This window comes from Sciurus vulgaris, assembly GCF_902686455.1.
Source record: "Sciurus vulgaris genome assembly, chromosome: 13".
In the NCBI taxonomy this organism is placed as follows: domain Eukaryota; kingdom Metazoa; phylum Chordata; class Mammalia; order Rodentia; family Sciuridae; genus Sciurus; species Sciurus vulgaris.
In genome coordinates, this window is record NC_136474.1 from 94,542,072 (window position 1) to 94,614,160 (window position 72,089).

The 72,089-nt window shown below is 41.9% G+C and overlaps 1 protein-coding gene and 1 long non-coding RNA gene across 6 annotated transcripts in view; both read right to left on the bottom strand.

Moving 5' to 3' along the window:
• Positions 1–6,741: 6,741 nt before the first annotated feature.
• Positions 6,742–16,501, bottom strand: CBLN2 (cerebellin 2 precursor). Of its 5 annotated transcripts, none has more exons than XM_079108692.1 (5): positions 16,390–16,501; positions 15,857–15,901; positions 14,200–14,709; positions 11,270–11,389; positions 6,742–11,018 (listed from the first exon to the last, which is right to left on the bottom strand). In XM_079108692.1, the coding sequence occupies exons 3-5, from the start codon at positions 14,554–14,556 to the stop codon at positions 10,821–10,823; spliced, it is 675 nt and encodes a 224-aa protein (XP_078964818.1). In that variant the 5' UTR covers positions 14,557–14,709; positions 15,857–15,901; positions 16,390–16,501; the 3' UTR covers positions 6,742–10,820. The 5 variants fall into 5 exon arrangements, with proteins under 5 accessions (XP_078964818.1, XP_078964820.1, XP_078964821.1 ...); XM_079108694.1 differs by having other exon boundaries at positions 14,200–14,733; positions 15,857–15,904; positions 16,390–16,472; XM_079108695.1 differs by lacking the exon at positions 15,857–15,901 and having other exon boundaries at positions 16,390–16,493.
• Positions 16,502–71,152: 54,651 nt separating this feature from the next.
• The window catches only part of LOC306642569, a 1,045-nt gene continuing 108 nt past the window's right edge, over positions 71,153–72,089 (bottom strand). Inside the window, exon 2 of the long non-coding RNA XR_013758596.1 lies at positions 71,153–71,599. This is a non-coding gene — a long non-coding RNA (uncharacterized lncRNA). The remainder of the gene's footprint in view (positions 71,600–72,089) is intronic.

Below are 72,089 nucleotides of genomic sequence, written 5' to 3' on the forward strand. Positions count from 1 at the left end.
ACTCCTGGTCTGTGAAATCCTGGCTCTCTCGACTCTAGTTTGTGTTTCTATCTGGATCCTGTTTCTGTCGCGTGGAGAGCATTAAGCCTACCTGCTCAGCAGCAGAGCTAGTGATTTCTATGCCTACTTGTGGAGAATGCTTTAAGATCTTCTCTTCCCCTGGTATTTAGTAGCCTGAGTCCCTTGAAAGTCCCTGAAGAGAGGCAGGGATCTCAAGTTCAAGGGATGAGAAGGAGGTGGGGGCTAGAAGACAATAGAAAAGTGTGGTGTTTCGAGGGAAAGAGGAGTTCGGGTTTGAATGCGTCCAGTCAGAAGACTCAGGGGTCCGGGGAGAAGAAGGAAGGTGGACCAGGAGGATTGTGACTGGAAGGGGGAGGTCTAGAAGAGGTATCAGAAATTTGCCAAAGAAGCCAAAGAAGTTTCAAATTACCCTCAGTAAAATCCTGCCAGTAAGAAAGGAAGGGGCCAGAACTGGCATGGGTGCAGTGGCAGAGTATGCAGTCAGGGGTTTGAGAAGGGTGTGGGTTCAGATGAGAGGAGGAAGAGGTCAGTCCACCGAGAAGCTTCCATGTTCTTAGGGAGCTGCACCTTGAGGGAAGCAGCCCAGGCCTCTGTCCAGCCTCCTGTCTATGAACAGATACCCAGGGTACCAAGGGCCCTAACCCTCTGCTGAAGCACAGTCCTCACAAAAGAGCATGGAATTTCATCCTCCATGGCTAGGGAGTAAATCCCCTCTCCAAAAGGGCCTCGAAGACAAAGTCCAGGAAGATCCTTTTCTCAGCAGGGGATGGAGACCCTGACCCACCCTAGAGAGTATACTCAGAAGCTTATTAGGAGTCAGAGAATCCTCCTCTGGAGCACTGGGTTGGATTGGGAATCTGACTCACCTGTCCTAAAATGTTAAATGTCACACTTTAGTAGGATTCTTCCTGTTAAACAACTGGGATGGGCAGAAATTAAAGACAAGGTCCAGAGTGTGGTTTAGTACAAAGAGGGCTGAAAGGCCTGTTTAGATTAGGCCAGGGAGAGAAACTTTGTCACCCCCAAATGACCAAGCTCTTCAAGTATCCACCTATCTGTGCACACACCTCTGTGGGCATCCATCTACCTACCTACCTGGACTATTTGTGCATATATTGAAATATTACTATCGTCATCTTTATCTCAAAATATTCTGGCATGTTTTTCCCTAGATTTATTTCTAATTACAAAGTATTATTTTAATTCCTAAGTGTGTGTTCTTGGAGTTAAAGCCAGTGTGACAGGGATATGATGCACTTTCTGGAAATACTCCTAAGGAAAACGCCACAGCCTTCAGAGGGCTGGCTGCAACCCCTGGCCCACCCCTTCCTGGCTGCAGCCTGAGAAGATGTGGTGGCCGCCGCTGTGTTACGGGAACTCTCAGATGTTTTCTGCCAGAGGGGGAAGCCACCAGAGCTGTCATGAACATAAACTTCCAGGATTCCAGAATACAGTCAACAGACTGCAGCCCCCTGTTCAAGTAACATGTGAAGCGACATTGATTATCTTGCAGGCTAGTGAGCTCAACTGGATAATTTAGATTTGAACCAATCTGTCCCAAGTCTTCTACAGAAAATATCACTATTTGTATGAAAAGAAATTAACCAGATCTAAATCTAAATTTTCATTCATTTTGGATTTTACTTAAATCTTAACCTCACTGAAAAATTAAACCATCCCTGTATATAGTTGCTACACATTGAGCTGATCTCCCTGTCAGCTGTTCTAAGGGAGGGGACATTTTTAGGCTTCTCACCTGGTAGTGGAGTGAAGAACCCAAACAAATGACATAACACAAATAGAAGCCCGTTTGTGGTATTGACCCTCCAAGATCAAAACTCCTATTATAGTTAAATTAAAATATGAATGGCAATTGTTTGCCTTACCTTTTTGAATAGAAATGTGATGCCATATTTTTTACATAAAGTACATTTAACAAGTTTATAAAAGAGGACTGTTTTTTTTTTTTTTTTTAAAGAATGATGAACCCGTATATTATATAAAAAGGCTTGGTCGAGGGTTTAGATATAACCATTTCTATTGTAAGCCCTTTTCTATGTCCACAATCCTTAGGATAGTGAGTGGGCTACAAAAAGAGTCATGGGAGGTAACAAAAAAGAGAAATTATATTAAAAAAAAATGTTTGGAGATGTCTTTTACACAGCCTTTATAACTCCTAACTTTGAAACTTCGTTTTCCTCCTGTGTACAAATACACTACATGGATACAACTACATGCCAGTTGCCCTCTCTAGAATCTCCCTTTGGTTTAATTTAGTTAGTTTTAATTTTGCTGGTATGCTTTCAGGGCACGGCATGCAATCTTTTCAGGAACTTCCTGATTCCTGGTTCTGAGCGAGACTTCTCCAGCCAGATGTGAACCTTCCAGCTCCTTGAATAGCTTTGAACAGGCAAGTTGCTTACCCCAAGAATACATCATTTGCTTCTTGCACTTGATTTCTTAGCCTTTACTCTAGAATCCTAAACAGGGAGTGATATGTGGATTTATAAAACATACAATATTGTTGGGAAAATAAACTTTGTATTTCTATGATTGAGTATTTTTAGTTTGTCTCTGCAAAGAATTCTGACAGAAGAAATAAAGGAAAAAAAATTTCCATTTTCTTTTTGTGCATGGGGATGATGATAATTAGTGAGAGCCTAGACTTCAGTGTTTCTGATATGAGAAGTTTAGTATATTATATTACAGCTATTGGAATTTTTTATTACAGTTATAAAAAACAATTATTATGTTTGCAGGCTGTAAAATTAAGTTGTGCTTTAAAAAAATAAACAATGTGCTTTATTGAGATAAATGTGATGCACACATAGGATTAGTGATAGAAAATAAATTTCTTATTTGACAAAATACCTTTTTAACACTGAACTGTTCATATGAAGATGTCATAGGAACAATAGTTTAAAAATGGGTTCTGAAGTGGGAGAGTTCATGATTCACATTGCATCTTGCAGTGTTTTGCTAAGACCTTGACCATAGCACCTTAAGTATCTGCTGGTAGTAATCTCCTAGTGGTTGTAGGGTCAGATCATGACACGGCACTCAGTACCTTGTCTGGCCATAGTAAGTACATCATCAGCATTAGAAGCAACATCATTCTGCCATCATGCTTCTCACATCTGGACATTTTCTCCTCAATATGAGTGAAGGAACCCATATAATTTATACTCTCACCTTATCTTTTAACATTAACTAAGAGAGGCCTGAGAATCATGCGAGAAAAATTGGAAGGCCAATCATCTCATCCTTTTGTAACAGTTAATTTTGTTTGCATGTGTGTTTCAAAGATATTTGAGACATGAACAATGGAGAGAAGTAAATTCTTGAGCTCAAAACATCACAAAATCTTTCTGAAGTTTTCAAATTATACAATTATGTCAATTTGCATTTAGCAAAAATAAAGCCACATTTTTGTCTTTCTATAACTTGATGTAAGGGAATTCCCAGAGGCCTCTCTCTGGAACTTTTTTACATACTAATTATGCAATGGTTTAAATCACAGCAGCAGCACCATCTATTGGGGATATTTTTTTCCCCTGAAACAAATGTTTCTGTAATTCTGGAAGAAAATATAACAAAATAAATTTAGGATCACTTTGATTCTCCATCAAGAAAAAGAGACAAAATTTATTTTAACAAATAACTTTTTTCTAACAAACATACTTGGGAATTTATTAAGAACCATAAGTAAAAATTGTAAGACATCCACTGTTTGGTGCAGTATATTTTGAGAGATTTAAAAAAAAAAAAAGTATGAAAAAGTAATAGGTCTTTGGGGAGAATAAGTCTTCCCTAATTAACACAGTCTGATGCACGCATGCCTTTTGCCTGCTAATGACTGGGGAGATGTGGCAATTTCCTTTAAAACTCCAACCCCTTGTCATGCTTTTGTGCCAAGGTAATTCAGATGCAGTGGGTGAAGAAAAGATTAGGCCATGATCCACTGATCATAACTTTCTCCTGGATTTATGGCTCCAGATGGTCTAATTACTCTCAACAGTTCTCAATCTCTGTCTTTCTGGGAGACCAGATGTAATTTCTACCTTCTGGTGAAATAAATTCTAAAGATTGAATACAAGAAATAATTGCAAAACACAGACAAAATAATTGAGAGGAAAGTTTAAGTGAAACTCTATACTCAAGCAAAGACACTGGGTCCATCATCTCTTCTATTGAGAATAAGTTTTCAGAATGGCTTGAAATACATAGAAAGCTCTGATAGTGGGTAAATTTTGATCATAAATACTATTCATATTCACATACTCATACACACAAACATGTGTGTACACAGTTGCAGAAATACAATACATACAGAAGTCATGTTTCTACTGGTGCTTTCTGGGTTCAGAGTTCTTTGTTCCCCCATAAGTTGGATCTTCATTCAGTTAATATCATTTAGAAAACACCAAAGTACTGGGCTGGTTCCCTGATGTGTCTGTCGAAGACAGACGTCAGCTGCTTGCTGCCTCATGTGTCCCTTTCTACATGTCTCTTTCTAAGGATTTGACTGTTTCTCACGTGTCTCTATCATCCTGAGTAACTCACCACCTGAAGAAAAGAAGACATTGTGAGGCACAAAATGGGCGATCCAAGGCTACTCTGTGTTAAGCAGTGGGAATTCCCTGCAGTTGCCCCATGCACTTTAATACTCCCAAGGCTGGCCCAGGAGCCAGAGTCTGCCATTAGTTGGCTAAATATCCCTCCATGTTCAGCAAGGGAGGGGAGGTAACACAGGAGGTCAATTAATGTTCAGTTTTCCCCGTCAGTGCCAGAATAACAGCCTCCTCTTCATGAATGCAAAATGTAAATCATGATACTCACCTCAGCACACGTGAAGTCAAATTGCTAAGATTCCTCCCACACCCACTCAGCCCACCCCTCACCATCAGTTTAACTGAATACCCTCCAGGCTGATTTTAACCAGGACAGAGTTCTTGGTTCACACTGAGTGTGTCTTCAGTTTCCTATCATCATCTGTAAGCACACTATCTGGCCCCTAGGCAACAGTAGGTATTTTGTGGAATGAAAAAGGAAATATCTACACCTGGTTCCCAAAAGAACAGATCATTTTTATAAGTAATATCATTGCTCTTTCCATTGATAGTTTACAGTTCCAAAATAAAACTATACTATGACATCCTAACATGGTGCTGGAAATATGAAAAAAGGACAGTATCACATTTTCATATCCTAAATTTGTTTTTTAGTGATAGACTACTTTCTGGGAGTATACTGTTTATGATCTAAAGTTACATGGTTATTAAAAAAAAATAGAAATTCCAAAGACAAACATTTCATAGAATACTAAATTCTTAAAACTAGCTGAAATCTTTAAAGAGACACATGTAAAAATATTGCAAGTGAGGTATTTTAATAAGGAGAATTTGCCACGCTAATCAACTTAACTATATTTTAGATAGTCTTTTTACTATAATATGCTTACATCAGGTGTATAATAATGATATTCCCAGATTCACAGTAAATGCTCATTTTTTACTATAAAATCAAGGAAGTAATTGTATGCCCTTATGTGCTAAGGTGCTGGGAAGCATAAGAGATGGGCATATGCATTTTTAAATTAATGAAGTAATATTCAATAGATGTAAAATAGCTAGGACATGCATATTTTAAAGCATTGCCAACTTTCTACAACTTAGTGTCCTTTGTAACCCCAGATGGACTCCAAGGTGAAATAAGTATTCCTGAAGAATGTGGGGGACAATCTTAGGCACTGCTAGTCAGACTGCAGGACTGGCTGTGGTTCATGAATAAGCAGCTTCCCCTGCAAGGCCAGCTCCCCTGCAAGGCAGCTTCCTCACCCTGGGGAGTCCTGCTGTAGGCATTAAGAAGAGGGAATGAAGATGCCTTCTCCAAATTAAGTTGTCAAGCAGCTCATTTACAAGACACAGCAAACGCATGTGGGCAAGCTGATGAAGATGGTGATTTATGACGCTGTAGCCTCTTAAGTGATTCCAGTGATGGAAATCCACAGCAAAACCCACTTAGGAAGATGGAACAGAACTCCTATTATCTGTAGGAGGTAAAATTATGTGGCTTTTGCCCTTGCAAATTTCAAGTTACCCTACTGGGTTTGAGGATGTAAGGAAAGCTCATTTGCTTAAGATTCATATTTCTGTTACTGTTATTATACAAACTCACATACATGACATTTTTTAAAGTTCATATTCATCAGATCTTTTTTAAAAGACTTTCAGCATAGCTTTTTGCAATTTTGGGGAGGGAGAGGGGCTGTGAGGAACTGAATTTGTCCAATCATATTACTCTATGTAACATAACAACACTTGAAATATCTAAAAAAATGAATTGTAGCCTGACTGCAAAAGCAGTCAATATGCTTTTTGGAGATTTCATATGGTTTGAAATGCTTGGCAAATTCACAAACAGACTTGACTAATGACTGGACATCATCAGCTAACCTCTTCCCAATGTCTCAGAGAAAAAAGTTTCAATGCACAAGAAGAGGAAAACAATGAAACCAATGTGGAAAGAATATGTTGATTAGCTTCATTATGTTTGGTGTGCTTGATCTTTAAATACTAACAAAAATAATTTTAAGACACGAGAATTTATAGGATTGGCTTAAATTATAAAATGTTTGTAATTTCTCATTTTAGTAACAAAGTGTCCATTTGGGAAATGTAATTTCAATAAGTAAATTGTCACATAAGCAAGGCAAAAGGGCAAATCTCATTGTAGTTTTACAAGTGACTTTACAGAGTGAACCACTGACCCTTTAGAATGATTCAATGCAACCTGCTTCTATAAGTTTCCCATTTATTTACACCATCATAAAAATAATGTAAAAGAATTCCTTCGACCATGTGCATTTATGCATTCGATTATTATACACTTCTTATACCATAGAAATATAAACAAACATTGACTATTTTATTCACAGCAATGTTATCTTCTTACAACATTTGTTCCTTTATAAAAGATGCAAGCTGTGGGCACAGAGATTGATAGAACAGTCTTTGCTCCTTTCGGTACAACTGAAGCCCACGAAGGAGCAGACTCTGCCTTTGCTTTGCTTGCAGAAAGTGATTCATCAAATTTTCCTCTTACATCTTCCCAGATTCCAGGAGAATGTAGCCGGTCCATGTAATTTTTATTATATTACCATGTTAAAAGATCAGGTATATATGTTACTGTATTCACAGGTCAGCAATATGAATATAATAGTTGCTATGGATATGCCCACTGTAATTTCCTTGATAACAAGAAAATACCACAAGTAAAATAAAATATTCAGCAAAGGTTTTGTTTTGCTTTATATGTATGTTCTATTTTTTTCTGAGTCTCAATATAACTAGATTTAGCTAATTTTTTAAACAAGTAAATCTATGTCATCTCTACAGGGTTCCATGAATTTTCATGCTAATGTTCAGCAGGTTTTTATCACCTTTATTCTGAGCAGCCCTAGAAAGCACACATTGTGGAAATGTAGATAATTTCACTTGCACATAAACACATATATCAAAAATATTAGGGTGCAAAAATAGTTCAGGAATTACAGATGGCAAAAATAGTTTCTCAGGACCTGGTGTTGAATCACTGGGGCTGTGTTTCAAATTGGAATATAAGTTAAGTGAAGAAAAAGGTATTTCACTAAGGGCATGGACAATTTAGTACAACTAACATTTGTCAACTAAAGCAATTTAATATTAAAATGCCATAATATTAACTATATTAATCAAATTACATTTTTTAATTCGTACCATAAATGTTACATTTGTGTATTTTTCTGAAATATGGGCAGAATATACTGGAACATAAAGATTAACAGGAACCTCACAGGATAGCTAAAGAACACAACTGAGAGTGAAATTAAATTAAAATGTATGCATTGTGATGTTATCATCATCCCTAAAAATCGAACTAATGGAATCCTCAATATAGCACTACAGTTTTAATAGTCTATTGAGAAACATGGAAATTTGCCTTCGTGTACAATTGCCCTCCTGTCAGATATTCATTTTAAATGATTTTCACAAATTGTATGTTGAAAAATCTGTCTTTCCAGTAATGCTCCTGCCACAATAGCACCCACGTTACCCACTTCTCAGGGACCCTCACAACAGCCCGATGGGGTGACCGACCATGCAGGGTCACGACCTCACTCTGCAGACAAGAAAACCCAGGCTTCATGCGAGGGCTGCCAAGACCCGCCTCGGCATGCTACACATCTCTTTTTTCCAATAAAAGGAAAATGCACGTTGGTTTTTGATCCGACCTACACGTGTGTGGCCCGTAACAGGGAGCTCCGTGTCTCTCAGGATCCTCAGTCAAATCCAGCCTTGGCAGATACCTGGGTTGATGGTGGACAACTTCAGAGAAGCTCTCTCTCAGCAGGGCCTCTTCTCAGGTCCCTGCCAGCATCCCAATCAAGAAAGCAAAAGAAAGAGGTGGAAAGAGGCGGGACTGCAAGAAGTTGCTTTCCTCACCTGAAATAAGCTCCTGAAATAGGCTTAGTTTTAGATTGGTCAATTAATAACTTATTTATTAGACAGTATAACCCAATAACAACCGGTATGTAATAAAGGTATAAATACAAATACATGTATTATATATTAAGGGATAAAAGCAACAAGTACTCATATTGTCCTCTAGTGAGGTTTCCTGTTTTAGACTGAACACAAAGTTAAGGAAATGAGTGAAACAGGATTCAAACAACAAGACACAGAGGGCACACACTCCAGCTGCCTTCTATTTCTGTCACCAGCATTAATAAACAATGTCCACTCTGAGAAGTATGTCTCCTACTCCCAGAAACAAAGCACTCAACAGGACTTCTGGTTTATTCATTTCCTCACAGACTTTTAACTCAAATCAAATTCTGCATTTTTCTGTGTTCTTCAATTAAGGGCAGTGAAACAGACCCTCGGTCAAACCTCTTTGCATAAGCCCCCCTGCATGTACTGGAAACCCGAGGTCTACCACCCTCACACAGTCTGGAAAGGACTCCTGTGACTTCCAAAGTTGCTGTCTTTTATTAAATAAGCTGTCACTGATTGCAATGTTGGATTGGTTCTTGGACAACTTCCGAGATTGTGATGGAAGCAGAGGATCTACCATAAAACCTTCTTAATGCTATCTTTTCTATGTTTCTCCCCAAACTCTTCCCGTTTGAAACAAAATAAGTAAAAACAATGTACTTAAGTATGCAATATCATCCAGACCCACAGCTGTGTCTGCAGACACGGGTGCGTGTTTGTGTGCGTACTTTTCAAAGAGGCACCGTATGGATTTAAAGTCCCCAAGTTCTTGACACCTGGCCTTTACTTCCCCAATTATTTTTGACAGTAGGAATACGATGTGGAGGGATTAGAGCAAGCCAGACATCAAACCCATTTATTCTGAATCTTAAAATGTGAGCTTTATCAATATTTTGGTTACACTGTTACACAAAGAACAAATTAACATCCTGTTTGAGGTCTCATATTTGATTGCTTTGGGATCAGTGACACTTCCTTGGCATAGGAGCCCTGCGCCCATCATCTCTCAGCTGTGTCTTAATAACAGCCTTGCACATGAAGCATGTGTGAAACCGCTCCCACCCCGAGGTGCTTTGGCCAATACCTTTAGTTGCTGTGGCTTCCCAGTGGCTTCCTGCCAGGTGCCTGCCCCAGTGTCAACAAGACCTGTCCTTGGCGGATTAAAGGAAGATCCCGAGGAAGAGGGGCTGGTCCTGTTTTCTTTGCCGCACCTGATCACTGAGCACTTATTCCCAGGTGGATCCAAACAAGGTAAAACACTCCATGAAAACGGTGCTCAGGGGACCTGGTCATCTCAGCGCCACACGTAGCACAGTTCCGGCCCACCCAGGAAGGCCAGGTTCTTAAAGGATTCCGAGTGTAAATTAAAAAATAAAACAAAATCCAGGTTGCAAGTGCTAAAGGTGTATCTGAGAGAATCTCTTGGAAGAATAAGCGGAATTGTCCGTTTGCTCATTACTTTGATAGATAGATACTTTTGGTTTGGTGTGGTCTCATTCAAAACAAAATAGACAGGTTTTGTTTTGTTTTGTTTTGTTTGATCCCATCCATAAACTCAGCATACATTTTCTCCCTCCTCCCCAACCCCAGCACAAAAGCTTAAAGTGGGGTAGGGACGGAGAGCCCAGTGCACAAGAAAAGTAAAGCTTCTCAGGAAAATACAAACAATACAAAACAAAAGTGGCAGTCCAGTCGTGCACACTTGGCTCCTCTGGATAAAGCACTTCCTGACAGGTTCGCAGTGCCCCGCCCCCTCCCAGCCGCCCAGGGAAAGGTACAGAACCAGGGCGAAGCCATTCCTTCTCTTAAGGCTCTACAGACACACAGGGAACACAGGTCAAGGACTGTCCCGTGGGTGGTTCTTGCCAGGCTCTTGGTCTGAGCCCTGACTGCAACCTGCAGTCGTTCCTGGTCCTCAGCAGGGCTCCTGCCACCCGGACATGGACACAACGTACAAAGAAGGCGAGTCAGTGGTCCCAACAATAAAATCCAATATCGACTTTACAATCACAGGTACAAACTGCTCAGATCGATAATTTCATTTCTCCTTAAGACCTTGTCGTCTAAAACTAATTAGAGGCCAGGTTCCCAAGGAATTGTCAATATTCAAAGAAAATACTGGAGATTTAGAAGGAAATCATTCTTGGACCGCAACAGTCCGACAGAAGCTGGAGATGAGTTGTCCTATTCTGGCAAGAGTAGGGTGTCATGAAGGGTGGATTCCTGCGTCCAGATTGCAACTTCCCAATCGTCCAGGGGCTGAGTCTATAGAGGAAAAACCAAGAAGCCCGAGAACGTGGAGTACTTCCAGCCCCCCATAAGGTTGCCCCTCTCCAGTTTGAGGTGCACTTTGTCCTCCCTTTCCATGAGTAGCAGGACTCCATTGCTGGCCGCTTCTCTGGTAACATCCTGGTCTCCTGCAAACGCTGAGATCACTGGGTAACCATTCTGCATTAAACTGACCTAAAATGCAGAGGGGAAAGCTCAGCAGACAGTTAAGAACCCCACTTACACATGCTCTTTTCTTCCTCACCCCCCATCCTTAGAGCCCACACCAGGGGCCTGAGAGAGAGGATCCCCAGTGATCTCAGGACCAATCTTCTCTGGAAAGCCCAGTTCCCTAGTTCCTCAAGCCTCACAGACCAAAAGAATGGGCCTTCAGCAGCGGGAAACCATTAGCAGACTGCATGCGCCCCCTTCTCACAGCTACCCACCTGGATGGTTTGCCTGTTGTACACTTTGACCACATGGAAGCTGAAGCTATAGATCCCTTTTCGTGGAGCTACGAATATACTGGAGGCAAGATCAAAATGGTTGCCGATATTTACTAAGACCTGAAAAAGAAGAGGGAATACAGTACTGACCGCAAGCTGCTGCTCAGCCTGTTCTAACGATGCTCAGATAACCACTGACACCAGTTCCTGTATTAACACAGAGCGGCCAGGCTTCCCCAGGAAGCAGGCAGACTGAAGTCACACCATCCTGCTGCAGGAACGGGTTCCAAAGGTATTCTCATGTATCATGATTTTGAAAGATTTTTAAACTATGTTTTATTCATGCATTCAGAAAGTGGGTGTGGATTTGATTAGCTGGGAGTCAGGGCAGAGAGAAAGGAACGGGAGATGCTAAGCTCAGTAAACACACAGCAACTCAAGTCTGTTCCTGAGATCTGTGGGTTACCATGCCTTCAACAGGGTGCTCTGTTTAACAAACACAGTTCCATCCTTGATGCCGGGAAAAAGGGCCATAGAGCAAGAGGCAGATTCAATGAGACTGTTGCTATAAATGGAAATCTAACTTCATCTGCCCCCAGGGAAGAAATGGTCTGGGTCCCCCAACCCCCACCATTTCCCAGCCCCTGGCAGCACACAGTAGGTACTCAATAATGCATACTGAGTGAAGGAGCGTGGTCAATAAATGACTGCCTGATTCTCTTCACATTCCTCTGAGCAACACGTTTTACCTGTTAGTTGAGCAATGCAGATAAGTTTCAATAAATAAAAAGAATTGAACTGGTAGTTGGGTACCCTCAGTTCAGACTAAGGAAATTGTACAACATGCAAGAGTAAATGAGAGAATTAGCCACCTGACAGGAGCTCACATGACCCCGTCAATGGTAGTCCTCATATACAAGGGGAACAGAGGTTTAAAGCATTACAGCAGAATTTGTAGAGTGGCAAGTTCCCAGTTATGGCCCAATACCCTTTCAGATGTTACAGAGAGAATTGGGTCAATTTGTCCAGATTTTGTCCCTATCCCTCCTCATATACAAATTAAAATTCAGTTAAAATAATAAAATGGCCCACTGGTGTTTTGGTTTCTAAAACAAAAAGCCAGCAGCAACATTAACACTCTAGATTCAAGATTATGTCATCTGGTCAAAAAATAAACTTCAACCTGAATAACTTTACTTGTTACTTCTTACACGCTCATTATAAATGACTTGCTTGCAACTCAGAAAGCAGTGTGCAAAGCTGATGTAGCTTGGGGAATGCAGCCAGGTCCCAGGCCACTCCACTCAGTCCACAGGGGCCCTACTGTTAGGACAAAGCACTTCAGGACGTCTGTTCCCAGTCCTGCCCCCAGTCTTCCTCACAATGCTTTACAGAATGAAGTCTTGTCCACTTAAGCCCTTAGAATTGCCTCTTCCCTTCACATTGACCCTTTGCCTCGGTTTTGAATTTGGAAAACTGGCAAATTCACAGCCATGGTGTAGATGAAAGGACACCCTTCCTGGCCCTGAAAAATGGACCTCAGTGACCCCCTAAACAGGCCACTCACTTAACCCACCCTGCTCAGGTTCCTTATCTGTAAACTAGAAAACTATCACTATTTATCCTGCCCTTCATCACAATTTTCTCAACACCCAAAATAAATGGTGGATGTGGAAATGCCATGGAAGCTATTTGTAAGGTATTGGGAAATAAAAAATAATCACAAAATTGTTAGCACATTTTTAAAAAGCAACATTAATAGAGTATCCAGTTCCCAAATATACTTGCATTGTTGTCTCCAAGATTTGGAAATGATTAAAATATTTTTATCTTATAAATAAAAACATTTTAAAAACACCCCTCCACACACAACACCCCTCAAACAGATAACCCTTAACAAGGATTTACAAAGTGAATACCTCGGCCTAAAAAGAGGCCAGGCGTGTGTGTGCCTGCCATTGCTCCGATTGCAGAGCTGACTGGTAGAGACAAGGAAAGCCACTGGAATGTGTCCAAGGACCACAGTTATGCTCAGGGATGGGTGCTTCATTTTGTGGGAAGCACTTTGCAAAAGAATTAGCTGATTAGGTAAAGTTTGAAAAGCACTGAAATGCTTTTAATTTGTTTCTGAAAAATAATAGAAATCAACAGGGAAGGACACAAAGGAAAGGTCACAAACTTTAACCCTCAGCACCAACAACCCAGCGAAAGAATCGCAAAGGCTTGACCATGTCTGAGTCTTGATTGCTTTGAACTGAGTGTCAGAAGTGGCTTAAAGCAAAACACTGCTCTTTGTTCTTACGTATGTATTGACATACTGTATTCAGTGCATTTACATATTGTATGTCTCACTTTCTATACCGTGGTTTATATAACCACAGTTTTGTTTTATATTTATATGTGATCCCTGCTCTTTTCCCTACAACTATCCCCACTTATTTTTCTCCCTACTCCATCTCCTGAAATAAACAATCAGTACCTCTCTTCTGTGCTTTGGGTAGGCTCTTTGGAGAACTCCTTTTCTGAGTGGGGGAGTTTTGAATGCATTCAGCCCTTAACTTGACACTCCACTGACTGAAGATCATCAACCACAAAACACTCCATCCCCCCAGCAAAAAGTAAAACGTGCAATGTTTGCTTTTGGGAGATACATTTCAAATCCTAGCTTTACAGGACCCTTAGCTTAGACATCTTTAAGGGATTCTCAGTAATCCAAGTGCCCAGTAAACTGCTAACTTAAGAATATAAAAGCTACAATGTGGAAGGGAAATGAGAGGAGTGAACTGACAGAGTAGCGAACCAAAAGGTAGGGCAGAGCAGAAAGAAGGGAGCTCCCGGGACTCCTGGTCGGAGAAGCAGGGGAACCCCAGCTGTCGCGCCCGACCCGCCCTCTCCTCCTCGGCGGCGGGTGGGCAGGCGGGCGGGCTGACCTGGTCGAAGTAGATGGTCATGGTGCGGTTGCTCATTTCCGACGGCTCGTGGTTGGTGCTCCGAGTGGCGGAGAAGGCCACCTTGGCGCTGCCGGAGCGCACAGAGATGCCCAGGGAGGAGGTGACCGCGCCATCCGCCGACGGGCTGGAGTCGCACACCACCAGGCACTTGCCCTCGAGCACGATCGGCTCGGTGTCGTTCTGCGCCCGCACGGGGCAGCAGGCTGGCAGCAGCAGCAGCAGCAAGGCCAGCGCCGCCCCCAGGCAGGAGCCGCAGTCGGCCGGCTCGCGCAGCGCCCCCCGGCGCCCGGGCATGGTCAGCCGCGGCCCCCGGGGGCCCCGGCCGGGCGCCGGCATCTGGGCTGGGGGGGCGGCGCGCAGGGCGGAGGCAGGCGTGGGCGGGAAGAGCGCCAAGGATCGCGCGGGGGCAGAAGTAGCCTCCTCTGGCCCGGGTCCCCTGCTTTCCTGCTCAAGGCCAAAGGGGTTCTCAGAAGGAAGGCGCCAGCGGACCTGTCAGGGCAGAAAACCCAAACCCTTAGGTCGGGAGGTAAGGCCAGGGGGATGGGCGCCGGGGAGCGGTGGCTGCGGCTCCTAGGCTCCCTTCCAGAAGGCCATCCCCTTGGTCTGGGCACAGCCACCCCATCCCCGACTTGGCACAACAGGTTCGGAGAAAGCCCGAGCGCACAGTGCAGAGCATCCCTGGAGGGTCCTGCGTGGCTCGCGCAGGGGTGCGTGAGGTCAAGGACCCGCGATGCTGCGGAACCTCACTGCCAAGACAGGGTCCCGGACCCTGGAGGGGGCGTCAGCGCCGCCCCCCGCCCACTAAGCTGAAGGAAGATGGGGTGTAAGAAGCGGGTGAAGGAAAAATATATGATTTACCGTCTTCATTTCAGCGACATTTTCTTGAAAGTCAAACCAAAAAAAAAAAAACCCTCCTTTCCCTGCCTTTCCTTTAACCCTCTATTTTTCCATCGTGGACGTGTTTTCTGGCAGTCCGTTTGGGAAACAAATGAACAAAAAAACCCGTTTTCTACCCAAAGAACAAACCCCAGGAAGCCCCTTGGGGTGAAAGAAATTAAGAGGAGCTAAAAGGAAAGGAAGACAGGAGAGTGAAAGAGGGGGTGCGGGTGAGACTAAAGCCAAGGACCCACTCCCGAGGATCCCGCGGCTACGAAGGAGCCCCTGGAATCAACCTCTTGGATTCTTCTCTTGCGCGAGCGACAGAGGATTCCAGCGACAGGAATCCCAGACTTTGCTTATTTCCCAGCTCTCGTTTCTGAACCCCCGTCCGCTCTTCCCTGCAAATTCCTGCTAACTTATGCTCCCTTCGGCACTTCTACCCTGTCCCCCCCTTCACTGAGCCAGACAGGTCATTCCAACGCCCAGCCAAGAGGCAAAACGTAAAGACGCCTGCCTCCTCAAGGCTCACGGCCTCCGAACAACTCTTCCAGGGCTCTTTCTAAGAACAAGATAAGTTGTTGCACGACAAATATCCTCGGTCCTCAGCCCCGGTGCAAGACGATTGCGAGATTCTTCCCTGACCCTCCTCTCGCTCTCTTGGAACCGCAGCAAACAGACTTGCGATGGTCCTCATGAAAATGCATGCAAGAGGGCAGTTAGCACAAGGATCCTGGCGGGGAGGGCCGGGGCGTGTTACCTGGAACGTCCATGATGGGCGAGCACCGCTGTCCGCGAAGTTGTTCTGCTTAGAGAAAATGAGGCGAGCGGTAGCTGGCGGGAGGAGGACTCGGAGCGCGACCCCTTCTCCCAGCGCGTGGCCAATAACCGCGCCGCCCCGCCCTGCCGCTTTCCCGCGCCGGCCCGCGCCGGCTCCGGTACACACCACGCCCCGCGCCCGCGCTCCCCGCGGCCGCTCTGCACCGCGCCCCACTCTGCTCCCGGCGCCGCGTTCGCCGGGCGCCTCCGACCCGATCCTTCGCACCCTGCACCGGGCCGCACCGAGTCCTCAGCCGCACCGCGCGAAGCCGGCTGCCGGGGACCCCTCAGCTCCGGTGCCCAGCGCACCCACAGCGCGCATCGCTGGCGGGACCCCTTGGTCCCGGCCTTTCCTCCAGACTCCGGAGGGCAAAGCACATCGCCGCCAACGCCCTAAGGCCTCTGTGCATCGCCGTTGTCTGGGCCTCCCGCATCCCCAGCCCGCACCCTGCACCGCCTTGGTCCAGCTCTCACCCAAACACCCAGAGCGAAATCCTCCTAGATGCCGTTTTTAAAAATTAGGCACCCTCAAAAGCACCAGTCTCGTCTCTTCTTTTAGATTCTTTCTTTTCTTTTCCAAATTCCCTCCAACTCTTAATCTTGAATAGCGTTATCACTTTCATAATGAAGAGGGGGAAAAAAAAAAAAAAAAAAAAAAAAAAAAAAAAAGTTTAAAAAAAAAAAAAAAAAAAGACTGGGATGGAGCTAGAAAGCTTTGGAATTTAATGGTTTAAGATGCCGTGGTTCCAGAATCTCCAGTTTGGGAAACGTCAGGTTTTGGCAAGAATTGAAGAAGTGCCTCCCGCCTAGGTTTATGAGTCTACTCCTCTGAACCTCGGGGCTCCTGGAGCGCATTGGCACCGCGCTTATTTATTAAAATGCCGGCTCCAAGCACTAACGACCTGGGTAGACGCGCCGGGTTTCCCAGTTGCGCCTGCAGCAAGGGCGAGACGCGCAGGCACGGACGTGGGGCGCCACCTATGGGTGCTGGTGCCTTCCTGTCGCAGGCTTCGGACAAGCGGACTCGGGCAGAACCTTGGGGGAATCCTAGGGATGGGATGGGGTTTGCGGATAGTCTCCATTCACCCCTAAGGCAGTGCTGGTCTCTGCAAAAACACGGGGGAAATAGAACGATATGTATAGTTCTTTCCAGTCTCCTTCAATATCTTTGCCCGAATCCAAAAATGAAAAAAAGAAAGACAAAGGGGGGCAGCATTTTCATTTTTCAGATCTTCACCATTCTGACAAACTGCCAAGGTGATAGTCGCTGCAGTAAGATTATCTTCTGCTACCATTGTGGGTACAACGTTTGCACGGACCGCTGGGCTGATAGCTCATACCGTTCTTAAACAAAGGAGTCCAGTATTTAAACGTGCACTTTATAACCTGATATTTTCAAACGTTATTTAAGAAAATGCTTTGCTCTTGGGCTTGCATAATATGCCTTTTCTGATAGACTGATCAGAGATAAACCCCAAGTCTATACCAATGCATTTCTCATTCCTCCAACTTTTACAGGGACCCCTCCTTCCTTTGAAGATCTAGGCAGTGTTTGGTTCCGCTTTAAGAAATGCATCTCCTCGGGTAAGCATTTGGAAGGCCTCTTTCGTTGGCTGCTCTCCCCCTCAGAATAGAGCTGTAAGGCCTACGCTTTGAAGAGACCCTCCACGTCTAACCTGTCTAGCCGGAATGGAAGGCTGGAGCAGAGCGAACCCACCGGCCCGATCAGGTGTTTCCTAGGCCTAAGAATGTTACAAGAGCCTATGAGTTCAATGCCTTCTACTTGACATAATTTTCAAAACTGTACAGACTACAAAAAAAAAAAAAAAAAGAACCCCATAATCTGTCATGCCCCTAAACTGTATCCTCTAAAATTCAGACTGCACTGAAACATCTTATTAATATATTGGTCATATATACTGGGCTTTGTGGGAAGTTTATCCCTAGGACATCACCGGTTGCTGTTTTACTACTGCTTCTGGGAGTTTAACACAATGGAAGTATCACCTTACTATTCTAAGAGCACATTATTTCAGATATTTTATTTCCACATTTCATCAGTTCATAGTCTCTTATTGTCAAAATAAACACAACACTCTCAGACCATCACCGGGAGTACTGATTGGGTGCAAGCCTAAATAAGGAAAGACACTAGATCTATGAAAGAAATGTGAGGTACAGACTGATTTTTAGAGCACTTGGGGGTGCTAATTAAGTAGAGGTATGACTTTGATACCTCTGAAGAAATCTTTAAGTAACAGCTCTGGCAAGAAACTTCCTTAAACGTTGCACTACTTCTTTACTTTAAACTAATGCCAATGCAAACACACATGAGCCAGGTCATTATCATCATCTTCAGAGTTAAGATCTTTTCTATGTGGCAATGAAAATATTTAATGTGTTATGAAGAGAACTTTAACCTACGTAATGAACTGGGTTATATAATGAAAACAATAAGCATTGTTATATAATGGGAATAAAACAGGTTAAGTTCGAATTTAAGCTTCTGATTACATTTAGAAATGCAGAAGAATGACAGGGAAATGGTTATTATTCACAGATTTATTGGTTATTCTACTTATAATAGTGGGTCAAGTGATAATGTTTTCACTTGTAAACATTTAGAAAAAAAATTTAGAATAAAACTAAGATATAAGTCAAAACTTCCACAGTTTCCTCAAAAACTGATTTTTGTCCCATTTTCCTGTTGCCAGTAATTTTTGCTCTCACAGCTAGAACACTAGTAGTCGACGCCGCTCTCCAAGTTTAGGGACATCCATCCTGCAGACAGTGATAACAATGCCGACCGCGTTGCTGACTGCTGACATGTGTCAGTTCCTTCAGCATGCCCTTTTTATAGGCTAAGAATGCAGCTTCACACCCACCCCGTGGGAGAGACAGATGGTCATACAGAGCTGGAGTGAAAGTGTTCTGATGTTAAAAATAAAGTGTGGGAGAAGAGCCTGGGATAATTCTAGTCCTTTTCCTTTCATTTGTCCAAAATATTTATCTCTCGTAGATTTTAAATTTGTCTTATTTGGAGAGAACCCATTACTGAAATGCATTTAGCATGCCTTATAGTTTTCACTTGAGTCTTTAAACTGCTGCATCATATTTATAATTCTGTTCTAGGTGTGTCTTAAAAATTATCTATCATGGATTTCATACTCTGGGACATTGAAGCCATAAACATAATTTGACAAACATAAGCATTAATAAAATATAATTTTCTAAAATTATGAGTAAATACAGTCTTGAGGGTTACTAAGATATGGAAAATGTATAATAAAATATAGGGCACACTCTGGTTATTCTATGATGAATTGTTTAAATATGCACGTTGATATTTCTCAGTGAAACAAAACCATTACTGAAGTGCACACTGAATTAAAAATGCATAACATCAATGAAAATATAAAAACTCAAGGCTAGTGGGGAATTTTATGTAATGTAATAGGAACGTAAATAAAATTCTTTAAAAATTGCCGTCAGTTCTATATCAGTCACCGTGTAATAGAAAGAGCAAGACAAGTTTGTCTACATGAGCTATTGGTTTGTGTTTATTGACTGAAATTTCTAAGTAATCATAACATCCTGGCCAAATTAGCTGAGCAATTTGCTGCTTCTGTTAAAAATCGAGGTTGGTGGAACTCAGGCCAGTCGTGACAGTCTGCGTTGTCATGGCCACGTCGTCTGAAGGGGTCATCACTGCCATTCCGTAGCATGGTGACCTTTCCCCAGACCTGCTACCAGCTGTTTTATGGCACACATGTCAATGTTCAATGAACATTCTTTAAAAATATGTTTTTAGGGCTGGGGAGATAGCTCAGTTGGTAGAGTGCTTGTCTTGCAAGCACAAGGCCCTGGTTTCGATCCCCAGCACCACAAAAAAGAAAATAAAAAAAAATATGTTTTTAAAATTTGCTTTCGTTAGCCAAGTGACAAAACATAGAGGAAACTCAACCACGATGCAATAATACCTCAATATTATAATATGGACACACTAAGCTATAAAAGGACACTTTTTAAATTTCTCCTTTGGCTTTTGTTAATAGTCAGGTTATCATCTCCCAGGGGATCTGTGTGGCCAGGGAATTGAAAACACACAAGTAACTAATGTGCTTGTTACTCCTGTATCCCATGCTGCCTGGGGGTTACCATGGCACATCCTGAAATTCATGCACAAGGCAAATTAATAGCTTTGCATATTTCTAATATTTGAAATATGGAACACCCACAGACAAGGAACTATTAGTTAGGAAAGAAACAATTCATCTTTATCCTCTGGAGCTATTTCTCAATGTCCTATGTAATCCTAATTCTTAAATTCCTCTATTTCATGATAGCAAGAGTCTCTATTACTTTACCAAATTGGCTCAAATGCCTAATGAATGTCATTTCAATTCTATCAAAATAAAATGATTTACAAACAAGAACACCATCTGGAAACTCTTATTTCTCAATGAGAGAGTTATTTCTGATAAAACTTTCTTCTGCAAATTGTTGTTTAAGAAATATATTCTACTGGTACAGAAAGTAGTAGAAAAATATTAGTATATGCCTGGCCTGGTAGCATGCACTTGTAATCCCAGCAAATAGGGAGAGTGGGGCAAGAGGACTGCAAGTTTAAGGCCAGCCTCAGCAGCTTACTGAGGCCCTAAGCGACTTTGAGACCCTGTCTCAAAATAAAAAATAAAAAGGGTTGGGATGTGGCTCAGTGATTAAGTGACTCTGGGTTCAATCCCCAATACCAAAAAAAAAAGGAAAGAAAAAAATATCACTAGTATGTAGCTAAAGTAGTTCCTAAATTTTTATTTAAATAATTTTTGTAATTTTAATTGTGTGCTCCAAGAAATGTCATATGTGGTGACAAAGTGTGTTTCTGTCTCAAGTATTCTCCATAGGAATAAATGATGAAAGAATTTTGCATTTTTGTTTAATAATGCTTTCAGTACAAACATTTTGAAGCTAACTTTAGTGGCATTTAAGAATAATAGTTTTGTAACCATCTTGGATTCTGTAAATATGTTTTATTTTCAGATGGTCATTTAACACAGAAGCCATTGCTTTGCTTTTTGTCCCTAGCAGAAGATGTCCCTGCACCTGCAAGAAACAAAGGATCATGAAATATGATGGAAATCAAGGAGAAAAAAGTGGAGAGTGTGTGGGAGAACCAGCTGATAAGCTCTGTTCCATTATTTTTAGTTGTTATTTTAATTATAAATGATGTGATAACTTGATACCTATATGCAGCGTGTAATGATCAATCAGGACAGTTAACATCTCCAGTTCTTTAAATAGTTTTTAATGTTTTTGACTTCCATGTAATAATTGCACATATTTATGGGGCAAGTGATATTTCAGTGTATGCAATATGGAGGATCAGTTGCTTCTGAAGGAGGTTTGGGATCTGAATGTGGTGGTGGTGGTCTCTGGTGGTGCTGACCCAGAGGTTCAGAGAGCGCGATAAACTGACTAAGCCACCTCCAGGGCCTTAGTGACTTGCAGGTCAACACACTGGACTGTGGTTGGGAGTCTCTGAATCCAGCATGCAGTTGATGTGGCAGATATATTGCCTAGACCTGCAGGAGGACCTGTGGTGTTGTTTCAGAAGACAGCAAAGAACGCTGACTACTCCAGGATTGGTATTAACTCTGGCTTTGAGCTTATTCTTTGGAAATAGAACATTATAAGGACGAGTTAAATAAGCATTCATATACTTTTTTGTGCTAATACTGAGCAACTTGAAGGACCACGTCAATAGCTGGAAATCCCTTGGGGGCCATCCCACAGATGAAAAGACTGACGCAGCCAGTTCATACTGGTCATGTCTGTAAGAGAAATGTGGTGATCCTCTGCACAGAGATCAGAGTTCAGGAGCAAATCTATCCAAGAAATGATTCTGGATCTGCAAGTCAAAGCCATGCTGCTTGGGCGTTTGCGCAACAGGCAAGATGGCGTGCACTGCACCTGCTTCTGACCGTCAGCTACAGCAGCTCTGTTCCAGGGATCCACTGTCAACTGCATTCACTGGTTTTCTTCACCATAAACTCCTGTGGCCTGGGAGCTGTGTGCTGACACTGGATCCACACAGGAGGGGAGGATGGTAAGATTGAGGATCATACATGCCCATACTTCCCAGGCTGTAGGTCATGAATCTTCTGGCCATCTCGTTTAAATGCTGGGATAGGCCTGGAGCCCTACCTTCCTGGCTAGATTGCTGCTGATCCTGAAGCCTTTGGTCTGCAGACTGCAGATCTCTGAGTAGTAAAGATCTGCTCTGCTGTTCTTGTGGGGACATTAATCAACACCTGAAAATTATTTTGAAGGTTTGATACTAAGACATCTGAGAGGAAAGTACTTAAATAGAATAAGCTCACGTTGGAAAATGCCCTGGTGATCAGCTAGTACACCCAGAAGCCAATGTCCAGTCGTGCGATGGTGATGGTGCACCTCCTGTTTCATCAGCACCTCCCGAAGCTGTTTTCTCCAGTTGGATCTGCTATATTCTGTGTACATTTCTCAAAAAGAAAAAGAAATCAGGTTGTTCTCAAAATCTGTTCATTTGTTTTGTACTAGTCTAAGTATGATTGGGGCAAGGCAAATGAAGGATATCCAAGAATCCAAGAGAAACACTTACTAAAAGTATTTTTAATTGGCATCTGGGGACAATTTATCACCTGAATTAGGGTGTTCTATCGTAAGTCATTCCACCATTGTAATGGAAGGAGTTTCGGTTCAACTGCATATTACTAGGCAAATGCCTACCTAGGGCTTTTCTAGTGTGTGTGTGTGTGTGTGTGTGTGTGTGTGTGTGTGTGTGCCTGAAATCTGTAGTGGCCCTCTGGCTTCTGAGCCAAAAGGATGGTTCCTGAGGACAACAGTGAAGAGGATACTGAGATTAATATTTGGGTCTGCTAAGAAGTGGCAGAAAGAGACAACCTGTATGCAAATACAAAAGCAAATAGTCTCCCGGTTATAATATAAAAATATTATCCTTCATATGAAACTGGGGCTTTGCTTACTCACTGACAGAAAGTGAGGAAGTTAAAATTTTACTTTAAAATAAGTAAAATGTGGGGAATATTCATCCCTTGGCAGGTTGACTGAATTTGTGTTTGATAAATCATTGTACTGATTTCTCATGATGATCTACAAGAAAGCATATTGATTTCCCTTCAGGATTCTCATCACCTCCAATAAACACAAACATTTGTTAAATTTCTAATTTATCTGAGACCTAGCACCATCATTTCTCCTGAGGAAACTTGAACCACACAAAGAGGAAAGGAAGAACTCAATGAGTCAAAATGCAGAAAAGTCTGGAAAGAGCCGGTTGAGAGTGCTGGTCAGCCAGAGACGGAGAAAGTTAGATATGAGATCTGATGCTCTGTCGAGAGGTCTGTGGGGGAGACAGACCTTGGAAAAAGACAGCCAGAACACTTTCATTCAGAAAGTGATACTCAGATTGTTTCCTAGACTCTGAACCCTGCATAACTAGAAAGATATTTATATAGCTTTCGAAAATACAAAAATAAAAACTTCTCATTGTGGGAAGTGCTATCCCATAAATGGCCTTACCTGACAGAGAATATTTTCCAATAATTTTGCAAATACTCTATGTGGCTTTAGGAAACTTATCGTGAATATTAAGGTTTATGTTTTAATTTAATTCATGACATTATTTAATATCTTCTGTGTAGAGCAATTGAAATAATAGACTAATGCTAACATACTCCATTATATTATCTATGCATTAAATAATTCACTACAATAATTATATAGTTGTATCCTTAACATTCATGTTATCACTCTTTCATGGTGTTTATACTCAGTCCTGCATAGGATTGCATGAGTATATGTACTGACACCTGCAAACATAACTTCTTTGCAAATAAGTACAGTGATTTCTTTTGTGGATATTTTTCAACACATCCAGCATTGTGTCTTTGCTGATTGAGATTTCCATATTTGCAAATCCATAAATTGTTTCTGCTGCTCCTCAAAGAGTATTTTCAGGTGACTCTTATCATGTGTCTTCATGTTCATTTTCAGAAATGCCTAATGGCTAAAATGATTTAAATAAGAAAAAAATCAGAAATTAAGAATGAAAGCTCTTACTAATTAAACCACCAAAAAAGTAAGATTAAAGTTATTTTGATTTTGGAAGCGTAATCATTTGGTTTCTAGAGGTCTTCATTTTCTGGAGCCTGGTCCATGAGACTGAGGTGCAACTGTGAAGTTGGAGCACATTTTAATTCTGTGCTTCCATTTGTCAGCTGCTGTATTTCAGAGAGGTCTAAGTTTTGCCTGAAATAGAATCAAATAAAAGATTCAAGAGTTGGATAGACTGAACATTTTACGAAGTCTTCCAGAATGGAAGCTCTGCCTTTACCTGGGGCCTCTAAGTGTGCACCATCCCTGAAGCGGCTCTCCACGTGAACACAGGCCAGGACTGTTCCATAGACACGACACGAGAGTCCTGGCTGTCCACAGGAGACACTACTGAGTTCGCTGAGCTCTGCACATAACATGAATTCATACCAGTGTCACTATATATGTAAAACACGTTCATCATATAGAATATGAATTAGCATGGCTCATTTCATTAAAGAAATAAGTAGTCCAAACTTCTAGACTCACCTTGGGCAATATGAATGCTGAATTGAAGCTCCGTTTGGAAGGGCAGGATTCTTTGCTGTGATTTGATGATTGTACAGCTGTGCTGATCTTTCATCTAAAAAAGACAGCTGTTGCTTTTGAGTTTTTGTTGTGCTCAGTTTGGTTTGGAGAAATTATTATCCTGCTTCTCTATGTTCTTAGCTTTTTCTTTCTCTTTTGTCTAATTTGTTTTATCAGTGTTTTCTGAATTGTAGTGCAGATTAACATTGCATCAGAGAAGTGGACACTTTTATTTGACAATTTAATAGGGGATATTTATATTGGCCTATCATAAAAATACTTAATACTTTATACTATATAATACTTCATAATTCTTTTCAAACTGTATAAACATCAGCACACTTCTTCCTGTGCTGTGTCATTCAAAACAACCATTTTTTGTAATACAGAGGCTAACATTCTTTTTTTTAATTATTTTTTTATTTGTATAGACTGCATTTTGATTCATTGTACACAAATGGGGGTCATCTTTTCGTTTCTCTGGTTGTGCATGATGTAGATTCATACCATTCATGTAATCATAAAAGTACATAGGATGATGATGTCTGTCTCAGTCCACCATTTTTCATACCTCTGCCCTCTCATTTCTTCTATGTAATCTAAAGTTTCTCCATTCTTCTTTCACCCCACCCCCTCACCCCCATTATGTATCGTCATCCACTTATCAGGGAAAACACTCGGCCTTTGGGACAGACACTTTACAGGAGAAGATATACAGGTGATCAATAAATATATGAAAAAGTGTTCAGCATCTCTAGTAATTAGAGAAATGCAAATTAAAATGACTCTAAGATTTCATCTTACTCCAATTAGAATGGCTAATATCAAGAACACAAACAACAATAGATGTTGGTGAGGATGTGGGAAAAAGGCACACTGATACTTTGCTGGTAGATTTGCAAATTGGTGCAGCCACTCTGGAAAGCAGTGTGGAGAATCATCAGAAAATTTGGAATGGACCCACCTTTTGACCCAGCTATCCCACTCCTTGGTTTGTACCCAAAGGATTTAAAATCAGCATACTACAGTAACGCAGCCAGATCAATGTTCATAGCAACTCAATTCACAATAGCTAGATTTGAAACCAACCTACATGTCCTTCAATAGATGAATGGATAAAGAAACTGTGGTATATATACACAATGGAATATTATTCAGCCATAAAGAAGAATGAAATTATGGCATTTGCAGATAAATGGATAGAATTGAAGAATATCTTGCTAAGTGAGGCTAACATTCTTGATAATGGAAAAATAAAAATGGAACTGACAAAATGTGGAGGGGCAACCAGTGAAACTCACATTCTCCTGACTAGAGATGTGGAGATGTTCATTAAAATTAAGGAAAAAAGGACATATCTCTTTCTGAGTTCTAACACTTTGACCCACCTCTTTAGGTATGTATAATGGAAAGCTCTGGTCCTTGTCCCCAATGCCAATCTATGCCAATTTAATAATGAGGACACAGTTTTGAGAAAAAAAAAAAAAACAACAACAACAACAACAAGAAGAAGTTTTATTGTTTTGCTACCAAAGGAGAAACACAGGGGACTCCTGTCCCTGAGGTTGGGATTTTGCCCACCAGGAACAGGGTGCTTTTAAAGAAACTCTTCAAGGTTTGCATTCCGGTGTGCTCTGGTCGGGGGCCCCAGGGTGCCCTGATGGTGTGTTAGGACTCACTGGTTAATTCAAGAGAGGTTCATGGCCTAGGTCCCCGGGGAGATGTCTCCTTGCTGTGGAGCACAGGTAGCTCAGGGAAAACTTGTTCCCTGCCTCCAGGTTAGGGGAACAAGAGGGAGAAGAGGAAGAGAAAAGCAGGTTCCTTTTAAAATCAGCAGCAGCCAGGGCTCTATTCGAAGGCGAAGTGGGCCGCTGCTGCCCAGGGATGAGGGAGCTGGACCTGAGGGCCGGAAACCCAGCTGGTAGGCCCAGCGCAGGGGTCAGGTCTGCCCACTTCCCTCAGGGGCGTCCCACGGGAAAGAGAAAATAAAGGAGCAGCTGTGGGCTTCATTTTCTAGGCATAAAGGGAAAAGAAGACATGTAGCCCAGGAAAAATAAAGAGAAATCTCACAGACAAGTAAATAAGCTAGCAGTTTAAGAAAGACAGAAAATAGAGAGACGACAGATGTGCAATAGATGGTGGGAGGGAGGTGTGTGAGAGAGATGGAGGGCACTCTGGGCGGGTGCTGAATGTGCCCCAGAGGCCACGTGCCCAAGGCCTGTGGTGCCCTGGAAGATGTAGGCACCCTGCGGCTGGGGCCTGGGAGGGAAGTCAGTTGATGGAGGTGTGCTTGGAGCCACGTTGGCATCTGCCTTCCGCTCACCTTTTTGTTTCCTGGCCACCAGACCATAAGTGGTGTCCTCTGTCACGTGCTCTCCAGCAGGATGCTTTCTTGCCACAGGCCCAAAGGCACAGGGCCAGGCGGGCAGGAACTGAAACCTCTGAAACCTGGAGCCAAAGTAAAACTTTCCTCTTTTTAAGTTGTTTATCTCAGGCATTTTGTCTCATGACAGAAGACAGAACACCACAGACAGGTTAGGTACACAGGGACATGCGTTTCACGTGTGTGTGCGTTTCAAGAAAGATTGACTCAGTAACAACTTCTTTTGATAAATGAATGAATAGAAAATACATGTTGGTGATCTAAAGCTTAGATGATCTTTATGCTTGAAGGATTTCAGTGAAAACACCCAATTTACTACTGAGCAGATACATGCTCTAATGGCAAGAGAACTACTTAATCCAGGTCATAGAATTTGGCATGTAACAGAGTAAGGAAAAAGTTATAGGCCATAATGCAAGTCTAGTCTAGAAAACAACACAACAAAAAATTCATTCATTGACCAAAAAAAAAAATCCACTGTGAATTCTGATTGATGTTGTGAACTGTAATAAAAGGTCTCGATGGGGAGAAATTTGAAACACTTGGCTAAAATGAGATTTGAAGACAACTGTCTGATTCATTTTTCAGCTTTATGCCTGTCCCTCATTACCACGCCTCAGTGCAGTTTGATTATATTACTGGGGAAGTGCATATTTCTGTAATGAAGAAATATTATCATATCCTTTGGTTCTCAATCCTGCAGGGAAAGAATTAATAACTAATCACATAATCTCTTCTATAATTTATCTTTCATAATCCTTAGAGTGTAACATGACTAATAATGTTAAAGGAAGTAAAAATCATAAGACTATTAACAGTTGTTGTTTTCATTACCCTGTTATTGTCGGGTTCGACTGTGATAAAAGCAGTCAATTTGAAATGTGTAATAAAATTTGAAATCATTATGCCTGATTTACCTAGAGGATGTTCAGAATAAAGAGGGAAAAATAATTTTTAAAAGAAAATAAACACCTTTTTTGTCTGACCCTGTGGATTTCTGTCAAAGAAATGAATATGGTTTGAAAATAATGATTCTTAAGGTTACTTTAAGCAGGGACATTGCTTCCTTTCAAGTTTCAAGTGTTAGAATTAAGTCCCAGAGTTTAGAATTACTGTTAGAAGTAGTACATTTTATATTAGTTAGCCTGATTTAGTCTTTCCATAATGAACACATTTATCATTATATTAAATTGTATCCTGTAAATATATACAAGTGTAATTTGTCAATTTAGAAATGATAAAAAGTGGTACATATTAAACGTACCATTTCACATACTCCGGTTAGAAGGATGGTTCCTATGAAACTCAGTATATTAAATGAGATTGACACAAAGTTCTTTTGAGCTTAAATAACTTACCAAATAAATGAAATTAATGTCTTCAGAGGAAAAATAAATAAATAAAAATTGAGTGGCAAAGGTATTTCAGTTGTCAAATGTTAAATATGATCTCTAAATGTTCTAGGCCAAAATACCAAGGAAATCCCTGAATAAAATTTAGAGAGAGAGAGAGAGAGAGAGAGAGAGAGAAGGAAATGAGGTGTCATCTTGTACCATCCTGTGCCTTCCTCCTCAGTGTGGAGGGGAAAGAGGAAGAACAGAAGACGGGGCTGGTGTTGACTCTCCCTTAGCCCCTACTTAGCAGATAGGAAAGCGCTGGAGACAGCTGCTTTGCTGAAAGTGGGGACAGGGCTTCTCCAGAGGACCTCTCCTAGGAAGGCTGCAGGCGATCAGGAAGCCCATAGGCTGCCAGGCTCCTGACTCCACTTCTACTAAGAACCCATTGTTGTTCAAAGCTCGCCATTTAAGGAGACAACCTATTTCTGGAGAGAGTGTGGGAGGAAGAATCTCCTATTGATGAATATGCAAGTACTCACTATTGTGTGTGTGTGTGTGTGTATTTAATAATCTGCCTTTTCCATTTAATTTACTGTGGGCATTTGTAAAAGACGTTTAAATTCAAATCAAATTAAATAACAGTAACAAATTGGAACTCTTTCCTTCCACAGAAACAGGAACTGAAGCCAAGTGACTTGTTCACAGCCTGGAGGCAAAGCGATAGCCTGCGGTCTAGGAGTCAGCGGCAGGTCCACCAGCAGCCTCCTTGCAGGAGTATCTCTGGAAGCCAGGACTCTTCTCTAGGCCAGCCTGCACTCTGGGGCCCCCTTGTGGCCGCGTGAGGCAGGGCGGCTCAGGCGAGCAGGACGGTGAAGGGCGTGGCTTCAGTAGCCCAGGGCTGGCAGAAGCAGGCCAGCGCTGAGCCACGCCTCTCCACTGCCACTCCAGGCTGTGGCGGCCACTGCTCCCTCCGCCTGCGCCCCGGGATGCAGCCATACAGACAGAAGCTCTAGCTGCCATGTGACGTGAGCAACATTAGCCCTTGTGAGGTGAGCACCCGCCTTGGGATTGCGGGGTGTTGCCGCACACCCTGGCCTATACTGACTAGATCACGTGCTGTCACCGTTTCCTCTTTTCAGAGAGGGAGTAAATTTGGAATTATAGGACTGTTTCTAAAGATGCACACAAAAATGAGAACATTTAGGAAAATAGAATGATTTATCCAGCTTGGAAATGCCTGATCTGTAATTCTTAAACCTGGTTTTATTAAAATGGACTTTCCATTTTTCTATCAGTGAATATTCTACCACATAATGTAAATTCCAGTTAGTAACAATTACTGTTTAATATAGGAGAGGGAAAAAAAAGAAACAGAAGGAAGGATGGAGGGAGGGCGCGGGGAAGGGGAATTTCTCATGCGTGCTGTGGAAGCCCCCTTCCTGTGAGGGTGGTGAGGTTTGGGGAAGTGGTCCTTTATGTCTCTGTTTCCTCTCCGCAGCAGTAAACCCACGGGAGCTATGAAATAGTGAAAGACTACCAGCGAGACTGCAGGTTCTCAGACAAAAGGTACATGACCGCCTTTCTTTGGACTGTCCTGAAGGAAAAGGAAGAATCAAGCCAACTTAAAGCAAATTACTGAAATAGATATCAAGAGCTTCACGATGCCTAGGAGTTGAAGACTCAGAATCGTAATGGCAGGTGTGAGGCAAAAGCAAGGGTCAAAAAGGAATAGTCACATCAACAGTCAAGGATTTGAGATAGAAGACAAATTGTGTACCGATACATGCTTTTAACCCCCTCCCAACTGAAAACGTTTTCATCCTTCCTATATGAACATCCAATGAGGAACTGAGGGAAAAAACAGAGTCGCTTTTATCTTCTTGCTTACCTGTGTTTTGAAGGCCACTACAGAACTTCTCTCCTGCAGTGTATCCCACGCAGCCATGACCACTGTTTGCCCTATAAACAAATAACAGTATGACAGATACAATGCATGCCATTCACTTTGCTTTGTAAAACTGTTTTAAAAATAGCATCTGATTTTCTCAACAGAAAAACTCAAACTGAATGAAAATGTTAAAGAACAAGAGACAGAACTGGAAAGAAGAGTGAGTAGACAGGCTGAGCTCAGGTCTGAGCCATTGCAAACAGGACCAGTGGCATGAAACCTGTCAGGGAAGGGCGCCCTGGAGCAGAAAGACCCGGAAGTCAGCAGCCAGCACTCCCCTAGGGGATGAAGAGCACCGATAACTAAGATTCTCAGAAAGAAGGTCTAAGCGGACGATGACTTACGGTGGGGACCTCAGACCATGTGCTATATGCCTGACTCTTGAGGACCCAAGACTAAGCTTAGGTACAAGAGAGTCAACCATGTCTATGTGACCAAGCTTCAGGAAAATCTGTGGACACCAGGGATTCAGTGTCTCTGGCTGGTAATCCCCAAGGAGTGCCTTCACACATTTCTGCTGGAGGGTATCAACACTGTCCCTGTAAGTCCCCTGGAGAAGGACAGCTGGGTGCTCCCCCTCTGGTCTCTCCTGCCCTGTCCCAGCCACTGCTTGTTGCAGACTTCAGTCTGTCCCATAATTGTGATGAACTGCAGTGGTGACTGTAACAGGCCAGTTAAGTTCCATGAGATCTTCCAGGGAACTCTTGAACCTAGGGCTTCCTTTGGGGGGGCTTTCGCACTAGCAGAAGTCCTCATGGGGCATGGGCCAAGCTTCTGCCTCTCGCTCCAGCAGCTGTCCTCTTCTGTCACTACCCCTGCGTTGAGACAGTGTGGCTGCTGGAGGAAGCAGAAGCAGCTTTCCATATGGGAAATTTTATAAACACATAAAATGTATTCAGTTGAGGACCTTACGGGAAAATAATGTCTATGACTTCAACACATCTTCCAGAAAGTATGGGGGCGCTTTGGAGCCAGAAGTCACTTTATAAGCAACCCCATAAATATCTTCTATGTGTTATTGTGTACATGCGGGAGGGTTTAAACTACTGTTAGGAATAAATGCTCTGATGCAGTGCAGCCTCCATGGCTCACCATTACTCCCCAGTAAAATCACATCTTCAGTGTGATTGCCCGGGGTCTTTACACAGCAACGCTTCTCATCCTCTGAGCCGCGCCGTGATTGGCAGTGGGGCACTAAGTGACTTCCCTTGCACTTTACCAGGTCCCTGCCCGTAGGGGAAGTCCGGGTGGGGTGAGTGCACCATGAGGAGACTCACTTTCTCCCGTTTCCCTCACTTCTTCCATCTGTTCGGGTTTAGCATGAGGGGACCCTGGAAGCTCATGTGTGAGACAGAGCTGGAGGGGTTGGAGGTGAAATGCTTGGGTTATGAGAGTCTCAATCTAGCCATTGTGTTCATCCTGGGAGGGATGACTGGGTGGTGACTGTAGGCAGATAGGGTGTGGCTGGAGGGGGGTCCCTGGGGGACAAATTTGGGATATATATTTTGTGAGCTGAGCATAATGATGGCCTGACGGCCCTGTCTCGAGAACCTCTCTCCCACCACACTCCTCCACAGTGATGTTCTGCCTCACCTGGGGCCCAGAGCAGTGGATGGCTGCTCTATGGACTGAGACCTCTGAAACCATAAGCCCCTAAATAAACTTTTCCTCCTCTAATTGTTCTTGTCAGGTCTTTTTTGCCATGAAAAAGCTGACTAAAACACCATCAGGACCTCCAAGCCTGCCTGGTGCAGGCTGGGGGCACATGCCCAGGGCACGCCTGCATGGGTGAGGGTGATGGCTCCTGAGCTTGCGCTTGATTCCACTTCACTATAACTCATAACTCATTATCAAGCATTTAAACCAAATGAAGCACTTTGTTGACAATCACAGCAATGACATGAAAGATGATTAGATAAAACATCCTGGTCGATGTGGGCTCGAGTGGGTGTGTGGAAGGAGGTTTGGAGGAATCACCTCTCTTGAGCAGCCACCGGCCTGCATCTGGAGTGGCAGCCAATGCTCAAACACCTGTTTGACTTTTTTGAGGATACTGCAAAGTTCAGTGACACACAGTCACAGATGACATTATTTTGTATAGATTTAAAGGGCACTTCATATGTTATGGGAAATAAAAGCCAGTGTGAAATGCAGTCTCTTTGGGTTGCTGAAATCAAACAAAGTGCATTGAAAAGTGGTTAAAAGAAAGACACAAAGCACCTTGATTTTGCGGTCAGTCAATAGTGCTCTCCTTCATGGCATTTGTTAATTTTTTATATTTGCATTGATCAAATATCTATCCTTTTGAGCCTTTTCTCCATGGGGATAATAGTGTTGGCTCTCTCCAGGTGGAATCCAGGAAGGAGCTCACTAGCCAGGACAGGCAGAGGAGGTGCTCAGCTCCTGAGCTCCCAGCTGCCTAGTTTTATGTACTGATGGCCAGAGGGACTTAAAGTCATTGTTCATAAGGAAAAGGTCTGTGTGCACATGGATGCTACTGCCCCTGCTCCATATTGCTGTAGAAAGTGTGGATGCTGGGTGGCTGGCTCTCCTCCTTCACTCAGATGCAGGCCTGCCACAGAGAGTGGCCGGTTGGCAGACAGAAAAATGACTCTGCACCCTCACCTGTCTGAGAAGGTAGCTGAACAACCTCAAGACTCTGCAAAGAGGGGCAGGCTGCTGTGACAGTTCCATGGCTTCTGCAGTCTGTCACCCTCAAAACGTGCTGTGGTGATCTGGCGAATCCCAGGAGGAACTGGAGTAAGCTGTGCTGGATCTTGATTTCCTTGGGACAGTGTTTCGCAAAGTATGACAGTCCCTGTAATTGAGCTGAGGATTGCCCTGTGTTGACACTTGGACAGCTGAGCTGGACAGATGTTGACAGAATCCCTGTGTCAGGTCCCTACTACCTGGTCCTCTACAGAGAAAGCTCGCTGAAGGTGCACAGTACTATGAGCTTAGAAAAGAACAGAAATTGAAACAATTACACAGGTGTACAGTCTTGTGATAGGTGTGATTGGCACCTAGATGAAAAGTAGACATGATGATGGATGCACATATGCAGATGTGCGATTTCCACAAGTTCTAAAATTTATATGTATATATCATGTACATATAAAGTTCCATGCGTATTCCCTTTAAGTTAAAAAATTGTAAAGGAGAAGTCACTTCCATAAAATAAACAAAATCACCAGATATCTATAATTATCTTTGTAAGGTTATAAAAATATGATAAATAATTTTTCAAAATAGGAGATAAAAGACAGTGTGACATAAAAAATACACAATGCTCAAACATTTTTATGATTTCTTAAAATGTATTAGTTTAAGGTGCTTAAAGTAAAATCAGTGTCTGTGACTTTAACATGTCTTTATTTTCTTCCTCTCTGCTTCTCTCTCTTCCCTCCTCCTGTCCCTTCTCTCTGCCTTCCTCCAATTTAATATAGCACTTCTCTGATGATTTGGCACAATTTCTTTCTCTAACAGGAACTTAAGATTTTGGATCTATTAACAGTGCATACATTATTTATTAACTTGCATCAGGAGTAATCTCACAATTGGCAAGCTCAGAAAACTGCGGAATATCATCATACCACGCCATGGCATGCAGAGCTTCTCAGCAGTCCTGAACAGACAAACACATTTAAAAGGCAGCCTTCGCCTCTGATGGCTGGGTATGGAAAGTATAATAAATGGCTTGTTTCATTCACAATTTCCCCTCTGTCCATGCAGCAACGGCTTGTGCATTAGCAAGAAGGCTTAAAAGTACATCAGCATCAATCTCAAAATGCTCTGGAGGCTCTTCTGAGTTATGACTATATGTCAGTGAGGGGGAAATGACAAGGGGTCCCAGAACTCGAGATGGAGTTTTGTAAACTTTGGCGGGTGGTCTCTAATGATGTGTCACAGAACTACGGTCAGGTGGCAGAGTTCAGGGTGACATTAATGGCAAGCAGAAGATGCTGGCCTGTGGCACCTACCGAGGTGCTCCTTGTCTCTGTGCCTGCTGTCACCCTTAGGGAGCAGGGAGCAAGGCACACGTTGGGGACTTCATTTACAACAGATGGCAGCTGTAGGGAACAGGAGCCATATCAGATAAATTGAGTGTCTGCTGTGATCGCTGGGATGGCTCTGGTGTGTGTGTGTGTAGCATGGCGATGGCCAGGGGTGGCTGTGGGAGAAACAGGCACCAAAACAGGATTGAGAAATGTCCCGGAAACCGGAGTGACATCATTCAGGAGAAGTAGGAAGCTCGTGAGTTTGCATGTAATGTCTTCTCTCCCCAGGGAGGAAGATTACATCCAAATTTTCAATTTGATTGCTATTTCTCAGTATATCATTTATTTTATAAAAAATAACAGGAATACGTTTGGCCTAAGCTGACTGATGCGTTTAGACAGCTCTCTTTGGCTAGTATTGGTATAAAAATAATGAAAGATTATTTTGTCTCGCTATTTTGTTTTACTCTTATTTTGGAGTAAAATGGAAACCAATACAGCATATTGAGAGTCTTTGGAAACAGACAATAGTAGAAAATGAATCCTACTTTTAAGGAGGAAGTTTAAAATTTTAGTGTGCCAAGTGCAATTTTGGTTTGACATTATATAAAAATGCCTTCATGACTCATGGGGTTTTGGAAGTTGGTTACCTTAGTGATTTTATTTATCTCTCTGATATTGTCTGACAGTAGAAATGTGCTCAGCAGTTGCTAGCTTTAAACTAGGGGGAAAAGAAACCAAGTTGCTTCTGGGATATCGAACTTAGAATTCCTTTCCTGTTTTGGCAAGTGGTGTTCAAGTAGGGCAAGTACTCTCGTTTGGTTTTGTCCTAATATTTAGAGAGAAGCCTCACATTAAAATCAGATCTTTTAGATAGTCCCATGAATTTAAATTAGATATGGATATCATGAAGCTACACACACACACACACACAGACACACACTTTAGAAAATACTGTATGACTGAATCCAGAGATAAAATCACAGCTGAGTAAAGTCAGATTGACATATGAGAAGAAAAACCTCTAAGGTACAATGATCACAAATTGTCTCTTTATAATTAAATTAAGGCAAATCTAAAATGGTCAAAGTTCCATCAAAACAAGCAAATACAATGAGTTATTAATATCGGCATTCATTATATAAGCCTTGAAAGGTGAGTAGCAAATGCTTCTGAGTCAAGAGATGTCGAAAGTGTAGCTTTATTTAAACTAAGGCATCTTTCCTTGGGGTGGGTAAAATAGAGGTTCTCTCTCAAAACACCATTTCACATTCTTTGAAAGTTCAAAGCTCTCCTAAAATTTCTGTGAGTTCGTTGGACCTTTGCACTCACCTCTTATTCTAAATCATCGCCTCTTTCGAATTATTATTTTAGCTAGGAATCTTCTCATGGCTGTAACCTGCGTTCCCTTCCTCAGGCACGCCCACAGTGAGAACCCCGCACGTGAGCTTATGCACACCTGCACATAGGCATGCGCGCATGCGCACATACGCACACCAGCGCATGAGAGGCAGGACCAGGGGCAGCGGAGGAAAGTAGGGAGAGGCTGGGCACTGTCAGACTGCATCTGTATGTGCTGTGCTCCACGCCAGGCACTTCCCAGCCTTGGATGTCTTCCCTCTTCCCTCGTCCCCTTCACTTCTCTCCCCTTCCTCCTGGATTACTCTCAGAACTCCAAAACCTCTGCTACACGCAGGCTCCCCCATGCCTTCAGGCTTAGCTTAGACCTACTTTGCATTTCAAACCTCTCAAGATGTTTAGCAGATCAAAAGGACTTTCTTGTAATAAGATCTTAGAAAGCAGTTGCAATTATACATTGCGTTCATGTTTATCCATTGCACAAGTTGAAGTCTATCTGAGAAACAAACATTTTCCTATTAGAAATTCAGGGCTATAGTAACATTATTGTTAGGACCAATGCAAAGTATTTCATTTTTTTTAATGAATTTATTTCTATCTCTTTTCTTACTCAGAGTCTTTTATTTCACTTCGAATCGCCTTTCCTTCTTAAATTCTCAGCTCCTCTGTTAAAGGTCCTTGTGTCTATTATTGCATAAGTGCCCTTAGTATGTTTGACCCACCACATTCCAAGTCACCAGGATGCCTGGGTCACCAGCCATCCTTGCCTTGACTGCAGGACCCTGGCTCCCAAATGCTCCATTCTCTGGCTCAGCAGTTCTCAAACTGTCACAGGATCCTTCAACCCTTCCAAAACACGAGGGACCTTCAATGAGTGTTCATGAGGGCCCATGGTGTCCGGTGACCCAATGGAGCTGACAAGCGTGGACTGCTGCTAGACCTGGAGTTCCCACCAGCTCTTCTGTGACTTCACGTTGGTGGCTTGGAGATGGCCACAGTGTGAGCACCTCAGTGGTGATAGGAAGCCAGCTGGCCAGAGCAATTCTTAAATTCTTAGAAATTCTGCAAGTCAGTTTTTAGAAAGATTCAGTGTTAAAAATTACATAAACTTCCAACTAAATAACACCTAAAAATAAATGATAAATAGTCCCAGCCCCGGGCTTCTGGTTACTGCACTGTTGTTGCGGAGTTCCGGGTCTTCTGTGTGTGAAGGGCCCTGTGCCTGTGCTCTGGGCTTGTCTCTAAGATTCCCTGTCCTGAGATGTGAGAGGGGTGTTTGAAAGAGGCCCTGGCAGAATATCTACATGATAGAAGCTGGCAAACACTACAAAGCAAGACCCGGCTCCTCTTATTGATTTAAGAAAGTGTTGATAATGCTGATTAATGCAAAGTGTGTCAAATCTTTAGTAGTTGTTATGAAAATTGTAAAAAGCAAGCTGAGGAAATGACCTTCATGGATTCAAACAAGATGATCTGATTCGGCTTACCAGTCATTCACAGAAAGGAGGGAAGCTCCAGCCCGTGGAACTGCTGTTTCTCTCTGTCTCACTTATCCATGTAGACGTTTGTGTTGAAACCCACTCACAGAACCAGTGATTAAATATTCCCCATCTTGCCTCAGCGTCTTTTTAAGACAACCAGTTTACTCTCACAATGTTGGTCAGAGTTGTGTACAAGAGACAAAATTATATTAACCTTAAAATGATGACGAACCCCAGGGATGTTATTATGAATTAGATTTTAAACAAATAGAAGGAAACATCAAACCCTTGCTGTAGCTTGATGTTGACTGTCCCCCACGTGGTCCCCTCCTGGCACTGTGGGGGGTCAGTGGAAACTTTATAATGTGGAGCCCGATGATAGGTCTTTGGTCATAAGGATGCGTCCTTGAAAGGGATATGGGACCACGTCTCCTCCTCTCTCCAGCTTCTCGGCCCTGAAGGGAGGGTTCTGCCCTCCCATGCTCTTCCTCCGTGATGTACTTCCACAGGCATGGCGCTGCATGGCCCAGCCTGTGAGGTGCAATAAACGTCTCTCTCTGTAAGATGGCTGCCTCAGGATTTAGTATAGTGACAGAAAACTAAAGCAGTCATTTCAAGGAAATTATGTCTCCCAATCCCAGAACAATTTGGTGGGAAGAATGAAATGATCTCACATTTTTGAAAATTATTTAAGTGCAGTTTAACGAAAGACTGTTGCATTATAGAATCAGCCCTTTGCAATACATTGCTTTGTGCTAGATACATGAAGGCTGTCCAGTTGCATCCAGACATGTAGTCTAGAGAAGAACACTCACGGATGTCCTTCTAGCCTCAGGTTGCTGGGTCCACACTTCACATGGGAAGAGCTGTGGGTCCACCCAAGGGGAGATGGACCACTCTAGGTCAGGTACACAAGGCCCGTGAGCTGGCACGAAATTCCCCCATGTAATTTCCATTACACTGAGCGTGCATGTGTATTGTTGATTTTGGTGAAGTTGCTGCAACAACTCTTAGCCAGGCTTCCGGTGCTCAACCTCAGCAAAATACAGCTTCCTGAGAACCAGGGGTCATGTTGCAGACGCATGTAACCCTGCTTTGCTTGTGCTTCTGTTTTAAGATGCTTTGCCTAACATGTTTTTGATAAATCAACATTGAACTCTTGGCCAGCAGCCTCCAACGCGAGCCTGCCCAAGGCTTATGTGAAATCCTGGTTTTGCCCCGCGGCACCTCTCAGCCGCCTGGTGTGGAGCGCCTGGGACATCACGGCAGCACCACACTTGGGACACCTTCGACAGCAAAGTCACAGCCACGAACACACCTCCGTTCTGTGGACAAAGGAAAGGGGAAGGAAGGGAGGGTTGGACAAAGGAGGAATAATGGCTACTCAGTTACATTTAGATCAGAGCAGCAACTTCTGGTGTGGGATTGCACAGAGGGTGACCGCAGACAGCAATGGTGTACTATAAGGGTCAGAGAGCTAAGGGACAGGATTCTGCCTGGAAGAAATGATAAACGTTAGAGGAGGCTGATGCTTCACTTGACTTAACTATTATCAATGTACACATGCATCAAACCTTCACGTGGTGCCCCATCACTGTGTACGATTTACATGTTTCTCCTGTCAGTTACATACAGAAAAATTAAGTTAAGTATTAAGCAAAATATTCAAGCATCACACGGCATAGTTTTACTGCCCCAAAGTCCTCCATGTTCCGCCTACCCATGCCTCCTGCCCTGGGCCCCTAGCAGTCACAGATCTTTTTACATCTCCATCATTTTGCCTTTTCCGGGTATTAAAATCTTACAGTATGTAGCCTTTTCAATGTTGTCTTATTTTATTTAGTAATAAGCATGTACATCTCTTCTGTGTTCAAGTCCGCATCATTTTTTAGCCTTAAATCGCATTCTGCTGCCTGGAGTACCTGTTTATCCACTATCCACTGAAGAATGTCCCGGTTGTTTCCGTGCTTGGGTGGCTATGGATAAAGCTGCTTTCAGTGTCTGTGTTGAAATTTTTATGCAGACCTGTTTTCAAATGATTTGGATAAATAGGACTTAATTGGTTTTGTGACTAGTATAAAAATGCCTTCAAAGTGCTGGTACTATTTTGCATTCCCACCAGCAACCAATGGGTTCTGGTAGCTCCACATCCTCACCCGCATGTGGCATTGGCCTTGTTTTGGATTTCCCCATTCCCTAGTGTGGCGTGGTGTCTCACTGCTGTTTTACTCTGTGATTCCATAATGGGATGTGAAATTGGTCATCTTTTGAGAAGCCTCTTTGTCATCTGTATATCTTCTTTGGTGATGTGTCTACTCAGGTCTTTTGCCCATTTTTTAATTGGATTGTTAAATTTCTAATGTTGAATTTTAAATTTCTTTGTGTGTTTTGGATAACAAAATAACAGATACATCTTTATCAGGTATATTTTTGCCCAATATTTTCTTCTAGTCTGTCCTTTGTGTTCACATTCTATTGATAGTGTTCTCAGAAAGCATAAGTTTCTCATTTAAATGAAGTTTCATGAATTGTGCTTTTACTGTTATATTTTAAAATCACCATCACATCGAGAGTAATTTGGATTTTTCTCCTATGTCATCTTTTGGGGGATTTTCGTTTAGACACCTCTTTTGAGGATTCTTGCTGCCAAGGAAGAAGAGATGGGGTGGTAGCTAGAAAGAAGAGAGGACAAGAGCAAAATTAATTAGGAGATTATGTCAGAAGCAGGGCCAATCCACATCGGGTGCTGTGGGAGTGCTGCAGTCAGCTCCCAGATGGAGGGCCGGCCTCGGCGGGGTGGCTGCGTGGCCTGCTCATATGTGCACAGCAGGAGCACCGCGTCTGTGGGTGCAGATGCTGGAGAGTGAATGGATGTGGCAGTGGGAGTCTGAAAAGTGCTATTCTGAAGCCCGATTTTCTCAGTGAATAGAAAATAGAGAATAAAAATGGAAAAGTGGTGCTGGGGATGTGCAAATGAAAAGCAAAGAATGGGGTGTTAATACACTGGGGAAGTAGAACGTTGCCAGGTACCCTAGGGCCTCCCGGAAGTCCCCAGTGATGACTCTGAAGGTTGGTGCCGGCCTCCAGGTGGTGCAGATCTGGTGACTGAGGCTCACTCTGGAGATGGAGGTCTGAGGAGATGGATCATTTCAGGCCATGGTGTGCTCAACGGAAAACAGGGAAGCCAGAATGTGAGAGGTGGGCAGTGCACTTCGGAAAGCGATGCTACTGAGCGACTGGGGATTTCAGGGAGGCAGTTAAGGAAAGCAGGTCATGGAGATCTGGGATCAAGAGGTCAGAGAATCTGGAAAGACAGACCCATGGTGAAGATGGGATACTGAGGACTGAGCTCAAATACAGGAGGTGCCATGATGGTCAGTTGGTGACCGCAGTGCACACTGCTGAGACCAGGCCGGGTTTGCGGTTGCTGTGATGGCAAAGTCAGAATGGCCAGGGAGCACCTGACAGAGTTGGGTGCGTGCAAGTCAAAATCACTGCAGGAGAGGATTTCAAATAGCTCGAGATAGGGTGTTAGAGAGATCATCTATGTGAACAGTCAGACCATTACAAATGTACGACAGGGATATTTTGGGCAGAGTGGCAATGAGTCAGGAGCTAAAATAATCATGCCATGAGGGGGACTCACGGGGATGTGCTGTGAGCAGCAGTGAGGAATAGTGATTGATATCATCTGCTGAGAGGTGGTTCAAAGATAGAGGTTTTGTTAGGAGGGGAAAGAAGTGCGATCTGAATCCCACAATGAGGAGAAGGCAGGCTCTCCCTTTATAGATCCAGGAGTGAAATGATATGGGTGAAGGAAAAACCACCACCTCAGACAGCTGCTGAGCTGGCTACTGGACCTAGGAGCCAGGTGCTTTGCTGCTGATGGACTGGGATTATCAGAGAACTGGGGGTAGGATTTGCAATTTGGGAGGAGTGAGAGAAGAAAGGAAAATAGGAGATTCACACCTTCGTGATGACTTGGTATTGTTCATAGAAGGTTAATATTATTTGAAAGCTGGTGGAGTCGAAGCACTTAATTCTAAAGCAGACCATTGGACTAAAACCTAATCCACTCTCCCTGGATCACAATACCCACTTACCCTCATCACCCTAGATCTGAACCCAGTCTTTCCAAAGTTTTCAGCTATTAATTATGTTATTCATTCAATGATATTTGTTGAGGAATGGGGTAATGTTAGAGAACAATGTCCACAACAATTTGCTACCTTAAAACTAAAATTAAACTTAAACTTGAATGTAAAACTAACTAAGGAATTCACATTGACTATGCAACCACAGAGTATTTACATGAAGACTCTAGTGTCTGTGTTTAATATATGACCTTCATATATGTGTGATTTATCAATGGGGATATAACTGTTTATGTATTTATTTGCAGGTGGACCAAATGTGTAATAGGCTACAAAATTTCAAAAAAGTGTTGTGGGTACACACCAACCATGCAGGTTTCGCCTGGGGATCTTAGTGCAGCTCTCAGCAGTTCACACGTGCTGTCACTGAGGTCACAGCTTGTCCATCTGTCCTTTGCAAGACTCACAGTGCACATCTGAATATGTCATAATAAAAGCACAAGCTGATAAATGCCTATGAAGATGATCATTTTCACCTTTAATCAAAAAGTATGCAGAATGGAGTGAAAGGTGCTAGCTGCAAACTTCAGAAATGTTTTGAAATAAGTACCCTCAATGCTACTCTAACAGTATTTGCATACATTGCTGGCAAGACTGCAAATTGGTTCCATTTCTCAAAACAATACAGTCAGTTCAGCTCCAAAATCCTTTTATTAAGGACTAATTCTGTGCTGAGACCTGAGGAATGGGAGATAAACATGCATGGCGTTTTTCCTACAGGAGCTCCCAGTATTTTGGAAAATTACTCAGAAATGTATTTTAAGAATTTTAAAGATAACTATTTCTGCTGACTCAAAAACTCCACATCTACAAAACGAACAAGATGTTAATTTTAGAAAATGGATATAAGATATATGTACAATTATTTTTATCCTATAATTATATGAATAATATTTATAGATTATATATAAATAACAATTCATAATTTAGAACAGAAGTTGTTTAGCATATTATGCTAAATCTGTAAAAATTATGTTTATTAAAAATTACTTATAAAGAATGTTAATGTCTATGGAAATGTTGATAATAAAATAATGGCTGAAAAAACATGTTTCACTACTATGTATACTTATGGATGGATATGCACATGAAAGTCTTCATCTATCTTTCTATATATAAAGAATAAATACACATTAAGAATAGAAAGATATGGACTAATATGTTAGCACTGGTTATCTTCAGGTCGTTTAAATTTTCTTACATCTTTATACTTTTAAAAATGATACTCTACTGTTGTCATGTTAGTTTTATAAAATGCACATATTTTAAAATATATAAATGAGAGAAACTTTCTCATGGATCATTTTGCTCTAATTTGGTCAACATTTTTATTGCATTGATATATCATTTTTTATGGCTTAAGTGAAACCAACAAAAACATCTGAGGGTAAGTGAAGTCTGAATCATCAATAAGTCTGTGCTGACCCCTGTTCTCTGCAGCGAAACCTCCTGTTTGAATGTGAGTTTCAGAAAAAGAGAAAAATGATTGCAATGAAACTCAATGTCTAAATGACTGTGTCATGTTTTATTTAATTAGCACTTTGGTATTTCTCAGATGCATTAGCCTGTGGCACGTCTCCATACTAAGAACCTGAGGTTCCCCAGGTACTCTCTAGCATGGCACTTACTGGTTTCCTTTTATTTTGGATACACTTTGTTGCAATGATACAGATGGATTCACAATAACCCATTTTATTTTCATTTCATGAGTTACACACTTTAAAAATATATAGACTTATGTTGACATCTAAATAAGATGAATATTTATAATGCAACAGTTTGCTAGGAATAATACCATTGCAATTGATATTTTAGCATTGTAGGGCAAATACAGCAAAGTAAGACCACTTCGGTTACAGTTTGATTGTCAGTTAATAATGATGAAGGATGCTCCCCAGGGAGGTGGCATCACAGACTCTGCAGTTAGCAAACAGACACTGCTGCCCAGAGAGGGGCTGCTGTGCCAGCTCAGAGCTCCCTTGCTTCCTGGGGGTTGGCATCCGAGAGCTTCAACTCTTTCATCTGTAAAATGGGGATTTTACAACCTGTGGTGCTGTGGTGGGGACAAGCATCTGGTGTCTGTAAGAATTCAATAAGCTGAATAATATCCCATTGTGTATATTCAGTCATAAAGAGGAATAATATTGTGGCATTAGCAGATAAATGGATGGAATTGGAGAGTATCCTGCTAAGTGAAATAAGCCAATCCCCAAAATACAAAGGCCTAATGTTTTCCCTGATAAGTGGATGATGATATATATTGGGAGTTGAGGGGTGGAGGATGAAAGAAGAATGGAGGAACTTTAGATTACATAGAGGGAATGAGAGGAATGGGGCATATAAAAAATGGTGGAATGGGAGATACGTCGTTACCCTATGTACATGTATGATTGCACGAATGGTATGAATCTACTTCGTGCACAACCATAGAAATGAAATGCTGTACCCCATTTGTGTACAATGCATCAAAATGCTGTCTGTAAAAAAAAATTTTTTAAAGAAATAAAAAAAGAATTCAATAAGCAGCAAGCCTAATCTTAAAGGGTTTAAAAGGACAATATTGAAGTTATCAAATGAGCACCATCATGTTAAATATTCACAACCTATAAACAATTTACTCTAAAATATTCGCAGGGAAAATAGTGCAAAGTTCTTAAATTTTCAGATAGTTTTTACTTGTGAATGACATGATTCTCCACTTATGCGGCGGTTCAGAGACTCCATGGAACTGCCAAAAAAAGCCTGATGGCTTGATGCCACACCATGATTGGATTACGACAGCTCTGACTCATCAGTGGATTCCCGGGTTGAAGGCATTATTTGGAGTGGTAGGTGGTGCGACCTAACGGAAGGAAGTGGGTCCTTGGCGGCCCCTTTGAGAACAGTAGTGTGCCTTGGTCTCTCCCTCTCCCCCTCTCCCTTTCTCCCTGCTTCCTAGCTGCGTGAGCAGAGCAACTTTCCTCCACCACACCTTTCTCTCTGCCATGATGTTCTGACTCTGCCATGATGTTCTGTCCTGTCTGGCCCAAAGCAGCGGAGCTGGCTGACCATAGACCAAGGCCTCTGAAACCATAGTCACAATAAAGTTCTCCACATCTAAGTCATTGTCTCTAGTATATGTCGCTGTGATGAAAAACTGACTAATTCTCTTTTTAAACCACTGAACTGATTGATATGAAGATTTCTGGTAACTTTATGTTTGTCTCAGAATCTGAGAAAGCTAGTAATTACATTAACGAAACAGAGGAGTTGGGGGATTAATGAAAATAAACTATTTTGGAATTTCAATAGGTCAATAATTAATACTACTGGGAAAAAATATGAAAACTTGAGTTTTGTTCTCCTTTTTCTAAAGGAGACAGAATTATAGAAATACACCTGCCCATTTAAAAACTAGAGTGTAAGATTGGGCATGGTGGTACATACCTGTAGTCCCAGTTACTTAGGAGTATGACACAGGAGGAGCTCTTGGACCCAGAATTTTAAGACCTGTCTAACTAACATGGTGAAACCCACCTCAAAAAGCAAAGAAAATGGCACAGAAAAACATTATAGCATAATGTGTATGCAAGGAAAGAATAATAGTAAAAATAGATACAGGTGGAATTACAATTGACCATATCTGATGTTGTATGGATAATTGCTATCAAACCTTTCTTTTAATAGCTGAGAAAACTCAGTTGCAAATATCACGTTAATTAAAAACGCTTCAAGATATATTTGAATAAACATTTCAACTTCTTATTTTGAAATATAAACTCATGCAGTTAAGTATGTTAAAGAAAATATTCAGCTAATGAGTTATCATGTAAAAAAGGTATATATAACTACAATTACGTCAAGGATTAGCGTGTTTTCAGAAAATCAGTGTGCTCCATTGATTTTATTTCAATCACCTCTCTATTTTAACTCCAAAATGTAACTACAGGTGCTCACCTAAATATTATGTCATCAAAAAAATCATTGCCTCTCTTTTTACTATCTATTTTTTATCCGTTAACATGGTAGTAGAGTTTTGCCTGTATTTTAACTTTATATGAATGGAATCATACGTATCTATATTTTTAGCTTTCATCATTTACTTACACTTAGCATTGTGTTCTTATGAGTTGATCATAATTTTTTATATAACTTTAGGTCTTTTATTTCCAATGTGTGAAGTGTTTCATTGTATGAATATACCACAGTTTATTTACTTATGCTACTATTGAGTGACATTTAAATCGTGAAATTTTGGGAACTGTGAATACAGTGGTATAAACAGGCATATCCCTGGTCCACCTAGGGCACATGCACCTATGATTTTGTGATTGACAAAGATCCTCTCCTTGACAAACTTTAGCTTGGTTGCCTGAGCACTTTTCTCCTTGAGGCTTCAGCCTTAATCTCTGTCCTATCTTCTGCCTGCCCAGGCCAGTCATAGCCAGAATCCTAAGAACCCCCTCACCCTTGCTCATCCTCCTGAATAAGTCCTGGGCTTGCCTCAGCAACAACCCTGCTCAGTCAATCTAGCAAGAACCCGCTATCTGTCCAACTCCTTTGGGTCCTTTCCATCAGTCACCCCCTCACTCTGCTCCTTGACTTTCAACCTTCAACTCTCTTCAGTGTATAGCCTTGAACCTCACCTTGCACCCCTCTGCAGCACCCCTACTAGAACAGTCCCAAATGGCCCCTATTTTTACAAGAAGAGTGTTGCATTTGTAGTGTGCACTGGGGAATGATTTGTGACACATTCCCTAATCAGCTGTGCATGTTGAACCTGATCAACACTTCCCGTTTTCTGCAATGGGTACAATCACTTTCATATCTACCATCAATATACCAGCATTTCCATAATCCCCTGTGTGCACCATCTTCTGGGTGCTTGAATTTTTTCCATTTTTGTAGACATGTACATTTTACTTTTTAATTTGCCTATTGAGGTTATGCACATTTCCGTATGTACATTGACTCTTCAAATCATTTGAATATACCCCTTATGTCTTTGTAATTTTATTTTTTCCAGTTTATGGTTTTAGACTATTTACTTCTGAATTTTACATCTTTTTCTTGTAGAAATGTTCTCTACATATTTGGGAAAGAGGGCTTTGTGATTGTATGTGGTACCAATAACAACTTTTTCACTGTTTAGTGGTGAATTTTGACAAACAAAGATCTTATGTTTAGTGTCACTCTGTTAGTAACCTTTTACTCCACTGTGTTTTAGCCTTCTAAATATTTTCTACCATCATGTCATAAAAGTCTATTAATTATTTATTTGTCCTTTTGGCTGGTTAGCTCATACGTGTGTGTATAAACGTGTGTTTTGCTTACATGCATATCTCTGGGAATTAATGTCTTGTGAATAAATACAATAAGACTCAAGCATTTGTGATGATTTGCAAGGAGGGTTTCCTGTCTTCTCGTCTGCCCTTGCCGCATAACCACATGCTTTGGAAGTTGGCTTGATACTTGGCTGTGTACCTCCTTCCACTGCCTTCTTCAAGGGCGCTTTGCCTATTTTGGAATCTTTGCATTTCAAAGTAAATTTCAGAGATATCTTGCCAAATTCTATATAAAACATTATCATTTTTAATGAGATTTCATTAAATGTATAGATAATTTGGAAGGGGGTGACATTTTTGCAAAATCGAAGCATATAATACATGAGCATGGTACATATCTTAAATTATTAGACCTATTTTAAATCTCTTAATATCATTTCAAAAGTTTTAGACATTCTGTGCCTCATTTTTAGATACATATATGTAGATATGCTCATATTTCCATTATTCCCATGCATATGGTGTAAATGCATGGCAAACACTGAATTAGTGAATTCTGAAACTGTGCCTTGGGGAAACACAGGGCAAAGGTCCTTTGAGCCTTTGATCACTACATTTTTGTAACTGATTACAATATAACCCTGTTTTATATATGGTGCTGTTTATACACCCTATTTAATATGCACTGTTGGTTTTTTAACATTGAACTCGCAGCCAACATCAGTATAACTCATAGGGAAGGGGCAGTGTAACCCACGTACTTTCTCTGGAAGGTACAACATAGCCTTCTTGTGCTTAGAAACCCCAGACAGCACTTCAGTTCTACACTTGGGGCCATTTTAAGCCATGAAATCAGCAAGTGCAAAATCAACAGAAAAGACAAAAATAAATTTTAATGATCCTAACTGATGATCCTAAGCATACTGCAACAGGGACCCCTGCTTGACATGAGAGTGAGGACAAGAAGCAAAGCATTGATTAATTGACCTCACCTGAGAAGCTGCTTTGGGTAACTCGAAATTTCCTCTGCTCCAAACATTTCCACAAATAACTCAAAGAAACCCACACATTGTTGTTTTTTGTTTGTGTTTTTGGAGTTGCAGATAAATACAGAATCTACGAATAATGAAAATCAACTCTAATTATATTCCTGATAATGCTGCATATATTTAATACCCTATTTCATTTAATGTGTACCAAACATAGAAATACAATAGACTTTTATTAAACATTGACAACATAGCCATCTTTTGGAACTGACTTATTAATTGTGATTGATCAGTAGACTTCAGGTTTTGTACAATCAATATTTTGGTGTCTGAAAGGCAAAATCCTGCTATGGTTGCATTTAAAACTAAGAGTTAGCGCAGAGTACATAAGATTTTCATGGTTGATAACTCAACTTTAAGTTTTCTAGATGGCACAAGAAATATCAATGCCTTGGCTTGAATTGGCATAAAATGATCATCCCCACTGCTAACCAGTACATTTCTGCACCTGGAAGAAACAAAAGGAAATCAGCTCTGGAAAAAGATAACAACATACATGGCCTTAAACCTTTTCTAAAAATATATTTTGAAACTCACTGTCAGACACATGTTGGAAGAATCATGCACATAACCCAAGACAACAAAAAAGAAAAATAGCAGAGACAACAGATGATAGAAATAGACCCTCTGGTGTTCCAAATGTGAGAGTTTAAGGATGATTTTTAAATCTTCAAGATGTTCAAGGAAACAAAACAAATGGAAACATTTGACGGGATAAGTAGAATTTCTAGAAATAGGGTGTGGGTGACTTTTTAAAAATGGTAACATCTTGCTAAGTAAAATATAATAGACTCAGAAAATCAAGAGTTCAATGCTTTGTCTCATATCAGAAACCAGAGCAAAATAAGGGGAAAAAAGGGAGAGGGAAATTAATGAAAATAGAAGCAAGATCAGTGAGTAAAGGAAGGTGACGGAGAGGGAGGAAGGAGGATCAGAAAAGGAAGGTGTGGTAGAGTGAAATCGGCCCAATTACGCTCTGTACATATATGAATGAATATAAAACAGTGAATTTTACCTTTGTATACATTTACAAAGCACCAATTAACAACAATAAATAAACACAAGGCAGACCAATAAAGAAGGCAGCATGGAGGGAGGAGAGAGGGAAAGAGGAAGCACTGGAGACTGAAGTGGAGCAAATTAAATTCCATGCATGTATCATTATGTCAAAATGAACCCTGCTATTGTGTATAAATATAATGTACTGATGAAAGCACTAAAAAAAGTCTCAGCATATATTAACTTCTAAATAAAGGACAAAAATGTGTGAAAGTTTAAAAATAGAAATTCTGGACATGGAAAATGTATAGAGTTTAACAAAGGAGTCAATTGTGTTAGGAAGTTTCAAAGAAAATTCATAGAATGAAGCACAGAAAGTCAAAAGAGCAAAGCGGGGTAGAGAGTTGCAGGGTACACGCAGGATGCTGGGGCAACGTTTTGTGCACATGTAACCAGATCCCAGATGAAAGAAAGAGAGACGATAAGGCACAATTATGTGAACACGTAGCAGCCGGGAATGCTCCAAAGCTGGCAGAAGACATCGACCCCATCAAAACAGCATTTTGATGGAGAAATTCATGTCTATTTACCCATCCCTAAGTAAGTCAATGATCATAAAATGAGTTGCTATTCTCTCTCTCCATATTTACCTGCAATTTTGTCCTGTATGGCAAGCTCCCTTTTAATCCCAGAAATAGGTCATTGTTAGTGCTTTATACAGTTGGCATTGCTTTAGTTGTGTTCACAAATTCAGCGTTTTCTTTAATGAATGTGTATCTTGCATCTTAGGGTAAATTCAAGAGCACATCTTCATTCCAAGTGAAGAAAAGCAGCATGCGGGGACTCTTAGATATTTATTATATTCCTGTCCGGATGCATAATGTTGGTGACAGATGCTGCTCTGTTATGCATACCTTCACAAATAAAGGGAATTTAGAAGATACCAGATTAAATAAAGGTAATGGAGTATCAAAGAAACCTTATTATATTTGATTTTCTACTTAAAGACTATATATAATGAATATTTGTCTAGCTTCATGTGATATGCTTTGAAATTATTTCATGACTTCATATGTTTATTTAGGGTATATTTATTTCCTTCTTCAAGCTGTTTAAAAAACTTAAAGCAGTTTAGTGATAAAAAATAAATTTTCAAAATAATAACTTAAAGCAAAATAGCAATTATTTTAAAGGATCAGATATATGTGCAAATGGAGTTGACTAACTTAATAAAGCATTTAGGCAAAAACATTGCTACAAAGTATTCTGAAATGTATTCGTAGGAAAATTTAAAAGATCAGTATGTACACTTTCAGAGGAACACAAAATATACATCATTCAGAAAGATAAGAAAGATTTAGGGGATGGGACAGAGAGATGTGAATGAGTGAATTGATGTGCAGGCAGAAGTCACTTGGTATCTTCTAGTTGGCACTGATTGGGTGTGTGGAGCATCGGGGACACCATGGAGTTTGGGGAGGCCACCACTCCATGTAGCTCACTTGGACCATGGAGGTCGCCCCACCCTGGAAGGCTTGCCGGTGGGATGACAGCAAATGGACATACTAGCCACAGGGATTCATGGCACTGGGAAGCAGAAACATTTTGATTCTGAAATGAGGAGATAAATGAGAAGAAATGTTTTCCCGGGCCTGAGGGCAAGATTTATAAAAAAGGATGCATGTGAGTCATGGTCATGGTGTGCCCATTCTATGCTGATCTGAAGTTAAATAGGTCCCCTATGTTCTGAAACAAGTGCTTGCGGCATGCGCTTGTGATAGGGGTACTATCTGAAGAGCAGGGACTGGTACCCAGTCTAAAGTTGATGTGCTCAGACCAACCGAACAAACAGCAACCCTGGAACACCAACCCAGAGTTAGGTGACGAGTCCCCACGGGAAACACCACAGCTCTATCCGGAATGGGAATGCCTGGCTTCGAACCACAACCAACACCCGCATGTTATGTTTCAATACTTAAAAGTTTACAACTGAGTTACACACAGCTTTATAAATGCCATTACATCCCGACACCTATAACACCTATAAAATTTCATGGGACACAATTAGATCTCCCACTTTAGGTTTTTATACACGTCCTGCATGTAGGGAATGAGACAGTGGGTCACCTGCACCCCACGTACCACGGGGCTGAGACTCTGAACTCAGCCTTCTCCACCACAACCTGAGTGGAAGCAGGGATTTGCCGGTCCTCATGGCGGGGACTCTATCTGCCAGGGATCTCTTCAGATCAAGCCCCAGGGAGCCTGACAGGCAGCCCGCTCGGCGTTACAGATGCTGGACTCAGAGTTCCTCACCTCTCTTCTTTTTTTTCTAGCCTCTTCTCCCTTGGTGGGAGTCAGGGCATTTCCTGTGTGTGTGTGTGTGTGTGTGTGTGTGTGTGTGTGTGTTTAAACACAGTCACTCCTCCTGGCTTTCAAGGGCAGAGCCTGGCTTCCTCTCCCCACAGCCCGCCTGCTGTGGTTTACTGTGGGGTTCTCAGTGTGACCCCAGGGAGTAACCCCAAGGGGGAGCTTGCCAGAGCCGGCATAAAAAGCATTAATTACATTTCCCCATGACAGGGTGGAGATCTTTGAATTTTTGCTTTTTCAAAAAGCATTAGTTCCATAGCTTGAGTATAAGAAGATGTACAACTGTATTTTGATTTTTAAAAAATATACCAGAAGCTTTAAAAACTAGTAGTGGTCCAGAATTCTATTAATCTCTGAGAAACTCTGGCTATGAAGTAACCCAGGGAATTTCTGTATCATTTAAACTTATAATAAAATGTAAAAGAATGCTTTGCAGAACACTTTTTGTGACTGCCTGAGCTGCAAGGTACCGTCCTGCTCCAGACCGCTCCCCTCGGCAGCTTTCACCTTTGGGACCTAGGACCTTGCAGAAGTGGCCCTGGCCACTCGGGTGCACACTGCAGTTGAGAGCGCCTACCTCCCCTTAGGATCCTGCGCTACGCAGGACACTGCTAAGCACATGGAGGGCTGGGGTCTGGCTCCTGCTGTGCCTTTTCCCTTCTCTCCTAGCCCACTCTTCCCTGGGCACTCTGGCAGCTGTCTGTCCATCCACAGCACCAGCTCCGATGGCAGTCACAGTTGTTGCTTCATTATCGCTCACATCTCAAGAGGTTGCCATGATCAAACCAGTTTCTTTCCTCCATTCATTCTTTGCCATATTGACCGTCTGAACTTCTTTGGAACAATTGCTATGTAAAAAAATAAAATAAAATAAAAAAATCCAGTTTAATTATATGTATACTACTTATATATTCTTTTATAAGGAGAAAGCAAATATTGCCTGTCTTAATGGTTGTTACATCCCCAGTAGACAAACAAACAACAACAAAGACCCATTGGGACATAAAAGGTGCTCAATAGCTATTTGTCAAATAAAGATTGAACATATAAACCTTAAAGTATTCTTTTCTCATTCCCTTTTCCTTTTCACATTTCTTCATGTTGTAGCTATCGCTATTTTTCTTCTTCCTTTTCTTCATCTATGTAGCACGTGGAACATTTAAGTTTAATACACTGGAGGTGGGGAACATTGCCATGAATTTCTTCAGCAACACTCTCATTTCTGAAACTCCTCAAATGGAACTAAGGGGTCTGCTGGGGCAAGAAATGACTGGAACATTGATGGGGAGGAAATGTCATCGCCACCTGAGGCCTGGTCTTCTCAAGAATCACTGAAAGAAAAGTGAGGTCTTACTCTTCATGAGTATTCTCTGGCCTCATTTTAATTCATGAACTGCTAAGCATTCAGCTTAAGTCAAACTTGCACATTCTATTGATTTGTTCAGCACTATTCATGAAGATCGTCTATACGCACACAGTGCGTTAGCGACTGGTGCTATTAGGTGAAAATGGAATCCGGCTGAAAGCAGAAAAAGGAGACATATATTGGGGAGCAATTACCATATAAATAGACATTAACTATCCAGGAGGGTTCTCCAACATGAAATAAGTGAACAGGTCTTCTGGGGTGTTATTTCTGAGACTTCAAGTCGAAATGCTATTTCAACTCATTTCTTTTTTCTTTTTCTTTATACCAGCAGAGGAAGAAAATCCTAAATGAGAGGTTAACATTTTCACTTGTCCGTCCCATAACTATGATGTGTCGATATGAACATAATATCCAGTTACAGTGTGTGAAATGCTAGGCAATTTTTCATGGATATGAAAATGGCTTATCACCAACATTCAGATAACACATAATAAATATGTATCAAATCAAATATATTGTGGGGGTTTAATACATTTGGGCAGATTGAAAATATTTAAGGTTTTATTTTGATGTCCATTTAAAATTTTACAGAGGAGTTCCCTAAAATCAATTTGGGATGAAATGATATTTTCAAGATAAATATGAAAGAAAATGAAATCTTTTGGATATAAGTTCTTATGGCAACCAAAATATTTCTATTAATTTGCTTTGCTATTAATTTAATATGTGGCCTGAAACATAAATTTTTCCTTCACTTCATTCATCTGAAAAGTGAATTAAGATCACTACCAAAATGAATTGATAATTCCAATGATTTTTTTTAAAGGAAAGGGGATAGTTATTTCAGTGATATTTGATTATTTTAATGTGCTTGCCTACATGAATCTTCCTATAACCTCCCCCAAAATAAATGAAAGATATTTAACTGCACTAAGACTACTATAAAGTCAAGAAGTTTTAATTCTCTCTTCTGTTTCTAATTTCTGTTTCTTGTGTGTTTAAAATGCCGTGATTTTGGCCTCCTTGTTGAAGAGGCATGTTACTCCTTGAGTGTGAACTCAGACACAATGTCATTTGCTGGAACTTTGCTTCGCATTTCACAAGAACGATTTAACATACGTGGAACTGATGATAATTGTTACGAAACTAAACTCAGGGAAACTATAGGGCTAGCTATGGTCTAAAGGAAGGAAAGAGACATGAAGAGACCAAGCCACACTTAGGGCTACAGCCTCCGCATTGTGTCTGGCATTTAAACAACCCAGAAATAACGCTATTGGATTATTAGTAACTTTTTCAAATAATAAATGAGGCCTTTCCTGCAAGTACATATATTGGCTAATGTAATTTGTAGAGTCTTTTAAGCATTAGCCAAGACAATATTTGTCTTTTCCCAATATTCTTAGAATAATCATATTAAAGATTGTGTGATATTCCAATTGGAATTAAGAGTTTATGAATTGCTATCATGTAAGCTGGCTTTCGTAGCCATAAGCAAATGTATGGCTTAGTCATTTGCGACATGATCTCATCCTAAACAAATTCACATGAAACTTCCCCATCCTATCACTTACGCAAAGCTGCAGCTTCGAGGAGTCTGTTTTCACAGCCTTGGAAAATCAAACAAGCTGAGAAGAAGATGTGCACCCAGCAGCAGCCCCCGCGGCCCATCTCAGGTTTCAAATTGTCTTTCAAACTCAGTCTTATTCACTTGCCGAAGCTACACGTTTGGAATGAACACTTAGACCGATGTGTTTTCCTCATCTTTCCTATTGAGGGGAAGGTCGATGAAGCCAACCCTCCTGAGGGGAACAGCTGCTGGCACCCCACCTAGTCCTGAGCTTTTGGTGGTTTTCATTTCTGCTGCGTTCTGCCCACTGAGCTAAGTGCCCACAAAAAAGGTGAAGACGGCGTTTCTGAGCTCAAGAAACTTGCGGACCAGTGGGAGGACACTTGCGAGGAGCCTTCTCAACCCTCCAAGGAGGTCAGCAAGGAGGAGAAGAGAGCAGGGGATGCAGGGAGAAGCTCCCAAGCAAGAGCGAAGCTTGTCACATCCGATTAAGAGGAAGAGTATTGGCACAGTGAAGCTTGTCACATCAGATCGGATCTTTGAGGATTAAAAAAGAATTATCTATTCCAAGGAGGAGAAGCAGAGGCAGAGGGAGAGGTAGTACTGAAGCCAGGGAAGCTTGGGAGAGCAGAGGGTGTTGGAGAACACCAGGCAGCTCAGCCGCGCTGGAGGGCAGCACTCCAAGGAGGAGAGTGTGTGGAGTTGGAGACCAACACTCAGACAGAAGCCAGCCATGGCATCCCATGAAAAGCACACTCCTTAGAATCCAGAGAACTTCCTGACATGTGGTGGCAATGTGGACAGCACAGCGCACTCCTCGGTTTCCTCTCAGAGATCACCGGTTCCACTGGGGTTGATTGACACCGTCAGTGACCAAGGGCAGTGGCAGAAACAGGAGGAGAGATACAGGAGTACAATGTGCAGAACTTGGAAATTAACTAGATATGATAGCTGAGAGAGAAACCAGGGATGGTACCCAAGTTTGCAGGTTGATTGACAGGAAAAGTTTTGTAGTAGCAAATTTACATGTAAAGTCAAGTGCAGAAATAGGTTCATTGGGTTTTCAGTGAGTTCCGTCTTAGGTTATGTATTTGCAGTGCTTATGGAACATCCCAGTGGAAGAACTCTGGAGTTTGTGGTGGAGGTGGGGCCAGAGTAACAGAATTAGCATGCAGAATTAGCTGTGGTTCAACACATTCCCAGGCATGAATGAGGGATGGTCAGGAGATAAAGAAAACTAAGTAGCTGAGTTAAACAAACAAATAAACATAAAAATCACTGCATAGGTAGATAGCTATAAAGGATTAAAAGTGAACATTTAGCAATTAACATGAGACTGGTTACAAGACTAGCTTCATGGTTATGATAACAAAGATCAGACCTGGATCAGACAGAGATAGAATCCAATTATCTTGGGAAATTTGAGACAAGAAATTGAAGACATAAAAGCCCTTGTGAAAATAGCCACAGTGAGGTTTATTTAGCCTCAAGTTATGTGAAAGTTCCTGCAGTACCAGCCCAGGTGCCATCAACAGATGAATGGATGAAGAAAATGTGGTTGTGGACACCATGGTCTCATTAAGAAGGATGAAAGCAGACACCGACTGGTACATGGATGGAGCTGGAGAGCCTCACGCTAAGTGAGATAAGCTGGCCTCAGCAAGGCAAGGGTCAAATGTTTGCTCTCATATGCAAAGGTAGAGCAAAATAAGGGGGTGATGGTGTGTGGGGAAACCTGTGAGAACTGAGAAGTCTGTGGAGTAGAAGGAAGGGGTGAAGGGGAGGGCAGCAGAGTGGGAAAAGAGAGGAGGTGGAAGGAAATTGACTAGACCAGCTATGTACATGTATGAAAATACCAGTGGACTTCACCTGTGTCTAAATTTATAGTAATGCAGCCACATCAATATAGCAGCTCAACTCACAATAGCTAGATTGTGGAACCAACCTAGATGCCCTTCAATAGATGAATGGATAAAGAAACTGTGGTATATATACTCAATGGAATATTGTTCAACCATAAAGAAGAATAATATTATGGCATTTGCAGACAAATGAATGGAATTGGAGAGTATCATGCTAAGCGAAATAAGCCAATCCCAAAAAAACAAAAGCCGAATGTTTCCCCTGATAAGAGGATGATGATATATAATGGGGATGGGGTTTGGGGGGTGAGAGAGAAATGGAGGAACTTTAGTTTATGTAGAGGGAAATGAAAAGGGGGAGGGGGCGGGGGTATGAAAGATGGTGGAATGAAACAGACATCATTACCCTATGTACATGTATGATTACACGAGTGGTATGAATCTACATCGTGCACATCCAAAGAAACGAAATGATGTACCCCATTTGTGAACAATGAATCAAAATGCAGTCTGTAAAAAAATTAATTAAAAATATACAAATAAAACCTGTATACAGAAGGCAAACCAGCAGAGAAAAGAGAACAGGGTCTGGCAGGGAGGGAAGGACAAAGGGAAACACTAGGGACTGAATCGGAGCAAATGATATTTCATGCTTATATAATTATGTCAAAATGAATCCATATTTTGTATGAGTAAAAAAACTATAATAACTATACCTACAAAAAGGAAAGTTTCCTTAGTAGGAAGCATGGCAAAATATTTGGAGAATATTAGAAATATAATAGAAAGGTGTGTCTTCAATGAATTGATGGAGCTGTATTTATGTAGCATCCACTGAAATAGTGACTGCAGTTTTTGTTTTTTTGTTTCTTTGCGGTGCTGGGGATTGAACCCAGGGCCTTATGCTTGCAAGGCAAGCACTCTACCAACTGAGCTATATCCCCAGCCCCTCCCTGACTACATTTTTTGAAACACACACATAAAACCTTGCTTATACAACTATGTCTCCAGTGCATGGATTTTGATTGAGAACTGGATGTCAGTGACAGCGTGGAACTGAAGTTTCATAAATATTCTTTCACATTTATTATCCAGTCAAGAAACTTACAGTGTGATGATGAATCATAGAGGCCTTCAGGTGCAGAGTGGTATCTGAGTCATCACCTTCTCATTTCTAAGTTCATGAGCAGAAGCGAGATCAAGCCACAGTAGGTGAAATAAAATAAAGCAAAACAAGCATGTAGACAATATTCTAATAGCTCCCCACCTTGGGTGTGTTCGTCCTGTTGTAATTCACACTGTTTATCCAGGAACAGCACTTGACCCTCCCGCACTTGGGGGCCTGGCCCAAAGGCTGATGCCATGTTTGAAAGCTCTTTGATATATTCTGCCAATTTGCAGCTGAAAAGATGTGTTTTCTGAATCTGACCATCCATAGGCCAGAAGGCAGTATGATAGGTCTTCCATCTTTAGCAACTTTTAGGGAGTTTTTAGGGAGAAGGAATTAAGATCAATTTTTATCATGTAATTGACATACCGACTGCCCAGCCAGTCCTGAGTTTTAAAGCACTGAGCTCATTTGCTGGCCTGTTTTCACGTCTTACTCTAACAATGGAATTAATTCACAAGGATGCAGGTGCACTGTGGAAAAATCACAGGGTGAGGAAGGAATTCCCAACCAGCCTATGAGAACTGGTAATAGTGGAATTACTGCTTTACATACAGCTTTCTTCCTCTTCTACTCTCCCCCCCTCCTCCTCCCCCTCCCCCCTCCTCCTCCTCCCCCTCCCCCCTCCTCCTCCTCCCCCTCCCCCCTCCTCCTCCCCCTCCCCCCTCCTCCTCCTCCTCCTCCTCCACCTCCTTCTCCTTCTTCTTTTAGAAAGATAACTGAGAAATTATCCTGGTGGTTTTCTCAAATTCTATGTTGTCATTAATTTTTGATTCCCTCTTTTTTATGAATTCCCTCCTTAACGTGTTACTATATGAAAGCAAGGAAATTCTTTCTCTAAATCCAATGTATGATTATTTTTTTAGTTCAAAGAAATGACTGGATAGGAGCTTGGTTGGGGCTACCCAGGGGAAGGGTCACGGTGGGAACCAAATCAGGCCGTGACAGTGTCCCCTGTGATTTTACCTACAGATCCTGTCAAGACTGCGAATCAACCGTGTGTGTACAGAGGTACAACCTTCTTGATGACATGTGATTTGAACCCTTCACTCCCCTTTATTAAGGAGTTTTGGGGACTTTCCTTACTAGAGTTATATTCTCTGCTTATGGATCAAGTGGACACTCATCTGAGGCAGAACCCGCTTCTGTGTCTGTGAGAGTCCTCACGTTTTTAGAAGGCTCTGAGAAAGAACCAATCAGAAGAAGGAAGGAATGGCTAATTTAGAGGGTCAGGAGTGCTCAGAAGGGGTTTGCTTCAACTGAGTGGCGACAGAGGTTGTCCTGTGAGGTTATAGGAAGGATTGGGGATCAGGCAGAGTTGGGGCTGCCCCTCCCTGTCTCGCTTCCCTTCCAGGGTTGAGAAGCAGCATCCAGGGTGAGACCAGCATCCAGGGCCTGCCCGAGGCCAGGAACTCTCCCTGCCTGCAAAATGAAACAAAAAACGGGATCCTGTTTAGACTTTTGATTTTAGTTCAATCCTCCAACAAAAACTTATTTCAGAGTTTAGAGGATTTCTTTCCTCAAATGTATTCTGGGATCACACAGGTCTTGAGAGTGAGGGGCACATCAGGATGGCGGAACTCAGTGCCTGCAGCTGTGCAGGTCTAGGGAGCAGGCGGTGGGCTCCTGTGTTCTACGCACCTCGCCCCTCCTGCGCACCTTCCTATGCACTCTTCCAACAGTTCCTTTTCTCTTCCAATTTCCTTTCTCATTTATTACCCGGTTCTGTTTCTAGGTTTTCCCAGGACTCCTTTTACCCATCACGGCTGCCTTGCCCCCACCTTCAAACACACAGGTCTCGGTGTCTCAGCTGCAGTCCCCAGCTCATCAAGCAGTGGCCCAAGTACTGCTGTGAATGTGTGTGGACGTGGTCAGGTTGACCTTGAGTACAGGAGATGCGAGGTGACCTAGCGGGCCTGAAGCAGAATCTGACTCGTTCAGCAGGAAGAGCTAACAGGAAACTGCTCAGGCTCCTCTGAAGAAGAAATCCTACATTCTGTCCTGGACAGCAGCTGAGCTCCTGTGGAGGAGCTCCCTGCCTGCGCCCCTGACAGCTGGCCTGGGCCTCTCCTGTGGCCTGGCTAGTCTCCTACCACAGAAACCCTTCCTTGCAATGAATCTCCGGCGTGTCTGCTGCTGGTTTTGTGCCTCTGTGTTTCCCCTTCCTGGTGTGGTGGAAGCAAACAGAACTGCACCATTTGTCACAGCCAGTCTGCCTGTGCAGGCCCATCCTCTATAAATCCCTCCCGCATAATAAAGCTTGCCTTGGAGGCTCACCAAGAAGGTTAAATGGTGCAATGAGCACAAAGGCCATGCCAAGAGGAGGAGAAATCCCAGCCAGTTCCATTGCGTTCCTTGCCTTTATTTACATTTTTTCCTTTCCTAGTGACATACTTTACAATTTGTATTTAGAATACATAAAAACTTAAATGAGTTAAGTCTTCAAATCACTAAATAATAAAATGTCTTTTCAATAGCCTGGGGCCATTAAATATCTGAGGTCATCAGAATTCTTAACCAGAATACTGTGTTTTGGGGGTTTTAATTCAGTAAGTGAAATTTGTGGACTTTTTTTCTTTAACAAAGAATTCTCAGTGTACATAGGTAAACAGGCAATGCACTGCAGATCAATACGTGCAAAGCAGCTGATATACGTTTCTGAAACATTCAAAGTTTTTAAAGATCCTTTTAAAATACTAATCTTGTCATTCATATTTTATTATTTTTCTGACCTTCCCTCGCTCAGAAAATGGATTTTTGTTAATGACAATTTTGTTATTTCTTTTCTTCTCCTAGGCTCTGCCTATTCCTTCCTCAAGTTCATCTGTCTCCCTCTCATTAGTCATCTGTTCTAAGGTCTTTAATGCTAGTTGTTGTCTTGAAATGTTTCAGAAGGTACACATTGAACCCCAAATGCTCTATCACTATACCATCAAAGAAAATGAACTCATAGCCCAAAATTTAGTTACAGTGTACTTAATATGCTTCAGTGGCAAACCAAAGCCAGAGGAAAGACAAGAAATGCATACTTGAAAGTATCATACTGATTCAATCATAATGATTGAACTCATTTTCTCTAAACAATAATCTTTCTATTTTCTAAAAAGAAAAGAACGACATAATATACACTGCCCTGTTCTACCACTGCACCCAATTTACACAGCAGGTTGCAAAAATACGAATTCCCAGTTTGCATTCCATTCTTACAGGGACAAAGGCTGAGGGTGGGACTAGGGATGGTGTTTCTGAAAAGGCACACCACATCTGAGAATCTGTGATGTCCACTGGTCAAGGTCCACCAGTATCACAGCTCCTGTGCACCTCCTTAGACCTGCAGAACACAGGGCTCCTCCCAGACCTGCTGAACCAGAATCTGCGTTTCATAAGTCCCAGGGGTGATCTTCTGCTCTATGAGCATTGACTTAACTATACTGTGTGCTTCAGATGCCTACCTGAATTTCTTTGCTATTTTCCATGCAACGAGGACCAAGCCAACATTTTTCAGCAATGTAAGCCATAGCCTAAGAAATAAGTATAACTGTTCTGTGACATATATCTTGCATAATTCAAACTCATTCTATCTATTATCTATCAATTATCTATCTATCGTTTATCATCATTCTGATCAGCTAGCTCTATAACTTGGAATACTCTAGGTCTTAGAGCATAGACTGCTGATCCGGCATATTCTATCCTTGGCGATCTCGTCAGTGTGGCTGGACAGGAGCTATGCCATGTGCTTAGTTATACTAAGAGGTTGAAGTAGTACTCTTAGAACTCTGCTTTCTGTAGAGAAAGGAATTTGGCAAATTAGAGGAAATCTCTGGAAGAAATGTCACTTGTTTTTTCATCTAATTAGATCCTTGTCTTATCTAAATACCTGACCCTAACTTTCACAATGAATTAACACCTTTTTCTTCTTCCTCTCTGAAAAGAAGTTTCTAATTGAAATTAATTCACAGTCAAGAAAAATAGGATTGCTTTACCCACTTGGTCACATGCATATCTTTCCTTGATATGAAGTGACATTTAAACACAGGCCTCCTTGTGTTTAACGAATGACTACACACTCTTCACTTTCACTCTTTGCCCCTTGGTAGAGATGATTAATGATTTTATTTAAGATGAAACACAGAAGTTAATTACTGAAACTTACTTTAACAACAACAAATTTAGATATTGAACCCAAATGTCTTCCTCTAAAATTTGCCCACCACTTATAATAAATTCTCAGAGATAGTGCAGTAATGTGAAATATAAAATAATATATTTTCATTAATTCATTTTTTAATTTAGTAAAAGTTTTTTTTTTCTTTATGCAAATGGTGTCACTTAATATGGACATACTGATGTGAAATAAAGATATGTTATAGGAATTTAGGGAATGATTTCCATACTTTCATCTGGGGCTATTTAAAATTCACAGAGTGTGTGGGTGGGAAAAACCCTCATGCATGAGTTAAGAGTTTTCTAGCTTTTAATGCTCCTTCTTATTAGTCATTACCAAGAAATCAAAAAGCAAGGTCCTCTTAAAGAGCCTCTTCAGTCCTGGGCTTCCTTCTCCATCTGCTTTTAGCTGTTGCTTTTATCTCCAACATTTCTGCAAATCAGTGCACGGGGACTCCATTATCCCACTGCGGACCACCACGTGAGGCACAGCACGTGCGACTCTGGACTGATATATGTGAAATGCCAAGGATGGGTCTCCGTGGGTCTGGTTTTCAAGCCCCAGGTCATTCCAGCACAGATGCAGCTCATGGTGAGGACTTAGCCAAGGGTCCCTTCTGGAACCAGGCTGCCTGTCACTCTTCCTAACACTGTATTCCTGAGCTTCTTCCCAGAGGAGAAAACTTTTCAAATTCTTTAGGGTACCTATAGAGAGCACAGATGTGTTTTTCTGCTTTTTCATCTTGAGTTCTTTACATCCAAGCCGGTACAAACCCAGAGACTTCACTTGGCACTAATCATTTCATAATCACTGTATCATTTCAATACAATATTCCCCAAAACCAATGTTTACAATTTTATGCATTTTCCTATCTGTGCAAAATAGGTTGATTATACATTCAGATAACGTTAGCTGAAACCAGGATAAAATTTTCCTATATATTAATCTGTGTGATTTTTCTTTGGGGATGTAGTAGTCACTTGCCAACTCAGCTTTGTTTGCCCAAGACATAGACATATTTGGGCACAGCTGGGCACCACAGAATTTTTGGAATTACAACTTTTTAAGTACAATGTAGTGTGTCCTAACCCAGGTCCTCCGGACTCATATCTGAGTCTAAAAGCTAAATTCCTTTGGAGATATTGAATCGAGCAGTATTGCTTTTAGTCTGTATTGAAGTGGGTACATCATAGTAACCTATGATGTGCACATACAAGAGACTTAGCTGCTTAAGAAACAGGCCACAGAACACACACGTGGTCTGAAGATGACATCAGCTCCGGCAGGCATGGGGCAGCCCTGCCCAAGGCCACGAAGGTGAGGGGAGAGGAACAGTGGCCTTCACAGGGCCTGGCTGGTAGGATATTTTGCAAAAGTCATCACGCAGAGAAAATGTTCTTAGATTAGATAGAGGGGATTGAAGGGAGGGGAGGGATAGGGAAATAGGAAAGATAGTAGAATGAACTAATCATTATTACCCTGTGTGCATATATAACTATACAACTGGTGGGATTCTCCATCATGTATAAACAGAGGAATGAGAAACTATACTCCATTATATATGATGTATCAAAGTGCATTCTACTTTCATGTATAACTAATTAAAACAAATTAAGAAAATTTTTTTAAAAAGTCATATCACAGGGATTCAAAAGCAAAGAAGAAATTGGTGGATCCCAAAGATGAAGAAACACACTGTGTTCTTGAATGCACACTTCACCTGGCACAGCTGACCTTCTGATTTCATAGTGAGGGCCTAGCCCCCCGAACCTCCGGTCATGACCTTGTTTGGAAATAGAGACTCTGGAGAGGTAATTAGCTTAAAATAAGGTCCACCTTGGTGACAGTGCCATATGACTTGGTCCTTACTAAAAACTACAGTTGGGACACAGACTTGAACGCGGATGTCGAAACCCATGTACATGAGACAGCTATTTACAAGCCCAGGGGCAGGGCCTGGCACAGATCCCCCCTCAGATCTCAGAGGCACCAAGCCTGCTCACACCTTGCCTTGGTCAGGAACCATGAAGAACGTTTTTGTTGTGTAAGGCACCCAGCGTGTGGTAGCAAACTTAAGCCCCCTTGGGGAGGGGCTAAATTAGCAGGCTTGGGGACAGAAATACCTCTGGGGAGATGCGCATGGACTCCTTTATCATTCAGTTATCTATTGAATGGGCGCCCTTTGTCAGGATGCAGAGTGGCAAGTGCCCTCCTTCTCCTGTGAGACCAGCTATGGCTGCTTCCTTGTTACTGAAGATATTAGAGATGTAGTCAGAGTCTGACAGTCTCTCCTCCTTGCTTCCAGGCCAGACACAGTCTTCATAGTTCTTCTCCTGGCAGGTCATGCCAAGAACCCTTTATTCCTAACATTTCACCTAGGACGTCACCAAATGAGGTCTGAGCCCAAGGAACATTTCCCGGGCTCTGTGGGCTCTGTTTTCCTTCTGGCTGGGAAAGTCTGAGTGGAGAGGGAGCCCCTTGCCTCCTTTCCAATTCCATGGATTTCCTCCTTCCAGCCTCCTCCCCTAATCAGCCTTCCACTCCCCTGACCCTGCTGTCACTTTTACTGGGAGCCTTAAACACATTACAGGCTTCTTTTTTCCAGCCGGTCGTCTAATCCATACCTGGCTGCCAGCTGTTTCACTGCTAGGGCGCTTGGTGCTCAGCACCGGCATATTTGAAGGCAAATTCTCTGAACCCTTTCAACAGGCTTGCAGCCCCTTCTCTGACTATTTCCACCAAAATGAGCCGCCGTATATCTGTAATTCCTCTCTCTCTGAGGCTCAGACGGCTGCAAAAATCTCTTAGAATTATTCTTGGTGAATATGTAACAACAGTCCCACAACTCTCCGTGAGGCAACTGCTTTATTCCTTGTAAACAAATCCTGTAAAAAGAAAGCCTTCACAAGCGCCTTCCTCTCCTAGCTTCTAAAGCAGGGTATAAATCTTCATTTTAACCTCCAACTTCTTTTCTCCCTGGGAGTTGAATGCAGGGAGAATAAAAGAGCCGGCATTTCCCTCCTCTTACATTTCTCCTCTCTCTGCTCTTCCGTGGGCCTCTGTGCTGCAGCCCCTCACCTTACTTACCTCGGAAGCCCCCTCTGCAGCTGCCTCGCCCCTCCTCCAGGAGCTGACCTTCATGGGGCATGACTGCAGCTAAAATGTGTGAATTCACTCACTGTACTGACTCTGGGGGGCTCACAGCTCTCCAAATGCGGATTAATTCTTTATTAGTGAGCAGTCAATTGAACTCACCTGAAAGTGAGTCCAACATGCCTGCATATCTCTGAAGCTAGGGTCCCTGACTGTGCAGTCCATGTGCAAGGGCGAGCTGTGTTTACACCTGCCTGGGCATAAGTGCTAAGGGAGCAATGGAGAGATGTAGAGAAGGTCGTGTACCTGAGCACAGGCCCATGAGTTCAGCTGGCACTTCGTCACCTACTAGACTACTGATGCCTTTTCATGAGCAGAAGATGCTAGGAGCTGAACTGTGTCTCCCCCAAACCCACAAGTCCTAACCCCCAAGCTCCTCAAAATGTGGCTGTTTTTGCAGATAGGGTCTTTAAGGAGGTAATTAAGGTAAAGTGGGGTATTAATGGTGGTCCCTAGTCTAATAATACTGGTGTATTTACAAGAAGCTGAATTTAGAGCTCAGATGCACACTGAGGACACAGAATATGACCACCCACCAACCAAGCAGAGAGGCCTCAGGAGGAGCAGCCTGGGATCACCTGCTCTTGGACTTGAGCCTCTAGGATTGTAGGAGGATAAATGTCTGTTGTTGAAGCCACCTGGGCTCAGGTGATTTGTTATGGCAGCTGTAGTGAACCGAGCCAGAGAGGCAGCTTACAGGTCTGCCTATGAGCACGGGAAGCCACAGAGCACTTTCCTTTAACAGCACCATCAGTTTCAGAACAGAGTTTCCAAGGTGCCATGTCCAGGTGCAAACGCTGCTGGTCCCTATAGCTCCCAAAGGCGGGAAGGTGGCCAGTGACTCTTAACCAACCCTCTTGAAAGCAGCCTGCCCCTGCTGCCTTCTGATCATCTCCCTCTACCCACAGTCCTGTCACCAGCTGCTGCCCCTTCTCCATGTCCCTGTCACTGGGAATGGTTCTCCTGGATCGAAGTTGCCACCTGGGCTTGGCGTCTTCTGGGGATGGCCTGCCATCTCTGCTTCCTGTCTCACCAACACACTCGATGTCATTTCTTGGGGAACTACAGGCCCATTCCAAGTGTGCCAAAAGGTCTCCCTCAGCTGAGTTTCAGCCAAAGATCATCCCATGCCTGAGCAGATCCAAATCACAACCAGATGTCCCCATATGGACACCCCCAGTGAAGGATATAGAAATGAACATCCCTAAGATAAGGGGAATGACAGCCTCCAGGGAGAAAAGGAGGACAGTGTGACCCAGGAGGGGAGAGGAAGGCAAACAATGGGCTCTGGACTTCCATCCCAGTAACAATGGGTTTCAAGCTTTTACAACTGTTTTCCTGAGTTAGATTTTTAATTAGCACAACTAGTTTCCTTACTGCCTGACTGGCACGTCCTCACTCTCTAATGATTAAGCCACAGTGAACATTCTGTAAGGTTGACTCTCATTAAGAACTGTAAAACACAGACCCCTCCTGTAACCAATCGCTATTTTCTCCCTTGCCAACGTGCCATTCCATCGCTGCTTCATAAAGGCTGCTTGCTGATCCACTGAGCTCTGCTTCCCTTTCGGTAATCTTTGCTTACACCCAACACCGCCTTGATTTTGCCTTCTCTTCGATCTGAATGGCAGATGTGAGTTTGTGTTGTTGCTGTTGCTTGGTTTTGTGCCTCCGTGAACTTCCTCCCGCCTTCCTTCCCCCTGATCTCCAGGTTCCTCAACTCCACACACACACCCCTCCAAGGGTCCCCAGGGTCCCCACCCTGAAACTACAGGTGGCTCCTTCTCCTGCCTCCTGCAGGTTTTGCTCACTGATCCCCACTTAGAAACGTTCCTGGTCATCTGATCTAAAACCACTCCGTTCTGTTTCTGTCTTCCACAGCATTTGGCACCACAGGGACTCCACCAGGTACCCCTGTGTCTGTGTTCTGTACTTATCTCCCTTGGAGGGTCAGCGGCACAGGGCAGGGACCTTGCATGGCAGCCATTTCCCTAGCCCCTGCTCCTAACCGTGCTCAGCACAGAGAGGCTTCAGGACATAGCCCCTGAAGTAATCTGGGGCGTCCCTCCTCGTAGCAGTTCAAATAGTGCCAGGAAATACGCGGGGGCAGTACCTCTGGGCTAGGCTATCCAAATGCTTCATTCATAGGTGTGTATGTGTGCAGGTGTGGGTGTGCGTGTGTGGCCGTGGCTCGCACACAGTTGTGTGTGTGGGTGTGTGTGTGATTGCTGTGTGTATTCCAAAAAGCTTAAGGTCCCCTTTCCCAAAGCCAGTGCAGACTCCTCAGCCCAACAGTCAGAGGAAAGGCTTGTGGTGAGCAGGCACTGCTTAATTGTGTGGCCATGTCTCAGGCTGTGGAAGTTCATGCTCTTCACTTTTCTGTCCCCAGTGTCTTCCTGGCATCACAACTCCTCTCTGCAGCACCCGGTCCTCCTTCCCAATACTGCCAGTGGCCTTGCAGCGTAGCTCTGATGTCACCCTTGATATGGAATATTTTTGATCCGCATCATCCACCCAATGTCACCCAGAATTTTAGAGCCCTGCATGCTTGCTTTTCTGCCCTGTAGCTTGCACTCTTGTGTTCTGAGGATGTGTGATGGTATTCATTTCGCTAACTGCAATCTCAAGCTCTGTGTGAGTTCCTAGGGCAGCTCTGGCACAGGGCCACAAACTGGGTGGTTGAAACCAGAAGTCTATGCCTCACGATTCTGGAGGCTGAGGTCCAAGAACAAGGTGCTGATGGGATAGTTCCTCCAAGTGCGGTGCTGACTGAGGTGCTCCTCGGCTCCAGGAAGCAGCACCTTCGTCTCCGCCTTCACCTTCACCAGGTCTCCCTGGTGCGCGTCTGAAGAGACGTCCACTTTCTCTAAAGACAGCAGCCACTGGATTAGGGTCCTCCCTACAACAGCATCACTGCACTTAACTAATCACATGTGCGGTGGCCCTATTTCCAAATATGGGCATGTCCACGTGGTACAGGAGGTCAGCTCCACCCATGACAAGCTCCTCAAAAGGAGTTCCTGCTTTCCTCTCCTCTGGGCCCACGGCCCTGCCCAGTGCTGGCCACATTACAGAGACTGAAGCACGTCATGTCCTCTGCTCCACAGGTGCCTTCCCCGTGTCTGGAACACAGTTAGTGCTCCATAAAGTGTTTGGGGTTATTGTTTCCACAGTGATTTTCTTCGTGTTTTTTGAAGGACTCTTCTGTGGCCTGCCTTCCTCCCTGACAGCACGCCCTGGTGGTTTAGGCCTCTGCCTAAGCTCCCCTTCATTTCCACAACCTAGCGCCCAGCAATGTGGGTCCGGAGCCAGGTTCTTCCGGGAGAGTGCAAACCTTGAAACTGCAGCAGAGAGACAGGTCTCTCAGCAGGTCTTCACCTTGTTCAGAATGCAGGAACTCACCTCCTGAGCAGGATCCCTGCACAGCGCCCGGGGACACATTAATTCACGCGCCTTCCTTGAGCTATTGCTCATCCATTTCTTTGAAAACCTCATAGATCTCAGGCTTGTTGACTCCAGAAGTGAAATGTCAGATTTATTTTTAAACATTGTTGCCTTTCAAATTCATATTATTGACTTCCTTTTCAGAGTCCTGTGGAATACGCAATTCATATTCAAAATGTCTTCTAAGCCAGCGTGTCCCTCCAGCCCAGAGCTGTGTTTAGAAATGCTTTGCAAGATGGCATTTCTTCTGTTACTCCCTGTCAAAGAGTTCCGAATCGCCTCCGGGATCATGTTTTCAGTATCACATAATTTTTACAGCCCTGGTTACGACTCTCCGTTGGCTGCCTAACTGCCTGCCCATCAGGCATCTTCACCTGGGTCAACTGCGAATGAGCTTTACAGGAAAAGCGAACCTTGACCTTGGTTTGGGACATGAGCAACAACTTAAAACAATGAAAATACACGTTCAGTACAAAAGCCCTTTGTTTTTACCATGAAAGCAAATTGGTTTAAACATATTAAATCTTAAAATGAATATAAGTAACACATTTGAATAATTTTATAATTTATATCCATCTATATTATTTAATGATTTGATGAGAATAGCCAAGTAGGATTGTTAAGATTCACAAAGTTCTACAATTATTAATTCTCAAGTATGAGTTCTTTCATTTAATGCATCAGAGTTTCAAAGTAATCCTTACTAGGACCTCATTACAGAACAAATTTCAAGGAAAATGGAAAGACACATTCCACTGGGTCTGGTGACTTCTAAATTGCATGTCTGATTTGAATAAGTCAAATACCTATTTTTGAAATTAAAATGCTCATCTACCATATCCACAGTAACAATTAAGGTTACCATGTAGCCCATGCAAAATTCTAGGTTGCCAACTAAGAAAACGAATCACTGATTAAACATGCAGTTAAATGAAAGTCATTTGAGGCTTTGATAAATTACTGTATGTTAAATATATTTTATTGAACTCATTCTCTTTTGTAGATGTGGGTTACTTTTATTGATGGTTAAAATATGCATTCACCAAGTGAACATAAGTTTTTCAGAGAACTATATCTCTGCTGGATTTTAAAGGACTCCTCTTTAACTGTGGTTCCTTTCAAATAGACACAGCTATGGTGAGTCTGACCAGTGGCATGTGCCCTGGACACTTGCCCATAGGCATCCGGTGAAGGAGAGGATTTTGATTCTTTTTGAGTATTTGCTTGATCTTAGATGCTGCCATATGTGACCTTTCTGGTCTGATCACGTGGCCATCATTGTAAATGAACTGAGAGGTTTGCAGACATCTTTTCTCTAAACAAAGTCTTGTTTGTTTGTTTTCTCTGTTTTTATATTTTGTCTGTTTTGAGATCTCAGCTGGTAATTCATTGCTGGGAAAAGAATAACTTTTTGATTCAAACCAAATGATTTTGCTTCTGCGCTTATGCTTAAAACGCGAGTGAAATTTCAGAATAGAAGCTCTAAGTTTTCTCTTTCTCTTTGTGCTTGTATTTCTGAAGTTAAGAAAGATCTTTGCCTCCCATGGTATGTATGTGATATGTTCCTAGATGATATTACCAACTAGTTGTAAATTTTTAACAGAGTTCTATTCTGAATGGCTTAAAGATAAATAAATGCTTATGTAAATGGCACATTTCTAAATTTTAAGAAATTAAAAAATTTAAATTTTAAGAAATTTTGATGAACTTAATATATTGAAGCAGAAAAAAATCTCATATGCCTTAATAATTCTAGTTCATGTAATTTATAAAAAACATTTGGGAAAGGAAACTAAACATATTGGTTTAGTAACAACATGTATATGTTCTCTGAGTTATCAGCATTAAATATAATACAAGCTCACATTTTAATTTTCCTTGAGTATGTCTTCCTAAACTTAGAGTGGTACTAGATGAAGGAGTAACCATTACTTCCACTAAGTATTTAAGAACATGTAAATTTATATACTGAATAACCAAATCAGATCATTATTATGACAAACTAATTCAGCAGTACTTATGTTCACAATATGTCAGCTTTAAGATAATTTCCAAGATCTTCAGATAACTTAAAACCTTGGAATAATAATAAAGTGAGTTAATTAATGGATATTTATAGATATCATCATTCTGAGAGTGATAAAATATGAAAAATTAATCACGATGTTAAGTTTACATGCTTTTTTCACCTCTGTTTTTTGTATGGTCAGAGAAGCTATATTTACTTGCATCTGCTCATGAACCTGTTTAGTTTTGCTACTGAATTTGGAGAAGTTGTACTATAAGGGATGTTTGTGTCTATAAAAAGTTGTGAGAGATGTATTCACAAGCACTGTGTGTCTCTGGCAGAGCCCTGACATGTGCAAATGACAGTTTGAACTTAGTCACCTGCTGCTTCATCTGTGAAATTGTAGTTACTATGGTGAAAACATAATCCACATGTCTCAGAAGTAGTAACAGAGGTGGTTCAAAGGTACGGCATTGTACACAAGATATTCTGAATCAGATTTTGCTAATGATAAAGACAGATTTTTGCCCTAAGCTAAAATGACAAGTCCCAAAATGGGGAAAAAAAAAAAGTATAAGAAGCTGAATGAATCTAAGTTGCAGAGTGTCTTAGGAAAACAATTATGGTCATCAGGGTCAAAGTTGATTAAGACTTGTTGGGTTTATACCTAGATTTTCCAAGAAGTGATTGAATATCAAATATTATTCTGATGCAAAAATTAGAATTTGGTTATCTCTCTGTTTTAGTAACATTTTCTCAAATTATTAGTGTTTCATAGGAAGCTATAAGTTTCTTCTTTACCTTCTGTGCAATCTGGTTGGAGAAACAATGTCTAGGGTTTCTAATAACTGTTTATGAGCTTGGTTATTTCTGGAAATAAAGGCTTTTCACTGATGGAGGAGCAAGGGTCTGTGCCATCATGTCACTTCTATTCTTACCTGTGAAATATTTTGTTGTCACTTTGGTTAAGTGTTACTCAGTAATGCATGATCCTTTCTTATTCATTCAAATCTCCCAATAACTTTTTGATATTTCGCCTTCTCCAACCTTCTCCAATTTGAGTCTTTTTTTTTTTTTTTCCCATCAAAGTAGTCTTTGAGATTCATGTTTCCTAGATGACTTCTAGGAAATCATAAAGAATTTTCCTTTCATCTTATGAGAAGAAAGGTGCTAGAAATAATCAAATTTATTGCTACCTTACCACTGGCAAGCTCACAGGAAGCATTGTGAACAGAGAACACATGCTCTGCCAACCCAGTCAGATAAGTAAGGCAAAATGGCACCACAGCAAACTCTCCGCAGTCGAATGCCATCTTGGATTACGTGAGATTTGCCAATATGCTCACTGTCCATCATAGCTTCTACTTGTCAGAGTCCTGCTGCCACTTTATCTGTATTAGACAACAGCACTAGAGTCTTATCCATCATCTTTCATGTTGATTGGATCAAAATTTTATTTCTTTGATTCAAATTTAATTTTTAACACCAAGAAAACATTTTAATTAAACTACAGAAACAATGGTTATAGTCCAGAATATTCATAAGCAAAAAGATACACCATGTTTTAAGTACTTACAAAGTTACAAACCATTTGCTTCCTTAACATTTTCCATATTTTAAGTTCATACATGAGGATGATCAGATTTACCATTTTGGGGAGAGGGGCGGGGGAATAAAGGTGTATTTATCATCAGCTAGATGTGCTCACTGTATGCTCCGTTATTTATATGCAAGGCCCAGGTGACTGGGAGTGCAGTTGTCAGGCATTTTAATAAACTGGACAGCCGTTTGTTTCTGCACGACAAGGCATCTTTACACAGGAGCAATCAGGAGAAAACAGGAAACAGCCAAGCACTCTGCACTGCAACACGCCACCTTAACAGCTAACCAGCATTACTCAACTGCTACACAACTGCGCCTAGTGCACAAATATACATAAGAGAAGAGATTAGAATTGTGTTTGGTAAACAATCCTTTTCAAAAAAAAAAAAAAAAAAAATCAAGTCTTTTCACCTGAAGCCTTTATACAAATTTGGGTTCAGATTACCATTTAGGTCTGAAGGTAAATAACATATAAACAAATTCACACCAACTTTTGTAGGTTTTTAATTTTAAGGAATGAAGGCAATGTTGAGTCAATCTCTTGACGGCTTTAGGCTGTGTGCAATGGCTGCACACGTGTCCTTAAAAGTCAGGAGGCCACAAATTAGGTTACCAATCTGTTTAATTTCAAACAAAAAAAGTCAGCACTATATAAACAAAATGAAGTTTTACCTCAAATATCCAATCCAATAATGAAATCTGAAGTCGTTCACCTCACTAAATTACACGAAATTTGAATAACAGCAACAAAATGGCACATAAAAAGAAGTTTGCCACCTGAGGCAAAGTTTAAAACAAGTAAAAAG

Excerpts from the sequence above, each read along its gene's own strand:
- CBLN2 (XM_079108691.1), bottom strand. Across the intron at positions 11,390-14,199 it reads TGACCATCTACTTCGACCAG|GTCTTAGTAAATATCGGCAA; the intron begins GTCAGCCCGCCC and ends CTTCTTTTTCAG. Across the intron at positions 11,019-11,269 it reads ACAACAGGCAAACCATCCAG|GTCAGTTTAATGCAGAATGG; the intron begins GTGGGTAGCTGT and ends TCTGCATTTTAG.